At 39.8% G+C, this 72,089-nt stretch overlaps 2 protein-coding genes and 4 long non-coding RNA genes across 8 annotated transcripts; 3 read left to right on the forward strand and 3 right to left on the reverse strand.

The window, feature by feature from the left end:
- Positions 1–13,676: 13,676 nt before the first annotated feature.
- Positions 13,677–14,865, reverse strand: LOC131241266 (acidic endochitinase-like). Its single transcript, XM_058240030.1, has one exon. The coding sequence runs from the start codon at positions 14,797–14,799 to the stop codon at positions 13,897–13,899; it is 903 nt and encodes a 300-aa protein (XP_058096013.1). The 5' UTR covers positions 14,800–14,865; the 3' UTR covers positions 13,677–13,896.
- Positions 14,866–27,114: 12,249 nt separating this feature from the next.
- On the forward strand, positions 27,115–27,830 carry LOC131238763 (uncharacterized). Its single transcript, XR_009168039.1, has 3 exons — positions 27,115–27,218; positions 27,311–27,371; positions 27,524–27,830. It is a non-coding gene; the product is annotated as an uncharacterized LOC131238763 (long non-coding RNA).
- A 370-nt stretch (positions 27,831–28,200) lies between these two features.
- On the forward strand, positions 28,201–29,329 carry LOC131238764 (uncharacterized). Its single transcript, XR_009168040.1, has 2 exons — positions 28,201–28,899; positions 29,001–29,329. It is a non-coding gene; the product is annotated as an uncharacterized LOC131238764 (long non-coding RNA).
- Positions 29,330–32,192: 2,863 nt separating this feature from the next.
- On the reverse strand, positions 32,193–33,347 carry LOC131238765 (uncharacterized). Its single transcript, XR_009168041.1, has 3 exons — positions 32,790–33,347; positions 32,595–32,677; positions 32,193–32,465 (listed from the first exon to the last, which is right to left on the reverse strand). It is a non-coding gene; the product is annotated as an uncharacterized LOC131238765 (long non-coding RNA).
- A 16,496-nt stretch (positions 33,348–49,843) lies between these two features.
- On the reverse strand, positions 49,844–52,640 carry LOC131241267 (G-type lectin S-receptor-like serine/threonine-protein kinase SD2-5). The gene is made up of 2 exons (XM_058240031.1): positions 50,500–52,640; positions 49,844–49,928 (listed from the first exon to the last, which is right to left on the reverse strand). Exon 1 carries the CDS (start codon positions 52,614–52,616, stop codon positions 50,544–50,546), a length of 2,073 nt encoding a protein of 690 aa, XP_058096014.1. The 5' UTR covers positions 52,617–52,640; the 3' UTR covers positions 49,844–49,928; positions 50,500–50,543.
- Positions 52,641–66,121: 13,481 nt separating this feature from the next.
- On the forward strand, positions 66,122–69,035 carry LOC131238766 (uncharacterized). Of its 3 annotated transcripts, XR_009168044.1 has the most exons (5): positions 66,122–66,574; positions 68,242–68,360; positions 68,446–68,523; positions 68,604–68,631; positions 68,921–69,016. It is a non-coding gene; the product is annotated as an uncharacterized LOC131238766 (long non-coding RNA). The 3 variants fall into 3 exon arrangements; XR_009168042.1 differs by lacking the exon at positions 68,604–68,631 and having other exon boundaries at positions 68,921–69,035; XR_009168043.1 differs by having other exon boundaries at positions 68,604–68,968.
- Positions 69,036–72,089: the final 3,054 nt, after the last annotated feature.

Genomic DNA, 72,089 nt, shown 5'->3' on the forward strand with positions numbered 1-72,089 from the left:
CACGCAATATGCTTTTTTATTAAAATCCGAAAATTAGAATGTATCCGGAAAAAGTAATTTTGAAAGAGACTTCATGGCTGCTTTATGACATTGCATCTCTTAAAACGAAACCCTTTCTTTATTTAAATTAGATAGCTACAGCATTTGATTTTATATTACAAAGCTTCCCATTTCTCTCTGGAGAAAGGATGTAGTGGGCAAGTGTATGGAATTAAGTAAACCTCAGGCTACAAGTTAGCTGCATTGGCATCCGCATCACTTATCTGGACCATTCATTAGGTCCAATCCACTCCTTTTACGGTTTGTGGGAAAAACTCAGAGCAAGGGGAACGGTCCTAAACATCTGTGACTGGACTTATCTTATACAAATGATCTTGTGCATCCATTCTCCAAGGCACCTACTAGACAGTTTGAATAATAATAATATCAGTTTGATATTTTCAAAGCAGCCTATGAATAGCAGATTGGACCCGATGGGTGGCCCAGATAGATGACGTGGAAGTCAATGGGTCTACGAGCAAGTGACTGCATGGGATGGTTTCCATACACTTCGGGCTAGCAGGCCATCTCTCTTTTTTAGCTGCCCTTGTTGTTGGGGTTTGTCCTTTTTAATTTGGTAGGCTAACAACTCTTCTGTGGGTAGGCACTCAAGAAAAGTGAGCTGTTGATTAACCAGAATCATGGGCCTATTTTATTCACCATCATAGGTTTGGAATCTGATTTGGTCATGGTCAGTTTAATATTTATTGAGAATTTTAAAGTGGAATTTGAATTATAAAAAAAAAAAAACATTTGAGCTTTCTTTCTTTCGTTTTCTTATCTATACAAGAAATTACCTTGTCCATTGAAAGCCTTTTCTACTTGAAAAAGACGTCATCGTTCTTATATCTCGTCGCACTCTTCCTGTGTTAAATATGATGTGACAGTTGGACGACTGATAATTTTACTTTTCATGAGCGCTGCTTATTGCGGTTTATCGCGATAAGTGGTGTACCCAAACGGATGACAAGGATTTTACTCTTGGATGAAGATATGATATGTGGCTGGCTAATACCATACGTAATTATGCACAAATCCACACGTGCAAACCTATTATGCCTGCAGAACATCTGAGCCATGTAGGGTCCACCAAGTAGATCATATTTGGCCAAAATCCCACTGTTTGTATGTATCAAGCAAGTCACGTGTGAAATCGTGGACACTCTAAAAAGAATTCGGCCACTCAATATTTCCGTACAATATTTGTGTCCTACCTAGGACAGCCTGCATTTTTGCCCAGATAATCTAGACGGTGAGTCCCACCTGATAAATGGCCCAGATGTCCTACACATGTGGCAGGTGGCTGCATGTATGGATTACAAAGATCATGCGATATATACGTACAGCATGCAATTTGTTACTTTTAAAAGAAAAATTGCTCTTATACGTGGAGTTCCCTCATTGTACATGCATTCAATATATACTGAACTTAGGACCGTTGATCTGGTGCACCCCAATGTGGATGGCCACGGGTTAAATTTTTTTACCGACGAGATGGGGACGGTTGAGCCTGTACAGCTACAACGTGGTGGACCCCTCTCTCATAGTATTTGGCAATGGGTGATGCATCTATCAATCAGGACCGGCACCTATTGTGGGCCCTCATAACGGATGTTCCATGTTCTAAAATCATTGTATAAGCCAGTCCTACCCTTTGAGTATTCTTCACTTTCTTGCGGTGGATTTCTACAGTTGAGCATTTCATTTTCTCCAGCAGCTTTGAAGGCCACTGATCGGATGGCTATGATAATCTAATCTTTATCTACTTTGAAAAGGAGAATTATATTAGAGCTGTACACATGCAGCAAAAGCTCGGTAATTCGCTCGACTCGACTCGAAAAAACGCAACTCGACTTGGATTGAAGCTGAGTTCGAACTGAGTCGAGTTGTTTTTTGGTGCTCGAAATGAATTCGAGCTGAGCTTGAGCTTGTCCTTGCTCGACTTGGCTTGACTCGAATAATACTCAAACTCGGCTTGACTCGGTTTGACTCGACTCGACTCGATAGGGTATATATACCCTTTAAGAATCAATGCCCTAACTCCTAATCTCCCATTGGCCATCCTAGTGCTCGTTCGATCCCCTTCAAAAAAAAAAAAAAAAAAGACCCTCTCTTCGTTCCCCTATCTCTTATCGGCCATTACCCTTCTTTTTTCTCTCTCTTAAGACTCAGCCGCTTGATCGCCTCACTGTTCTTCTTCCCTCACCTGTCTGGCGACCTTTCTGGTGGCCACAGTGACCGTCCGGCGGTCCCTGTCCTACTCGGTCGTGATTTCCCTTGCCCTTCTCTCTCTCTCTCTCTCTCTCTCTCTCTCTCATACACACACACACACACATTGCCCTGTCCGGTGGCCACCTTGCCCTGTTTGGCGTCCCTACCCTGGCCGGTGCCCCTGTCTCTGCCACTCGTCCCTGCCCTGCCTGGTGCTCCTATCCCTTCCGCCGGACATCCCTGTCACTCGTCCTTGCCTTGCCCGGTGTCCCTGTCCCTACTGCAGCTCGCCCGAACGCGAAAACTCTACTCAAACTCGGCTCGAAATCTGCTCGAACTCGAGCGAGCCGAGCACGAGCTTCTGTTCCGAGCTCGAAGGCTAAGCCGAGCCGAGCACGAGCTGGGACTCGAAAGCTCAGCTCGGCTCGACGCGTGCACACTTCTAAATTATATAAACAGTCCCAAATGAAAAATCAACTCGTCACCTATCCAATGGACAGACGACACAACTTACCTATAACCCTAGGGACTGCCGGACCTATCATGATATTTGTGGGAAGCTTCCTGGACTTTGCAAGGTTTGATTGGGTCATATGGTTAAATAGATTTGATTGATCAGACATGTGCTTTTGTCTGATATTCAAAGTATGCTTGAAAGTTACTTAATCTAGTATGTACTCTACAAGGTTATCTCTAACAGCAATAAATGGCTTAATTAAATCCTACCAAGTTAGGTAATTGCGGATTTCAGGGTGATTCATTTACCAAGCAATCCACTTGTATGTTTGTTTATAGCTATTCGGTCCAATCTATGGTGAGTAAACAGCTTGTGGACCATTTTCATCTGTCATTGGCTAGGTTCAGGTTGGATTTAAGGCCCACGAGTCAGTGCCAGGGCCAAAGTTATTTCAAATGGGGTGGCCTGGACCGGGTTCTATTTGATACACTCCTTTGCCATGTGTACGGTAGAGAGGGGGCTGTCCATATTCTACACCGACAGACTCCTCCATACAACTTCCTTTTATTATTTTTCTTCATATTATTATTATTTTAATCGGTGACCTTTGCCATCACCGATGCATGGGATGGCTACCAAACGATTCCATTATCTCAAGAAAATAGCTTATATCCACGTGTGCCACCTAATACACAAAGCTGTACTGCAGACCTCAGCACACACGTTACCGTATTCTTCCTAACACGCATTGACCAACCACAAGGTACCTACTTCTATCATTATCATCCGTCCATATTTTCCTAACTGCATTTACTAATCTCAAACAATATTATCAATTCATCTAGGGGCACATGCCCTTATTAAAATAGTTTTAAGCGTGTGAGATTGCAATTCTTAGGCAAGCCCAAGTAACTATGGTTGGCCCAAAGTTAGGCCGTTTCATGCCTCATGTGTGCCATAGTGTGAACCACTCCTGACTCAAATGATAAGCCACCCAGTGGCCAGACAATGTATTTGGTGGGCCCACCTGATGAATGAACAGGATCCTATAAACGTTATGCCCTTTACTCTTTTTGTATCCAAAGAGTTCTCTAAATCGGAGTAGGTTGTCAATGAAAGATTTCATACCATACTTAAGTTAATTTTCTTAATATAAGAGGTTTTTTAATTATAAAATAAGCTTGATGTAATTGGATGGAGCACTGAAATTAATACTAATCCAAAAATCTCAGCAATTTGATTTAACTTGTTCAATTGGATAGCTAAGCATTTTATAATTTACAGTGGAATTTCACCACAGTCGGTACTCGAACCTAAGACCCCATGTTGAAACTCTTGTGAGTAACCACCGAGGCATGAGTAACGACCCAAAAAAATAAAATTGACAACATTATACTATTTGTTTGGTATGAACGGTACACTGAGTCGAGACATTGTAGCTGGTAATTCTCCTTCTTTCCACGGATTCATTAACGGCCTGTCTGCCACACCCGATTACATGGTACGAGGGGACGCGGATTCGACAGACTCGCTTTTGAAGCGGTGTCATCAAGTTCAGTGGACCCATTATGATGTATGTGTTGTATCCACAACGTCCAATCATTTGGATATATTATTTTATGCAGATCCAAAGCATTAGTGGACCCCACCGAAGAAAACAGCGGGAAGATTGATGGCCACCGTTGAAACCTTCATAAGGCCCACTTTGATGTTTTTCAAAATCCAACCTGTTCAAAAGTTAACAAAGACATTAAAGAAGGGAAAACACAAATATCAGCTTGATATAAAACTTTTTTGGACTGTAGAAGTTTTTAACGGTGGTGTCACTCTCCCCACTGTTTTCTCTGGTGGGGTCCACTGGAGCTTTGGATGTGACTCATTCTTTGGATTTTACCATAAAATGATCTCTCCAGATGGATGGACGGCGTGGATGCAAAACATACATCATGGTGGGTCCCACAGAACTTGGTGACGTCACTTCAGTAGCAGTCTCGCCACTCAACTTGTCAGTAGCCAATCCGCGGTCGGTATTAGGCCGAATTGTAATCCATTAAAGTAATCATTACATAAATTCATTGAGAGTGGTATTTGGATGGGTTATCCAAGGTCAAATAAGTGTATTGGGATGGGAGATTTAGAACAGTGATTATATAATGTAATCATTGCAATATTAGAGTGAGATCAGTGTATATACACAGTAATCATTACACCCCAAGAATACCTATCAAAACATTGTAATGAAAATTCAATGACCCCTAAGATTAACGGTCAATTCCTTGCCTCCGTGATCATTTATGACAGAAATGCAATTCCATCCATCTTAATACCACTATCCAAACAAGCCCTAAAGTATTTATTTTTTGAAAATTCAGCATTGAACAGAGGCTACTTCCAGAATTCAGTATTACATATGTCAGCCAGAAGACAATGGCAAACACTATAAAACCATAACTTTCAGAAGATATTTTGTGCATTGATGAAGAAAATAAAGCAAATGGACCATTTCTGCATATTTTATTTATTTATTTACAGTGCAATGAACAAAAGAGGCATTAGATGATGGCAAGACTGATCTTCGACGCAAGGGAGCACATGAAGTTGAGCACCGTCTTCCTCAAGAGGATAACTATTTCGAATCCACGAAATTTCTCTGGACTCCTCACAGAAACTTCTTGAATCCACGAGGAAAGAAAGCAAGAAAATAAAAATAAATTCTAATAAACTCGAAATTGATTGATGAATGAAAAACAAAAATGAGTTCACAATTCTTTAAATTGGGATACCAAACAATGAGAAAGAAATCAGAATCAAACTACAACTAAAACTCATAGAATTTGCGACTTACTATAAATAGTAAACTTATTATTTATAAACGGTCGTGATGCCTACTAGTGCGCAAGGTTTTCGGCCAAAAATAGTATCCTATTTGGCTAAATCAAGCTGTTCTCCTAATTTTTCTAAGCTCTTTTCGTGTTGGGCGCAACTACTAGAGCTCGATGGATGAAGAGTTATAATCAAACTAAAACTTACTATTTATAGTAAAAACGAAATTAAAACAGGGAAACGATTGTCGATCCAGAGGTTTTTTGCAATTTCGGGCTACATAACCCGGCATAGTGGGGTTGGTTGGCTAAAGTAGCTCGTTCTACCCCAAAATTATATATTTACGTCTAATAACTCATTTCGGATTGTGAGATACACCTGATTTAAGGTCCAATGGTTCGAATCACTTTTGTCATCGATCAGGCCTTTTTTGATCTATCTTGGCCATGTAAGTATTCGCGACCCTCTCTACATCAGTCTCCTCCACTTCAAAAGAACTCATCCTCGAGTTCTCATCCTGCGCTGGTTCATGACACTCGGTCAGGTCCACGACATTGAAAGTCCGTGAGATCGCCATATCATCTGGAAGATCAACAACATAAGCATTGTCATTGATCTTTTGGATGATTGCTACTGGTCCAATCTTTTTATTCTTCAACTTTTTGTACGTTCCGATCGAAAATCGTTCTTTGCGTAGATGGACCATTACTTGGTCGCCCACCTTGAACACTTTTTGTGGCCGATGCTTGTCTGCTTGCTCATTGTACTTTTTGTTCGAGACATGTAGCTTGGTTTATACCTCTGCATGAATGCCCATGATCTTGTTAGCCATACGTTCTGTTGTAATGCTTATGCCTGGGAGCTTGGGCAAAGGGACCAAGTCTAGTGTGTGGCGAGGTACTCGTCTATAAATAACTTGGAATGGGAATTTCCATGTCAAGCGTTTCACCATGTTGTTGAATGCAAACTCCGCTTGAGACAAAGTCAAATCCCACTACTTCGGTTTTTCTTCAGAAATACATCGAAGGAGGTTTCCCAACGTGCGATTCACAACCTCAATTTGACTGTAAGTTTGTGGGTGGTAGGCGCTGCTGAACTAAAGTCATGTATCGAATCGAGTCCACAAAGTTCGCCAAAAGTAGCTTATGAACTTTGTGTCATGGTCAGAAGTAATAGTCTTGGGAATCCCGTGTAACCGCACAATTTCTCTGAAGAATAGATTCGCCATGTGTGTTGCATTGAGAATCTTCTTGCATGGAATAAAGTGTACTATCTTAGAGAAACGATCTACTACAACGAACACCAAATCCATGCCGTGTTGTGTTCATGGGAGACCAAGCATGAAGTCCATAGATAAATCCTCCCAACGTCCGTCGGGCACGGGTAACGGGGTGTAAAGGCCCGTATTATGAGATTGCCCCTTGGAGGTCTGACAAATATAATAACATTGGACTGCCTTTCACACATCACGTACTAATTGCGTCCAGTAATATCATTCTTCCACAAGAGCTCGCGTCTTATCTTGCCCAAGTGTCTACTGAGGCCACCTCCATGTAGCTCTTGGATTATCTGTTCCCTCAGCGAACTGTTCAGGATGCACAGTCGTTTTCCCTTGAAAAGGAACCCGTCTTACATAAGTAAGTCATCGGGGTCACCTTCCTGGCATCTAACTCATGCGTCCTTAAAGTTGTCGTCATCGGCATATGTCTTTGAGGCGCTCGAACCCGACAACCTCATTGCTCATAGTGACTAACAAAGTTGCACGACGACTCAGTGCATCAGCTACTTTATTCTGTTGCCTTGACTTGTGTTTTAGTACGAACGTGAATTCCTGCAAAAATGAGATCCATCTAGCATGCACACGGTTAATGTTAGCTTGACTATTAATGAATTAGAGAGCTTGATGGTCCATGTAAAGTATTAATTCCCTTTGAATCAAATAATGTCGCTAGTGTCGAAGTGCCTGGACCACAATGTATCACTCGATCTCATATGTAGACCACTTCTTGCGTGCATCGCCAAGTTTCTCACTGTAAAAGGCTACCGGCCTACCTTCTTGAGACAAAACTCCCCCAATTCCGACATATGAGGCATCACATTCGACTTCAAACATTTTGTCGAAGTTAGGAAGTACAAGAACCGGGGTCGTGGATAATCTGCGCTTGATTTCGGCAAAGCTCCTGTTGGCTTTGTCAGTCCACTTAAACTGCCCTTTCTTCATGCAATCTGTGATTGGTGACACAATGGTACTGAAATTTTTTACAAACTGATGATAGAATGTTACAAGTCCATGAAAACTTCGCACTTCGTGAATATTTGTGGGAACCGATCATTCTCTGATTGCCTTCACATTTTTCTCATCCACACGAATGCCCGTGGATGTTACAATAAAACTCAGAAACAATAGGCTATCAGTCATGAAGCTGCACTTTTTTAAATTAAGATACAGTTTATTTTTAATGAGCACTTGAAGGACCTTCTTGAAGTGTTCCATATATGGGTTGTTTCGTCTTGACTGTATATCAAAATATCATCGAAATAAAGCACAACAAACTGCCCAATGAAATGTTTTAGAACTTGGTTCATCAATCTCATAAATGTGCTAGGCGCATTCGAAAGACCTAAGGGCATGACCATCTATTCGTATAATCCTTCCTTGGTTTTAAAGGCCGTTTTTCACTCATCACCCGGCCGTATTCGAATCTGATGGTAGCCGCTCCTTAGGTCCAATTTAGAGAATATTTTTGCACCCTCTAGCATGTCCAGCATATCGTCCAACCGTGGTATAGGAAACCTGTATTTTATGGTGATTTTGTTGATGGCTCGGCTGTCAACACACATGCGCCAACTCCCATCTTTCTTTGGAGTTAATAGAGCTGGTACAGCACATGGACTCATGCTCTCCCGAATAAGACCCTTACGGATCAACTCCTCTACTTGTCCCTGCAGAATCTCGCACTCATTCGGACTCATTCGATAATGGGGACGATTCGGTAAACTGGACCCAGGGACAAAGTCGATATGGTGTTGGATATCCCGCATTGGGGGTAACCCATCGGGAAGGTCATCGGGCCAGATTTCTTTGAATTCATGTAGCAGGGGCCTTAGTATTTCAGGGATGTTGGTAGGCTCGAGTTCTTCCCCTTTTACAATTAATGCATAAGTCTGTCCTGTTTCCTTTGATTCTTCCACGAAGTCCCGTATGGTTAAGAGAAAACGGCCCTCCACTTTAGAAGTTTCAGGTGGTCCCTCTGGATCCATAGGGGCCAATATGGTCTTTCGGCCGTCCTTGACGAAGATATATATATTATCTCGCCCTTTATGAGTGGCATCACGGTCAGATTGCCAGGGCCGACCGAGTAGTATGTGACATGCTTCCATGTCGACCACATCGCATACTACTTCATCCTTATAATGTTTGCCAATTGAAAAGGATATGGTGCACCGTTCAGTTACCTTTGTTTCGCTGACCTTCTTGATCCAACCGATTGTATATGGAGAGGGATGACGCTCCGTTTTCAATTGTAATTTTTCCACCATGACCTTGGAAACGATGTTCTCACTACTCCCACTATCAATGATCACGTCACAAACCTTTCGATTCACCGTACACCTAGTGCGGAAGATGTTATGCCGCTGTGGATGCACTTCTTTTCTTGGCGCATATAATAGTCGCCTCACGACGAGCGACTCGCCGTGATCTTGCTGAACCCAACCTGAATCATCTGCCTCGTCCTCGGTGGTATGCTCCTATTCTTCAATATCTGGATCTTCATAAGCATTATCAGCATTACTATCATTGATGGCAAGGTTTGCCACTTTTTGCTGGGGATAAGTATTTGATAGGTGGCCCGGTTGGCCACAACGATAGCAGTTGTCGGGCCTTGGCCGAGCATAGGGGTTCGGGATTCTACTTGGACCAACAGCAGTCGATACGCCCCTTTGAGGTCTAGCTTGCCCGCTTCCCTGATCTCGGTTCTCAAACGTAGGAGGTTGAGTGCGTGCTCCTACGGGCTCCTTCCCCTTAGGCTGTGCAGTTCCCTGGGGCAGCCCTGCCACAGGAATCCTTGCAGTAGGATAGGTCCGTGTGTTAGGACGTTCAAGTTGCACTTCTGCACGAGTAGCCAACTTGATCGCATCATTCATCGTCCAGACGGACTGCATCTGGACCCGATCCTGGATAGCCATACGCAATCCACCGTTGAATCGGGCGACTTGCTGCGATTCAGTCTCGACCAAATCGTTACGCGCCGCCAGGCGGTAAAATTCTTCTGCGTATTCTCTCACCGACCGACTACCCTGTCGACAATTTTGGTATTGTTGGAATAATACCTGATCGTAATCGCTAGGGAGGAATCGGGCACGTAGTAGCTGCTTCATCCGCTGCCAGGTGCGGATTGGTGCTTTCGTCTGCCTCGTATGTGCGAGTTGCAGTTACTTCTACTAAGCTGAAGCTCCTCCCTTGAACTTGTAGGCCACAAGCTTGACCTTCTTTACTTTAGGGATGTCCATATAGTCGAAAAATCTCTTAACTTCAGAAAGCCAATCAAGAAAATCCTCAATGTGAAGTTGGCCATTGAAGCTAGGAATATCGATTCTCATCTTGAACTCTCGATCTGTCCAATCTGCTTGATCGCCGCCATGTCCTGGGGTGTTGGAAGAGTATGTCGCCGATTTTCTCCTCATTGGAGCCCCCTTCCTCAGGAATGACCCTTGGATGCACTGTCGGTACTATCCTGCGATCAGGGCGATTAATTGGAGGTGGAGGATTGCCACCAGGAACACGGAGTTGCCCGAGGTTTTCCTTCAAGAGATCTGCTATGCGGTCGATGGAAGCCTGCAGCCCTTGCATGACTTGCTGATTCTCTCGTTGCGCTACTTCGAAAGTTGCCGCCGTTAAAGATAAATTCTCTGGAGCACCGCCCATGGGATTGTTGCCCGACCCGTCGTTAGAAGCCATCAATCCGAGGAGAAACCTCGCTTTAATACCAAACTGACGCAAGGGAGGACGTGAGGTCGAGCACCGTCTTCCTCAAGAGGATAACTATTCCGAATCCACGGAACTTCTCTGGACTCCTCACAGAGACTTCTCGAATCCACGAGGAAAGAAAGCAGAAAATAGAAATAAATTCTAATAAATTCGAAATTGATTGATGAATAATTGATCGAGTTCACAACCCTTTAAATAAGGGTATCAAGCAATGGGAAAGAAATCATAATCAAACTACAACTCAAACTCCTAGAATCCGCGACTTACTATAAATAGTAAACTTACTATTTATAGACGGTCGTGATGTCTACTAGTGCGCAAGGTTTTCGGCCAAAAATAGTAAGTGTCCTATTTGGCTTCACCAAACCGTTCCCCTAATTATTCTAAGCTCTTTTCACGTTGGGCGCAACTCCTAAAGCCCAACGGATGAAGAGTTATAATCAAACTAAAACTTACTATTTATAGTAAAAACGAAATTAAAATAGGAAAACGATCGTCAATCAAGGGGTTTTTAGCAATTCCGGGCTGCGCAACCCGGCATAGCGGGTTGGTTGGCTAAAGTAGCTCGTTCTACCCCAAAATCATATATTTTACGTCAGCTAACTCATTCCGGATTGCGAGATACGCCCGATCTAAGGTCCGATGGTCCGGATCACATCGGTCGTCGACCGGGCCTTTTCTGATCCAGCGTGGCCATGAAGGCATTAGATGATGGCAAGACTGATCTTCCTATACAATATTTGCACGAATAATGTTGCTGTGCATGACATTTGTATAGCCAGTTTAAGCAATCCATCACCCATCAAAAAAAAAAGAAAAAGAAAAAGAAAAAGAAAACCAACTGCAGGGTGCATGTCCCAACCTATGAATCAATATTTTCAAATTAGTCCACCTGTAGACATTGAATATGGATCATTATTATTGGTTTTTTTTTTTTTTTTTTTTTCCAATTTTCTGTTTTTTCTAATTAATTTAGCTTACCCAATGCTTGAATTTGACCTAAGAAAATTCAAGAAAGAAAATTGTTTGCATTTTTTTTTTCTTGTATTTCATTTAGTGTAATATTATGTATGTATAGTGATACTAATCTAATGGGTAAGAAAATAAAAAATGCTTTAAAAATTGATAGAAAAGAAAAGAGAGATTATTACTTTGACTAAGAATAGATGCGACAATACATTATAAATGATATGCAGATTCACTTACTCAATTACTCTAAAAACCGATTAAATAATTTCACAAAACAGAAGAAGAGAAAATTACATTATTATCTTTTTCCCATTTACAAAACTATATTTATAAAAAGAATGAGTGAGATTGAATGGGGTAGGTGAGAAGAAACAATCATTAAATGAAAAAGGGCCCAAGCTAATCATTAGTATCTTTAAGGTCATTATTGAATATGATATGATGCTTCCTGATATACCAAGGGTTGCATCGTATAAAGAGAGATTGCAATCAATTAAGAATTAATCCAATGAAATCATATCTTAATTAAAAAAAAACACATAAATAGAATCTTCCCATTTTAATAAAGAGTATGCTGACCTTGCCTTTCCAATGAATGTAAAATCTATTGGACCTAATAACATAAATTTATAAATGTTTGGTTTCCATAATAGAATTATTAGTTTATCAAAATTTATTTATGAAATGAGATATTAAACTATTATTGCTGATTCACATATACAATGGGTCATATGATTTTATTTTTTTTCTTGGTATACTGCATGCATGCATGCATACGGCTTTATAAATGTTTGTCGACTCTGACTGTCAACATTGCTGGGTCATTGTGGATTGAGATTATCCTGTAAGTCACACTGATTGGATGATCCTAACCATCTGATGGGTGGCGATTAAAAGAATGATTAGCGTTCTAAACTCAGTGGCCATTATCAGATGGTAAAAATCTCCTATCAGTGTCGTTTTCTAGCCTATGGGCCTATGCTCCGTCCCCCACTATATAACCGGTTTGGATCGATGAACATACATGCCACGTGTACGGCGGATGGTTGATATTGTTTAGCCACGGATACCAAACTCTCACCTCATCTCTCTTTTTCGTCCACATGCATCAAATTCGGACACTTGGCCACGTGCGTCTTGGGTGTGTGTGGTCCAGAGTTACCTACCCAAAAATACCAATAAATTGTACGGTCCTGATGCATCAGGACGTTAATGGAGTATGATCCAGGCTGCAAATCTGACGGACTATGTACGGGTCTTATCAGATAAACGGTCTGGCTGATCTGTTAGCCCCATTGGCATGCGCTGGCACGTCGGGATACCATTTAACGTCCGGGTTTTCATTTTATCAGGGTCTGTCTCGACACTAGAGGGATAAGGCCCGGCCCAACAAACATGTTGGGCCTGGGTCCAACCCGAGCCAGCCAAAATTGAACAAATCCTGCGTGAATATTTCTAATCCACCCGTTGTTCAAGTAGGCTGAAATAGACATTCAGATCAAGTGTGCCGTACAAATACAAATAAATTGAAATTTTACAAAATCAAATTAACGGTCTAGATTCAAGATGCAAGTGTTGCCTAACCAAGGATTGGAATGAATGTTTGTAGGGGAGAACAAATCTGCTTATAAAGTCGGGTCAGTCATACTGCGCTAAATCAAGTTGAGCCCCAGCCCTTCCCAAAAAATTGATTGGCCCAGACATCCCAGACCCAAACATGTCCTGGGCTTACTCCAATGCGGGGCCTTCTTTCTGTCGATTTACCAATGGAATCTAATCAGGGCCAAGAATCTGACTCCAGTCTACTACTACAAGGCATAGAGACATATCTTCGAATGACATGATAGGAGCCCACTCTGTTTTTTTTAAATTAAATTACGCATATTCCTTTGATTTCCATCCGTTCAATGCCCTAGCAATCATTGATGGTGGGACCCACAAACTCCTATCTACTAAAGTCATAGAGACCTATCTCCGAATCAGAAGACATGATACGGGTCCACTCTGTTTTTTATTATTATTATTATTGTTATTATTATTTTTTATTATTAGTATTAAATTACGCATATACCTTTGATTTCCATCCGTTCAATGCCCAGAAATTCCACTGGGGCCCTTCCATTTTGCCAGAGAGCAGTGGACTTTCACTAACATCCATCTTTCCATTCTCAAACCAAACAAAATGCATCCACAAACAACTCAACACTCTCAAATTGTATTGCACAAAAATGGCTTTTATCAAAAACCATTTTTTGAGAAATCACATAACTTCAATCTGCAATAGCTACTAATATCTGCAACTTTAACCATTTTCATTTATTTACTGTATCATATACCAACGGTGCGGATGAGTCAGCAGAGTCCTTAATTGTATGATTTTTGAAACCGGGAAACAGACATTCAAAGCTCAAACAGCACTTCTAATGGAGGAGCTGTATCCAGTGAGATTATCGTAGTATCTAGACCACAACATGACACCGCCATACTTGGGTGAGGCCTTGATTGCTGGGAGCACTTGAGCGGTAACTATCGCTGCAGCGATGAACCCGCCGCTGGGAGCTGCCTCAGGCGCTGCAGGCAGACCCAAGAAGATCTGGCCTGCCTTCACTGACGAAGTCCACTGGTTCCAAGAATTCACAAGATTATCGATCCCACCTGCGTATTGGCATGGTGGATTATTATAGAATTGTACCCAAACGTAGTCGAAGAGGCCTGTGTCGAGTGCAGGCCCGAGGTGCGAGTCGGGGTATGGACACTGTGGGGCTGCTGATAAGTAGACCTTTCTCCCTTGCTGGCTCTTCTCTGAGAGGTAGCGAGCCAGCTCGTCCCAGTGCTGGGCCCCACCGGTTTCGATGTCGAAATCAATTCCATCCAGGACAGCGTTGCCGAGTGGACGGGACGGTGACTGACCACCGAGGAAGTTGTTCCAGAGATACTCGCCTACTTCCCGGGCATCGTTGGAGGTGGCTAGTGTGTAGGTCCCAGCTCCGCCTCCGAGGGAGAGAAGGATTTTAACGCCTCGGCTCTGGCAGGACCTGATGTCGTTGGTCAGGCCAGCGCAGGTGTTCGATGATGGGTCGCAGTGGCCTGCTAGATTGAGTAATGGTCTCTGGCCGTTGCCGAATGTGTGGAGGAAAGCTATGTTTATAACGGCGTAGTAACCGGTCTGGCAGGCTGCTGATAAGGTGCCTTCGTTCCCGTTTTGGCCCCAGTATGTGGCGATGCCCGCTGCGTGGGACCCGCCGATCAGTGCAAGGATTAGGAAGGAGATGAGATGGGGCGTATTCAACGGTTGTGATTGAATTGCCATGAGGTATGGGTTAGTTGGGGAGGTGTATCTTTTTATGCGGAGGAAATGGGTAAGGTGAGGGTGGGGCTGTGGAAGCGTCCTTTTATAAAAGGAGATTGGACGGCCCACTACCATTTCATGCGAGACAGTATCATGTGAAAATTCCTACAACGTATACCGACAGGACAGTTCTCTGCAACACCTTTTGTACATAGGGCGTACAACGCCCGAGCTCGGTGGACCTACCGTGTTGTCTATGTGAGATCCGTCCTGTGCATCAGGTGTGCCGGTGGATGTTCGGCATTGGGGCCGAAATTCAGCCAAATCCACATATCAGGTAATCCACACCCGTGGGAAAATTGGGAAGAGAGACCCTAACCGTAGGTTTTTTCGTGGAGCCCCCTGTGGTGTGTATATCCCATCTAACCTGTCCAAGAGATGGGATTCGCTCGGATGAACAGATACTCAAGAAATGAGGTAGATCCAAAAATTTCAGGTCATACGGCATAAACTTAGAGTTTGCAGTCGTGATTTTACATTGTTCACTGAGGTGTGGCTTTTCTATTTTGGATTTTTCATGATTCTTGGGATGGACGGTGAACATCGAAAACTACATGTGATAGACGGAGTGGAATTCATATGCACAACATAGCGGGCCAACACAGCTATGTGTTTTACCCGCGGTGTACAACAGGTGTTGTAGATAATCCTAGTCCAAACTATCCACGTGGGGGACCCCACTATAGTTGAATTGCAGGATGTTCGATCTGCGCTTTTGCACAGTGCATATGGGTTTTCAGTTCTGACTAGTGGGGCCCACCCTCGGATAATCCAGACCACTGCTCTGTTATCTCCTACGAAGGATGGACTATGCCACAAAATTTTTTCTCAGATTGGAAGATCCCAGCCTCAAATCTTTGTACTTGGTCAGTTGAACGTGAACCACTACAATATTTCTTGACGGACCATCATTTGTACGCTGCAAATGGAAGGGTTGTAATTGTCCCATCAAGGAGATATTTTGGGCATGGTCCATCCACGGAAGGACGAAACATAGCAGTAGTCTCGACTACCAAAGCTTGGGTTGGGCCCCGCATTCCGAGGCCTCGATTCGTAGTGGGGCGGTCTATACTCTACGGTTCAATGATCCAGACCGTTGGTCCCTTGTCCCGGGTAGATCTTAGGCACGGGTATTTTCCGCATACTAGTATTCCACATAGGGTATACGTGGTACAAGGTCCATCCGCGTGGGCCCAACAGACCAGCGGTCTGAATCACGGGACCATGTTCCCGTGACTGAAAATCTATGTATGCTGTACACTGCATGTATGCGGATTAAGTACAAGCTTTGTCATGATGAGAGAAGATTTGATGAAATGTCAGGCCGTTGTTATGTAGAGGCCACGCAAAGCAGCTATGTTTGAAAGTTATCGATGCTCAATCACACTGACTACTCTGTTGTCCGATCAAATTACGATGAAATTATAAAACATAACATATGATGCCCATCCATTACACAACTGAAAGTCAAGTCTCATTCATCACACTCTGTCCATGTATCAAATTTTTACTAGTTTTGAGGTGGAAGGGCACGTGGGGTTCCGTCCAATACATTGACCCTATGTCGTGGTGCCTTGTCCATTTGCATCATCAGTCTAGAGAAGTTAAGTGCAATAGCTGAAAAGTAAATGTTGATGCAGTTTTCTCTGGTCAATCCTTTTAAGACCTTTGAGTACATACACAAAGAACAAAATAAGGAAGGCACTTGCTATAGCATGGGATCCTTTGATACTAAAGTTATAAATTTGGGTATGGTAGAAGTGGTTTAGGGGGTGGAGACAACATATGTGCGTACCTTTCTCCATTGGGAATCTCCCTATTCATAGTTGAGAAGAGATAGTGATGTAGAGGAATCCTTCCGATTTAGTAGATATGTGTTATAGATGAATTAGGACTCATAATGCTTGAGATTCTTCCAAAATTATCAACGGATATTTCGAGATGCCAAGTGACTGTGAATTACATTTCATAATCTTTGGAGAGAATCTCGGATCGTTTCCCTTAATAAGATCGCACTGCGGACACGGATAAGGTTGGGCGCTAGTCGAGCTAGAGTCGACGCGAATAGGTCGGCCTTTGGATAAGATCAGCTGAGCTCCTCCCCGGCTGCCAACCTATCCTTTCAATTAGAAAGAACATTTTTATAGGATGTTTTTGTGATGTATAATTTATGTCATCTTTAACTTCTTCATGAGTCCTGATAGTCTCTTTAGTTTGTTCTCCGAAGAATTCATTCTATGTCGTACCTTCCTCTAAGCTGACCTATGTTGTGCTGACCTTAGAGCTTTTTGGTTGTCAATAGCCCATTGAGTCGATGTTAGGTATCGGTCTAACCTACTCCTATGAATTGGCCCACTTTTTTCCATAACAATAAATACAATGGTTAAAAGCATACAATTATTGATCATGGCTCATTTGTGAGATGGCCCATCAATTGGTCGGTCTTGATTGATAGGCACACAGGCCAGCATTGAAAATTGAAACGGTTGTTGCCATTTAGGCTATCATTGGATAAAGCTGATAATTCAATTAGAAACCTTTACGTTGAAAGTTTGTTTGATAAAATAAAAATATTTAAGAGCAGTCGAGCACTTAAAGATTACTTATCAGTGATTCTAGTAGAAACCAAGGTCAGCTACTTGAAGTAATACCACTCATGTATTGCTGATGCAGTGCACTCAATGGTCTATATGTAATAGCCTATACTATGTGATGACTTGGGATCCATGACATTAAGGGCCTGGTTGGATCCCACCAAATAAGTTATTTTATAGTTGTAAATGAGTAACTTAGTTTGGATAAGTAAGTTTGGTTTATGATTGTTTATACATATTTTTTTACTTAGAAGTACCTAATCACTTCAGTTAATTTTTTGAAAACTTTTCTATTTTTTCATAAGTTGTACCAAAGAGAGGAGAAGCATAAGTAATCCTAAGCAATGTACAATCCAAACAAGGCCCTAAGAGAGGGTTTTGATCTTAAATTACTTAAGATAAGTTACTTATGCCTCAAATAACTTATCTTGATGTCTACTTATTAAGCCGGAGTGATTAAATAACTTCTAAGTAAAAAAGTTACTTATAATTGATCTTAAACCAAACTCACTTATCTCAAATAAGTTACTTATCTACTGCTGTCAAGTAGAAAAGTAACTTATTTGGTGGTATCCAAATGGCCCTTAAGAAGAAAAGAAAAAAGAAAAAAGAGACAGTACCATGCACATCCTAACCATCGATTGATATATCAAACGGCAGGATCGTCTGATGTGGGGAATTTTCATGGAAAGGCCCATTCATGATGGGCCCGTGAGATGAATGGACTGGATCCCAGCCCCACAACGATCCAGCGGAGCAGAAGACTGTTTTTCTCTGCCAAATATCTTATATTACCTTTTTGTAAGGGCTCGTACATTAGTAATTAATCACCCTCCCTTATCTTACTGCACGTGGCACGCATGTATGAGATGTGGACTGTACATCTGTTGAGCCCTACAGTTTTCCGGGCCAAACAGGGGATCCAACTGCGGAATGGAGGACTATCAGCCGGCTGAAAGGTTGGCCCACAGCCAGTAGTTCAAGGAGTTATAAGTTCTCGTCATTGGAAGATTCCTAATCATTTAATAGGGTTCTACAAATTGACGGTTAAGAAAGAAAATACAGCAACGGTTCACATTCAACCCGGAAAAGAGAGAAAACTGTACAGATAAGATCTTCCCATCTTAGACATCTTTCGCATATACGCCATCCTCGGAGTGGTTATTCACGTCAACGGTTTGGATCATTGAACAGTGGGCCCACGTGAACAAACTCAAAATCCGAATGGCCTTGTACACGCCAAAGAGGAGTAATATGATGTACGTGCCCCGCATCTCCTATTCTGGAAAGTGGGGCCCATTTTTCGTAATCCAAACCATTGGTCTGTTGTGCCCCACCATGGATCAACCAATAAGGAATCTCGTTCATAGTAAGTTCCAGTTTGTTGCCCATAAAATGTTGGTTAAATAGAAAAATACAACAAGAGTCCATATTCAAAGGAAAAAAGATCCTAATTTTGGGCGGTGGTTAGGCACACATCCCATAGTGGATGTAAGTCAACAGAAAAAGACGATCTTGATTATAAAAAAAATGGGTCCCACTTGTCATCGGACCATCTTTTCCACGCGCAACGCCGTGCAGTACATAGTCGGTAGTCAACACCACCATTGAGGAAGTTTACGATCCTCGTGCATCGCAACGTGAATGGTATCCTGATGCACCAGTTTATACACGAAGGCCTATGGTCAAGGGATCCTGACCGTTGAACTGAAGGAGCATAGAATGGATCGCTGGTTCGTGAAACATCTTACACATTGGATGATTGAAACTACTGTATCAGTCCCCAAGAGATAAGGAGCTAAAAACAACGGTCCAAACAACAGCCACAGATGGGAGGAATATAATCATCCGATCTAAAACTCTTTTATAGCATACTGCAGTGATATGGGGTCCATCAGAACAACGGTCTGATGACTGAAATGTGGCCCCACTTGAATAAAATAGATGAATCAGGACACAATCCACGTCCTCGTCATCCGCCAACCGATTAGTATTCAATACCCGGAAAGAGAGGTTCTCCAAACCGCCTATCCCTAGTTTTCTTTTTAGGACCGTATTGATGTGATTTGAAAAGTGGTTGCCATGTAGCTAGAATTTGGCCTTTCTTGTCTACCGTGGCCCACCAGATTTAAGGCTCCCATTAAGGGCTGACTTGCTGAAATGTGTTCTCATTGCTTTAGATTTTAAAATCCTGAGTGCGGATCCGGTGTTTCCTGGAGTCAGGGACTCCCTGGCTCCAGCGTTTCCATTGGTCCATGTCACTGTAAGTGTCATATTACCAGTTTTTTTTTTTTTTTTTTTAAATTAAAAATATTTACATTTTTAACAAGTGTAACGGAGACTTACATGGGAACGCGGATTTCCTGCCAGAGCCTTTTGCATTAAGTTACTGCGCTGGGAGTCTGAATGGCCCTACTGTGACATTTGTGATAAATCTAACCCGTTCATCCGTTTTTAGATATCATTTTAGGACACTATACCAAAACAAAGATGTATACAAAACTCAAATGGGCCACACGAGAGGAAACAGTGGGGATTTAGTGACCACCATTGAAATATTTATATGGCCACAATAGTTTTGTATTGGTCTAATTTTTTGGTATTTTTACTTCATCCCAGTAAAAATGACCTTAGAAACGGTTTGGATGGCTTATAAACATCCAGACGCCTAGGAAAGTTTCAAAGGTAGGAATTTCTTTCTCCACCGTTTCATATCTTCCTAATTTCTGGTTGCATGAACTAAAATGAGCTCTAAAAATGAATGAATGGATTGTATTTCTTATAAACATTACGATGGACCCCACCTTACATCCCATAACTGGAACTTCCTACGAAAGGTTTTTCCTGTTAGACAGTTTCCATTGGAAACGGATTGGCTACTCCCCTGCCACTCGGTGCTATGTGGGCCCACCATAATGTATGTGTTTCATCCATGCCATCCATCTATTTTTCTAGATCATTTTATGGTATGAAACCAATAATGAGGTATAACCCAATCTCAAGTGGACCACATTACATGAAATGATGTTGAATGAACGTCGGCCATTAAAAACTTTTTGGGGCCATAAAAGTTTTAGATCAAGCTGATCTTTGTTTTTTCCCTTCATCTTGGTCTTTATGACCAACTTAATAGATTGGATGTCAAATAAACAATACACTGGGCCTTAGGAGGACTTTAATGATGGATATCCAATCACCATTGTTTTCCTGTGGTGTGGTCCATATGAGATTTAATTATATCCCTCTCATTTTTGGGATCAAGCCTAAAATTATATGTAAAAATAGATTAACAGAATGGATGAAACACATTCATCATGATGGGCCCCATAGAGCACCGACCAGCACCGCCGGGCTGGTGGTAGGGGGAGTAGCCAATCCGCTTCCGTTTCCAACTGGGATTCAGCACACGTTGAGTCGTGAGACTCGCTACTGAAGTGATGTCACATATTTATGTGGGTCCCACTATGATGTATGTTTTGTATCCACATCATCCATCCATTTGGAGAGATCATTTTAGGGCATGAGGCAAAGAATGAATCAGATCCAAAACTCTAGTGGACCCCACCACAAAAAACAGTGGAGAGAGTCATGCCCACCATTAAAAACTTCTAAGGGCCACAAAAGTTTTCGATCAAGCTGATATTTGTGTTTTCCCTTCTTTAATGTCTGTGTTAACTTACGAAGAGGTGAGATCTCAAATAAAAATCACGGTGGACCTTAGGAAGGCTTCAACGGTGGACGCCACTCTCCTCACTGTTTTCTGTGGTAGGGTCCACTCCAGCGTTGGATCTACCTCATTCTTTTGATCATGCCCTAAAATGATCTCTCCAAATGGATGGACAGTGTGGATACAAGACATACATCATGGTGGGCCCCACAAAACTTGGTGGCGTCACTTCAATAGTGAATCTAACTATTTGACCCATTGGTAGCTAATCGGCCTCCAATTTCTTTCTTTTGAAATTTAATTAGGCCACGTCATCTCACAACAATTTTATAAGATAAAAAAAAATATTTACAAAATCTGCTTGATTAGCAAGGAATATTAGCTGTGACCCAGGATGAGTAATGTCCGTAGGATCCTCATCGTGGGCCCACCTTGAACTATGCATTGTATATCTACTCCATCCATCCGTTTTCTCACATTATTTTAAGATTCAACCCGAATCGGTACTTGTGATCGGGTCAAACTCAGTCCGGATTAGTCCAAGCCAGACCTGGACTCGGTACCGAGTCAGGTCGAGTTCAGGTCAGGCCTATTTCAAAACCGATTCGAGTCCTGTCAGACCTAACTCGATCTGAATCGACTCGATGCCCACCTCTAACTATGATGGTTGTTTTTTTTTCTTCTTTTTTTTAATCCACACTTTTAATCCATTTTGTCCACTTACATCAGAGTATGAGTTTAAAAATAGATAGATCGATATCTCAAGTAGACCACACCATAGGAAAAGTGGTGATTGAACACATACCATTATAAACTTCGTAGAGCCTAATGTAATATTTATTTTCCATCCAACCAACTGATAATGCTAGAAAGACATGGATGAAGAGAAAATACAAATATCAGTTTGATTCAAAACTTTTGTAGCCCCCTATAAGTTTTTAATCTTCTAATCATCCATGTTTCTTGTGGTGTGGTCCACCTGAGATTTGGATCTTCCTCAATTTTGTGCTCATGAACTACAAGGATCTGTAAAAATGGATGGATGGCGTGGATAAAATACATGCATCATGGTGGAGCCAATAGAGCTTTTCCAATAACACACAGTACTGCAGTTGGTAGTATATATTACCAGTGTCCCCTTTGTCATAGCCACTTGTATGAGCAAATAGTTAATGGCTCAGGTGGACCATACTGTGATGTTTTCTGAAAAATCAACCTGGACCACAAGGTGCGTCACCCCATTTTAAGCCACAGGCCAGAAAAATCAGTTCTAGCTCTAATTCAGATTAACCACATGATTGTAAACAGTGTATAGACAATCCTCACCTTCCAAATTGTTTCCATTAGTCTGGCCCAAGTGATTCATGTATCGGTATGATTTTTGGCAAAATGCTTTTTTTTTTTTTTTTTAAAATAATCTAGTTGTTGAAGTGGATTTTGATGTAAGTATAATATTTGACCCTTTAAAATAAAGGATAGACATTTCTCTCCTAGCTATTTCTTTTAGTGCGTATCTCTAGGCTTAATATGGGACTTAATAACCAATGGTTATAATAGATATTACATAAACACCACAGTGGGCCCCAGAAAAATCAAGAGTCATGCCCCATACAATATATATATATATATATATATATATGGGGAAAAGGTACTATACGCTCGTCCTTACCGTAGGCTTCCGTAAGGTCGAGCGTTGTCATAATATTGGCCGTCGGATGCTAAAGTTTGAAATCAACGGCCAGAGTCAAAACGGAATTTTCATGCGGGAGACCGGTTGTTCCGGTTACATTAAATCCCTACCCCTGCAACCTTCTCTCTATCGCCCTCAATACTAGCCCTATCTCTCCCTCAGTCCCTGCCATGAGCGACGTCCGCGTGCAGCCCTCTCTCTCTGACGATCCCCACCACCAGCAACGTTCGCCTTCACCTCTCTCTCTCTCTCTCTCTCTCTCTCTCTCTCTCTCTCTCTCTCCTTCTCTCCCTCAATCGGTACCACCAGCCTCGGCCGCCTCCACCTCTCTCTCCCTCCTCTCCCTCAATCGGTACTGCTAGCCGCGATTGCCTCCACCTCTCTCTCCCTCATTCCCTACTACCACGCCGTACAGCCTCAGATCACAGGTAAGACCCCTACCACCACGCTGTGCAGCCTTGGATTAAGCCTTATAGGTAAGGCCTCTGTTTTTTGGTTTTTTTTTTTTTTCTAGATTGAGATGCTCTGGATCATGTGTTTGATATATTTCTAGTGTTTGGACAATGACAATACACATGTTTTGGTGATTCCGCAATAATTTGCAATCATGAAGAATGTATATATATAAATTTTTTCCTGAAATTTCACAAAAACATTATAAATCAGTAGATCAAGCCTCATCCATGTTTCAATTCATGTTTGGAGAGTAAGATTGCAAGTAATTTGGTAGAAATTTTGGAAATTTTGAAAATTTCCAAAATTTTCCTAAACCAAGCCACTTGCCCTCAAATCTCGCAATTGAAGGCTCAAAATCTTATTCTGGTTATTTGATGATCACATAATTATTGGATGTTTAAACTAACAAGTGGCCACAAATCAGAGGTCAGGTTATTCAGCCAACCTAAATTCGGGACTGACTACGGGACAGTGGGTTCAATAATTTAGTTGGTTTAATTTGAGTTAATGTATGTCACATGTACAATTTGAGCATCTGCATATTAACTGCCATATTCTGCCATAGGATCAAATGACTCCACTACCTTCTCTCTCTCTCTCTCTCTCTCTCTCTCTCTTTGTTTTTTTATTTATTTTTTATTTTTTTTTAATGCTTGAATGAGAGGCATGTGGAATCTATTTGGGTGACCACAGTTCCTAAGGGTGATGAGATGTGCTACAAAACAGTTCTCATCTAACTTGTGATTCTGGGTGGAAGAATTAAAAAAATGAAAAGAAAAAAGAAAAAAAAAAGAAGAACAGCAAATGCCCATTTAATGCAGGTTCTGTTTTCCATGCTGCCCAAACACCAGGTGTATTATGCTCCCAATGATAATTTGGCTCAAACAGCCAAATTGTTAAGATAGAGGTTTGCTAGCCCCACATGTGTCAACTTGGCATTTGGGTTGGCTGCTTGAGGTATGAATGAAGTTTAGCCCAACATGTGACAACCTAGCATTTGGGTTGGCCGCTTGAGCTTTTTTTTTTTTTTTTTTTTAAAAAAAAAAAATTTTATTTAAGATCATAAAAAGAGACCAAGAGCCACATGCCTAAGGAAGTTTTATATGTTCTAAGGAAGTTTTATATGTCAGTGGCATATCTCTCTCTCATGTTTCCACTAGTCTTATGTTTTGAAAACAGAATAGTTATTGCTTTCTCTTGATTAGTGATTAATTGGGCTGATTCAAGGGTTACTTCATCATTATGTTTCTACAATTAAATAATTTTTTTTGCATGCTCATTGATTTCAATTCTTAAAATTATGTAAAAGAGAGTAATTTGATACTTTTGTAGAATATGCCAATATGATTCACTAGATTAAGCTAAGGGTTGTTATTGTTATATATATATATATATATATATATATATATATATATATATATATATATATATATTCTTCATTTATAAATAGTAATTTTTGTGCCCTCATATTTATTTCATAGCTTTTGATTAACCGAATTTATGTTTACTTTGAACTTGTAGTTGGGGAAATGGAGTCACAACCTAATGCAGGTGTAGAGAGTCATAATGGACACTAGACAAATCATAATGAACACCAGACAAATCATAATGAAGAAACAATCTCACATCCATATAATTTCATTCTAGAAGCACCCAAGGAAGTGAAACCAAGAGTTGGTATGGTGTTCATTTCTGAAAATGTTCCTATGATTTCTACAATGAATATGTTAGATGGTGTGGATTTAGTAGTATACGAAAAGGTTCAACCAGGAATAGTATGAAAATAGGTGAAACAATTATGCGAAGTTTTATATGTTCTAAGGAAGGGCATCGACATCGCAAGCATATAAAAGCAACAGATCATAAAAAGAGACCAAGAGCCATGACAAGATGTGATTGCAAGACAAAGATTGTAGTTCACAAGAATGGATTAGATAGATGGGAAGTTAAGACATTTGTGGAAGCACATAGTCACAATTTAATGAGTCCAATCAAGGTTCATTGTTTACGATCACATCGACATTTTACAGATTCTCATAAGGTTGTCATGAATAACATGAGAAAAGTAGGTATTGGCGCAGCTAAAGTGTTAAATTTTTTTTTACAAATAAAGTTGGAGGACCTGAGAAAATGTGTTTTATTGATGAAGATGCAAGAAATGCTCTAAAAATTCAAAGGCATGACAAACATGGCAAAAGTGCTCAAGAGTTGCTTCTTTACTTTCAAAATAAACAGAGGAATGATGATAATTTTACTTATGCAATCCAAATTGACAATGAATATAGATTGATATCTTATTTTTGGGTAGATAATATTTCAAAAATAGACTATGAAGCTTTTGGTGACGTTGTATGTTCTGACACAACATACAAGACAAATGAATTTGATATGCCTTTCGGTCCATTTGTTGGAGTCAACCACCATAAGCAATCTATCTTGTTTGGTGTCGGGCTTCTGTTTGGTGAAACCATTGAAGATTTCGAATGGTTATTTCAATCATGGTTACAAGTTATGGGTGAGAAGCTTCCAAAGGCCATAATCACAGATCAGGATCCAGCAATTGTTGCTGCAATTGCAAGTGTATATCCGAATACCGAGCATAGGTTGTGCATGTGGCACATTGTTCAGAAGCTTTCAGAGAAGTTAGGTAAAGTAATTAATGAGAACCCATCATTCAACACTGATTGGAGAAATTGTGTATATATGTGCGATGAGGAAGCCGAATTTGATGCATTATGGTCGAAAATGATTGTAGATTATAACCTTGAAGAAAATAAATGATTACAAGATTTGTACACGATACGTAAAATGTGGATTTCAGCTTATGTCAAGAAAATGTTTTATGTAGGGATGTCAACGACACAACGGAGTGAAGGCATGAATGCCTTCATTGATTATTTTGTAAGTCATAAGGCAACATTATTAGAATTTGCAGAAGGATATGATCGCGCTTTACAAAAACGTCATCATAATGAGTTGAAATTGGATTGTGACACTTTATATAGTATACCTGTAGCAATAATCTCGATTGATATTGAAACAGAGATGGCAAAAATTTATCCAAGAGAAGTATTTTATGACTTTCAAGTTGAGGTGAAGGCAAGTGCTTTACTTGTTAATAAGTTAGTAGTAAGGGAAGGACCATGAAGTAAATATAATATATTCGTCTATAGAAGGAATGATAAAATGTATACAATTATTTGGAACCATGATGAACGGTTCAGTTCTTGTACTTCTCAGAGCTTCGAATTTTGTGGGATTGTTTGCAAGCATTTATTAGTTGTGTTCAAGGAAGAATCCATCATAAAAATGCCTTTTCATTATATACTTAAAATATGGACACGAAATGCGAAAGAAAAAAATAAAAGTGACTCAACTCCTCTGTCTTCAAACATTGATGAGTCAACTATCTTGGGGTGCAATAAAATGTCTCGTATGATGAACTATTTAATAAATGAAAGAACGAGGACTCCAGAAATAATGGAACCTGTGTTATCAGCTTTAGAAGATTTGCTTGCAAATGTTCGTCAAAAATGTAGAGTCGAAGAAGAAACTAGTATTGACAAGAATGTTGAGGGTAGTGAAAGCAATCTATTATTTAATGCACATTCTAAGAACTCTTACGTAGTACTTGATCCGATGGTTGTTAGTACTAAAGGCCGAATGAGTAAAAGATTTAAATCTGGCAGGGAGGAGAATAGTAAGTTATGTCGTGGGTGTAACAAGTGGGTTATTGGGCATGATAAATGAAATTGTTGTATATATAACTAACTTGATAATGCATATGAAGAAGCCAGGTATATATTTTTTTCTTGTATTGTTATTTGATTTCTTACATACATTGCATTATTTTAAACTACATTCATTATCTCCACAGTTATGACAGTAACATTGAAAGAGTAAAGGGAAAAGCAGTTGGTAGGCCAAGAGGAAAAAAATATAGTACAGGGTCGTGGTAGGATGTTAAATCAAGGTAATTAAAAAAATAACTATTAAGGCATTTATTAATGAATGCTTAATATATACTTTCGATTTTCATGTACTTATATAATCTCACATGATTAGATTGATCGGTACCAAAGGCATGATGTCTTAAATGTCTACAAGCTTGCGCCATTGGCTACATGTACGATTCTAACCCTTTTATTAAAACAATAACTTAAATATATGTTCTTTTCCTTTTGATGCCTAGATTTTTTGGTTCTTTTCCTTTTCATGCATATAGTTAAGTTTAAATGGATGTATAACTAAAAATTTTTCTGGTCGTTTTGTATGCAGGAATAACTTGAAATTGTTTACTAAGAAGATACCTATTATAGATCACGGAAGATTGAAGCATCTACTACTCTTAATGTCGACGATGTGGATTGATTTCATTTTCATGGCAATAACGTGCATATTTTATTTTTTATTTTCGATTTTCATATTCTTATTATAAAATATTTGCGTGCATGTTTCAAGGACAGTGAAACATTCAACTATTGTTGATCGGTGTTTTAAGGTCGTTGAAATTTTGAATAACATTTTCTTTTTTCTAATAACATACATAGAAGTAAATAAGTGAGAAATATTAATTGACTTGGTATGATTGCAAGATTTTGTGCTTTCCCTTGTCTTTCATAGACCGGAACAATCCAATTTATGATTTTACAGTCAGTCGTACAGATCCCTCCCTTGGGCTTTGTTCCCTCCAACATCACTGCACTTGCATCGTAGAAAAAGCTATCATTCATAACCATACTCTAATGGAACTTATCCCCACGGCCCATTGAAGCCATTGAATATCTTCTGGGTTTCATCCAACCCACCATAGAAATAGCTGTCATTCACCCCTGTCTGTTCACCTCCACCATATTGTAGACCATTCTCCTTGCTGTAACTGATCTGGCTGCAGCTCCCATCAGAAGAGCTACAGTTATTCTCCCCTCCAAGCATGTAAGCTCCATCTTTCACTTGATATAAATGGTGTGGATGATGGTGGTGGTGGTAGTGATGTATGGGAAACCTCCCATGGGTTTGTAAGATGCAGCTAGTAGCAATGAAAAGGTCTGGTGGGGCAGGCATCCCTGCAAGGCTTGTGGGAGATTTTTGAAGGGGTGAGAAAGCTTCATAAGGAGATGGGAAGGGTGGTTGCTGCTGTGGTTTTCTTTGAGAGGGAAGATTCCCAATCAATCTAATTTGAAATGTTTCTGAGTTTCAGTTTGATGGTAGCATTTATAAGTTTTGATCAGGTAGCAAGTTACTGAAATTGATTTGCTCATCCATCTCTCTAATCAAATTAAGCTTAGTAAAAGAAAGTTTCTATTGGCCTAAGATGTGCAGAGACGTCTCCAAGCATGTGGAGAGGTGCACAAAATACTAGTCTGCATACACTCAGATTTCAAGGAGTGAAGAACTTCTCATTGTGCAGGTTGGCCAGTTTGCAAATTGCTTGATTGAGGCTAGAAATGAATTGCAGCATAAGTATGTGCCTATCATCTCGTTCAATGTGCTGACTTGCTCATGGGTTGCATTTTTTTTCTCTTTTCTTTTTTACCAATTTCAAGTACTTTTTGTTTTTGTGCAAATCTGAGATCATTCAACGTAAGTTTACAATAACAAAGGCACTGCTATTCAAGGCTGACAAGTCATCGTTCGACTGCCTTTGTCAACAGGTTTGGGACATGTCTATTTTGCCTGACAACATGAGGCAATTGCTACTTCTAATACACACATTTCTTGATAGCCTCTGATATTGGTGTTTTGATATCTGCAGATATACAAGCTAGAAGCAGAACAGAAGAGACTAGAGGAGGATGCAACCGTATACAATCGACTGCAGGAGCAGCTGAAGCTCTCACCGGCATATAAGAAGGTACTATATGGTCCTCAACCAAGTACATGGATGGTATCCTCCAGTTTGCAGTTTGTGTCAACGGAACTGTGCTTCAGCGATCCAGACCATTGATACCATGGGCCCCCACTTTTGAAGGGCATATCTCGAAAACCATTCAGATTAGAAGACCCTTCCCAACCCAGTTGGATGATGAGGTTGTATGATGAACATATGGGAATATGATTAAATGAAATGATCGATGTTTGGCTTATCTTGAAATGAAAGTCCTTTAACAAGGCTATTGCTTTAGATAATTTTTATTTTATTTACATAACAAAAATAAAAGCTGATTGGAAATTCACACAAATGATGATTGCTTAGGTGATGTTCTTATCATGTATTACAACAAATTGGCCTAAACTGGGAGGGAAATACATCATATGCAAATGCTCTCTACATTACAGCACACTTGTCTTTAGTTTTGGATTTCGGATTCGATAAAGAGCTATTGCTGCTCCTTGGCCCCTGCAAGAAACAAACATCTCTTGTAAAAACAACACATTTGTGGTTACATTGCAGTGAAGTTACATTCAATATGGGTGAGAGAAAGGATTCTTGCAGAATAATTCTACAACAGGCCTAAGATGGCTCTATGCAAGTAAACGAAAAGAATAACACACAGCCTGTAGCCCAAAGCAAAGCGCGCGTGCATGTTACAACTCATGGTCATGCTAACATAACAAAGAATTTGTTACATAGCAGCTTTGTATTGCAACAGTAAGCATAGCAATGTTCACTCCAGGCTTCTTTCTTTAAAAAAATAAATAAATAAATTTATAAATCCTTCACATAATAAAGGATGCATGTATGATTTCATGGTTGCAGATTATATGGCCGAAGATCTATCATTGTAGATGAAACAACCAAGTAACGGTACATCTTTTAACATGGAAGATTAAAAAAAAAATAATGAAAGGAAAAACAAAAGCATAAAAAAAAGAGGGAGAAAACTTGACAGGCATCTCTACAAACCACTCAAGGAATAAGCATATCCAACCACCACTTGCAACCTTGCCTTAAGAAACACCTTTGGGAAAACTGGTTATTTACAAAATGTTCTATCGTAGTGGCCTAATATGATTTTCATGTCCCGTTTTGGGATTTGATTCCCGATCACATGGATCTCATTTTGGCCAAAGTAAAATATCATTTTTCTAGAAATATGTATAGTTTAGAAATTTAAAGTGGTGGCCTCCAACATATCATGTACGTGGGGCCCACCATGGATGCCCAAAGGTGCTCTAAAAATATGAAATCAAAAATACAATTTATGCAACAGATCGTGAACAGAGAAAGTGGAAAAAGCTATGAATAAAAGCCGTAGCAATAGGCTAAAGTTAGTAACAGCTACGGTTTCTAGATAAAAAGCTACGGTTAATAGCTGTAGCTGTTTCCTATATTTTTTTTAAAAAGAGAAGAAATTACAGTAATGTTATTTCTTACCATTGTAGTACATGCCTTAATAGAAATTATAATAATGTCTCTCGTATACTAACAATAACCAATTTCACTAAGAGATGAATGATATAGTTTTAGAAAAAGACACTAAGTTACCTGAAACCAAGGCTTTGATGTAAGAGAAGCTGCCAGAAGTAGCTTCTGGTGGTGTTATCAATAGAGAGAAAATTCAGTCTATTGTAATTGTGAATTCTGTTTTGGTTTTGCATCATAGAGATAGCTTTTTCTTTCTCATGGTTCCTATGTAACTTGCTTCTGTTACATTTTTGACATCAACAACTAGATCCAATTTCAAGAAGTATGCTTAGCACGATTAGGATATTTGCTAGAATCTCAGGTTAGGGAACAAGTAAGTGTTAGCACTAGATACAATAATACAAGGCCCCTAGAAATCTTCTGCAATTGTCCAAGTCAACAAGGTTACTGGCTTCACCAATTAAAAATACAAAAGTAAATTTTACAAAAAAAAAGAAAAAGAAAAAGAAGATAAAAGATGGAAGTAAGAACCCCCTACATACATGTTGTCATTCAAAACATAAGACTAGTGGAAACATGAGAGAGAGAGAGAGAGAGAGAGAGAGAGAGAGAGAGAGAGAGATGCCACTAACATTAAGAAATTTCCACATATGAAAATTTGACTTCAAAACTGACAGTAATTTGGAAAGCCATAGATTTGTACAATGGTGTTGGGCTAGTGATCTGATCCCAATCAGGTGTGAACAGAGTCTTGATATGCTAGATAGTACAAGTGGAGGTCATGGTTTGGTAGATAGATAGACCATTGATCTCATGGGCCCCACCAAAGATTAAGGATGCCCAAAAATTCTTCATGACTGCAAATTGATGGTTATGAGAAAAAATGCAGCCACTCCACATTCAATAGAAAAAAAAAAGGAATTTCTAATCTGTGTGATATTTTAGAACATGATCCATCCATGGTAGCACCCATCAGGTCAACAGTCTGGATCCCTCATCCCTGAACCATGGGTCCACTTGTATAAACATTTCCTTGGCTTAAGGATAAAATGGTTCCTCCAAAATGACAGATTTTACCAAGAGAGCTGACTTAAATGAAAACTACTGCATACCATTACTTGGCACATCATGCGCCATTTTCTTGCAAGAGAGAAGTAATTTATCTTTTGATAAATCTTTAAAACTTCTATTCGTTGGCAATATTCAATTTATTGGTCTTAACAGTATCTGCATGCTTCTTTTGTTTTATGCTTTTGTTTCTCTAGTATCATAAGTTGGGGTTGAACTTGGATCCTAATGGCTGATGCTTCAACTTCATACTAGAAGCTAGAACAAAGACCCTGAAAAATCTTAAAGCCTGTTTGATAAGACAGAAAAGAAAAGAAAAGAAATGGAAAATGAAGAACTTATCCCATGGTGGGAAATTTCACTATATGTTTGATTAGCAAACAGAATAATGGATTTTAATATTTACTAAATGACAATAATGGATTCCACATAGCAACCACTATCCTTTTCCATATTCAAATTCTCATGAACAAGATATAAGATAACCATTGTCTCACAAATATAAGATTTCCGCCTACTATTTAAACAAAACCACCAAAAGAGAAGTCCATGGGAATCCATGTTTCAAATAACTCTCCCTTAAAAAATGGTTTACTAATAGGGGCTGGCCGGCTCAGATTGAGTTATCAGATCGATTTAGTCCATTACACCCACCGGATTCTTCTGGGCTAGGATTTCATGATTCCTAAAATACCACCAAAACCCAATAGTTTCCTACTTCAAAATGACTGTAGCCACCAATTCATATTTCAGGTGCTCCAGTGTAACTAGGACTCGGCCACTAAGGTGTTGAGCCTAGACGCAATCTTTACTGTTTTGTAATCCTCCCTAACTTGAATGAATCTGGAAATGAGACAGCAAATCCAACATGAAATTAATATTCTTGAAACCTAAGTACTCAAAAAGACAAAAAGAAGAAAAAGAAAAAAAAAAGGTGAAAGAGAGAATGTCATATGATCATCATTCATATACCTTAATGCATCTTTCCGGATACTCGGGTTCCCTCAACCAAAGTAGAAAGGCTCTCAAGCGCCACGATGAAGACATTGGCCATGCTAAAAACATAGAAAACTTTTATAAGCTAAGCACAAATAATATGTATTTCATTCATTATCTATGTAGTCAATGAAAATAAGGTATATAATATATGGATCCGCTACCACTTACATGCCCAACAACTCGAACTTTTCATCAATGGCAGGGGCAATGAAGCTACGCACAAACTCCCCATACTCGGTTATGTCACGCTTCAGCCGCAAGCTCCCACTGTGGAAGGTATTCTTCAGTTTTGGCAGGTTTTGTCAACTCACTGGCAAATCTCATACTTAGATACTACAAGTCTATAGAACATCAACACTATGATAGAATATCATAGTCTTTAAAATAATAACCAGAAATCCTATGTTATAGTGGATGTATATTTACAAATAATGGAAGTAACAAGAGTTCTACTTCTAGCCTTCTAGGGAACCATGGAATGCGTCTAACAATCACTTTTTGCATACAAATATCTTTTATGTGTACCAATTTTACACAATATTTTCTAAAGAAGTGCCCAATTACTTATCCTTCAGTTCAAAACATTGTGCGTACATATACAGGATGTTAAATGATGGAACTCAACAATGGAGAATAAAAAATGCTAAGATCATTTCATGGACTTTGAGTTCAGTGAACCGCAAGGGAACTTCCCAAAACTCCTTGAAATTGGATTTTTCTTCAGTTTTCTCTCTTCTAACTTGTTTGAAATCAGAATCAAGATTTTCTAACATTTGGGCCCGTTTCTCAAAAGGCGAGTTATTTTGGGTTTTGATCTCTCTTTTTTTAATCATGTAAATCAGTATAAAATCATATGAGATTTTTTACTCTTCATGTTTAGCATGGAAAAGTAAGATTTTGAGCCTTCAATTTTGAGATTTGAGGGCAAGTGGCCTGATTTAGGAAAATTTTGGAAATTTCAAAATTTCCAAAATTTCTACCAAATTACTTGCAATCTTACTCTCTAAACATGAATTGAAACATGGATGAGGCCTGATCTACTGATTTATGATGTTTTTGTGAAATTTCAGGAAAAAAATTATATATATACATTCTTCATGATTGCAAATTATTGCGGAATCACCAAAACATATGTATTGTCATTGTCCAAACACTAGAAATATATCAAACACATGATCCAAAGCATCTCAATCTGGAAAAAAAAACCAAAAAACAGAGGCCTTACCTGTAAGGCTCAATCCGAGGCTGCACAGCATGGTGGTAGGGGTCTTACCTGTAATATGAGACTGCACGGCGTGGTGGTAGGGAATGAGGGAGAGAGCGGTGGAGGCGGTCGTAGTTGGCGGTACCGATTGAGGGAGAGGAGGGAGAGAGAAGTGGAGGCGGCCGAGGCTGGTGGTACCGATTGAGGGAGAGAGAGAGAGAGAGAGAGAGGCGAACGTTGCTGGTGGTGGGGATCATCGGAGAGAGAGGGCTGCACGCGGACGTCGCTCGTGGCAGGGATTGGGGGAGAGAGAGGGCTGGTATTGAGGGCGATAGAGAGAAGGTTGCAGGGGTAGGGATTCAATGTAACCGGAACGACTGGTCTCTCACGTGAAAATCCTGTTTTGACTCTGGCTGTTGATTTCAAACTTTAGCAACCGACGACTAATATTATGACAATGCTCGACCTTACGGAAGCCTACAGTAAGGTCGAGCGTATAGTACATTTTCCCATATATATATATATATATATATATATATATATATATATATATATATATATATATATATATAAACTCTCTTTACAATTGGAGAATTGGAGAAATATTGGGGATTGAATTTTTGGCGAGGGCCCACCATAATGTGTATGCAAAATCCATTCTGACAATTAAATGCGTAATCATTTAGGCCCGAATCCAAAAAAATTAGGTTAATTAACACGAGATTCATGTGAACCACACCAAAGAAAATATTTGGAAGAGAGACATCCACCCTTAAAATTTATAAGACACACCATGTTGATTATATAAAATGGACACATTTGTTTATCTAATGAAACCCCATCATTTCGTCTAAAGGAACCCTATCACTTTGTCAAATGAACTCATCACTTTGTCTATTAAAACCCTGTCACTTTATTTGACAAGCCCCTACTTTATCTAGTGAAATCATGTCACTTTGCACAATAACATTGTCACTTCATCTAGTGGAACAAAGTCACTTTATTCGAAAACTCGTCATTTTATTGAGCAAAACCCTATCAATTTGTCTGGCAACCCCATCACTTTATCTAGTGGAACATCGTTACTTTGTCTAATGGAACCCCGTTACTTTATCCAATAATCATGTCACTTTGTCTATTAGAACCTTGTCACTTTGTCTAGCACTCCTTTCACTTTATCTGGTGAAATCCTGTCACTTTGTCGAGCAACCTCGTCGCTCTCTGTCTAGTAGAACCCTGTCACTTGATACATTAGAAGTTTGTCACTTTGTCCTACTATATAGTCTCTTTATCTAGTAGAACCTCATCACTTTGCCCAACAACCTCATCACTTTGTCTAGTGGAACCCAATCACTTTGTCTTCCAGCCTTGTAAAACTTCGTTTAGTGGAACTAGGTCACTTTGTCCGGCAACCCATCACTTTTTTCGACAATCTGTAACTTTGTCTAATGGAACCCAATTTGCTTTATCTCGTTTAACCTTAGTACTTAATTTGTTTAGTGGAATCATGTTATTTTGTTGGGCAACCTAGTCACTTTGTTTGGTATAACTCTGTCACTTCGTCTAATAACTCCGTCACTTTGTCCAATAAACCCCATCACTTTGTCTAATGACTAACAAAAAATCATTGACAATGGATGGTTTATATTGTCAGCGGCCCCACATGATTTAAGGCCCACATTGAATTGTCTTATTACCATGAAAATTATTCATTATATATTGTTCCTGAAAACTATGCCTAATTATCTTGATGTTTGGTAAATCTTGGAGGTTGTACCTCACTGGGATAGCAATTGATGCTATCAAACCATATTCAGTGTGCAGGAGACGCAGATGATGGACAAGTTGGTGTTCACTCAGGTTTTTGGAATACGAGTAGTGTACTTGGGTTTCGGGAACTAGGGTGTTACATACGTGATTATTGGTCAAAGTAACGGGGTTCCATTAGACAAAGTGACAATGTTCCACTAGATAAAGTGATGAGGTTGCTAGACAGATTGATAGGGTTTTCGAATAAATTAAATGACTTGGTTTCACTAAACAAAGTGACAATGTTATTCCGCAAAGTAAAAGGATTTCACTAGATAAAGTGGCGGCTTGTCAAATAAAATGACGGAGTTTCAATAGATAAAGTGACGAGTTCATTTGACAAAGTGATATAGTTCCATTAAACAAAATGATGGGGTTCCATTAGATATGTGTCCATTTTATATAATCATCATGATGGGTCCTATGAGTTTCAAAGGCGGATGTCTTAATTTCTTTCAAATATTTTCTTTGGTGTGGCTCACATGAATCTCATATTAACCTAATTTTTTTGGATTCAGACCTAAATGATTACACATCTAATTGTTAGAGTGGATTTTGCATACATATCATGGTGGGAGCCTTCCAAAAATTCAATCCCCCATATTCTCCAATTGTAAAGAGAGTTTATATTTGTGTTTTTCCTTCGTCCAGGCCATGTGAACTTATCAACAATAAATTGGTTGACAAATAAACATTACAGTGGAAAATGAAGTTTTCAATGGTTGGCATTCAATGACCATTGTTTCCTATAGTGTGGTCCACTTGAGATTTGTATTTGCTTCATTTTTTGTACAATTCTCTAAAATAATATGAGAAATCGGATGGATGGGGTAGATAGACAACACATAGATCAAGGTGGGCCCACGGTGAAGATCATGCGGACATCATTCATCCTGGGTCGCAGCTAATATTCCTTGCTAATCAGGTAGATTTTGTAAATATTTTTTTTAATCTTATAAAATTGTTGTAAGATGACATGGCCAAATTAAATTTCAGAAGAAAGAAATTAGAAGCCGATTAGCTACCAACAAGTCGAATATCTAGACTCGCTATTGAAGTGACACCACCAAGTTTTGTGGGGCTCACCATGATGCATGTGTTGTATCCACATTGTCCATCCATTTGGAGAGATCATTTTAGGGCATGATTAAAAGAATGAGGCAGATCCAATGCCTGAGATGTTTCCTGTGCTCCGTCTTATCCTAGCTATATATCAGTATGTCATCGAAATATACTACCACAAATCGGCCAGTGAACGGTTTTAGAACTTGATTCATCAAACGCATAAAAGTACTTGGTGCGTTCGATAGACCGAAGAGCATGACCAACTACTCATACAACCCCTTCTTGGTCTTGAATGCCATTTTTCACTCATTACCGGGTCGGATACGAATCTAATGGTATCCACTCCTTAGGTCTAGTTTAGAGGAGACTTTGGCTCCTTCTAGCATATCGAGCATGTTGTCCAACCGTGGTATTGGGAACCGATATTCGATGGTAATTTTGTTGATTGCCCGGATGTCAACACATGTGCTAGCTTCTATATTTTTTTGGCGTTAATAATGCTGGTACAGCACATGGGCTCATGCTCTCTTTCAAAAGACCCTTACGGATCAATTCCTCTACTTGCCCCTGAAGTATCTCACACTCCTTCGAACTCATCCGATAATGACGGAGGTTTGGCAGACTAGCCCCAGAGATGAGGTTTATGTGATTTTAGATGTCCCTCGTGGGGGCAATCCATCAGGTAAATCTTCAGGCCAGACTTCTTTGAATTCGTTTAGCAATAGTCTTAAACTTAGAGGAATGTTTAAGGATTCTGATTCCTCACCCTTCACCACTAGGCGTGTACCTCGCCGATTTCCTTGGATTCCTCCATGAAATCTCGAATGGTTAAGATGGAACTCTCCTCCACTTTAGAGGCTTCAGGGTGGTTCTCTGGTGTCATAGGGGCGATGATTATTTTTTGAATATTCTTAATGAATATATAGACATTGTCTCGTTCTCGATGGGTCGCATTATGGTCCGACTTCCAAGGTCGACCAAGTAACATATGACATGCTTTCATGTCGACCACGTAACAAAGTATTTGATCCTTATAATTTTTACAATTGAAAATGAGATAGTGCATTATTCAGTTACCTTGGTCTCGTTCACTTTTTTTATCTAGCTAATTGAGTATAGGGAAGGAAGTTTTATCGTTGGTAGCTGCAACTTGTCCACCATCACTTTTGAGACAATGTTCTTGCTACTATCACTGTCTATAATCACATCACAGATCTTTCTGTTGACAGTGCACCGCGTATGGAATATATTGTGTTGCTATGGATGTAATTCTTTCCGTGGGGTATACAGTAATCGCCTCACAACTAGAGATTCGCCATGATCCTTGTCTGTAAATTCATCGTCATCTGTTATTTCCTCAGTGGCTTGTTCATGTTCATTAAAGCTAGGGTAATTTTCTGCAGCCTCACATTCAGTGCCCTCTTCGTTTATGGTCAAGTATGTTGTGGGAAGTTGATAACAAGTGTTTGATAAGTGGTCCGTTTGGCCATAGTGGTAACAATTTTTCGACCTTGATTGAACATAAGGATTTGGAATTCTACTCGGGTTCGCCGTTGTGAGTACTACACATTGAGGCCTAGATGAGCTACTCTCCTTATCACGGTTTGTGGTTGCAGGAGGTTGAGGACGTTCTCCTACTGGTTCTTTTTCTTGTGCCAGCATTGAATCTTGAGCGGTGCCCGTTATAGGGGGTCGAGTTGAAGGATAAGGCTAATTCGAAACTCTTTCAAGTTGCATTTCTGCCCTTCCTGCCAACTGAACCACTTCATCCATGGTCTCGACCGGGTGCATCTGAACTTGATCCTGAATTGTCGATCATAACCCTCGTATAAATCGCGCTACCTTCTGTGACTCAGATTCTAATAGATCGTCTCGTGCTGCCAACCGCTGGAATTCTTTAGTGTAATCCGTGATGGTTTGATTTCCTTGTCAGCAATTCTGATATTGCTGGAATAATATCTGCTCATAATTGCTGGGGAGAAATCGTGATCGAAGAAGACATCTCATCCGTGGCCATGATGAGATGGGCGCCTTGTTCTGGTGGGCTCGTGAGAGTTGTAATTGATCTCACCATGCGGAAGCACCAGATTTTAATTTAAACGCTAGCAATTTTACCTTTTTATGATCTGGCATGTCCATATAATTAAAATATTTCTCTACTTTGGCTAGCCAATGAAGAAAATCTTCTATGCATAATAGACCATTAAAACTAGAAAGGTCAGCCTTACCTTGATAGTCTCTTTCATCACGATCTACATAATCGCCTCCATGGATTGGTCGTCAGGCAAAACCTTCATTAAGGTCCTCGTCGCTAGAACTTGAATCATCTGATATAATCCTACGGTTTGCTACTGGTAGTGCTCTACAAAAATCAGGATTGTAATGTACAATAACCATGGGCGGTGGAGCACCGCCTAGGGCTCCGAATGGAAATAGCGCATCCGCAAGACGGTCGAGGGTTGCCTGCATCACTTGTGTGGTCATGTCATGCCCCAAACTCGGAAACCGGGCTCGCAAAATTCCTGATCGCCGAATCCGGTGCTGACAACCTCCGCAGTACCCCATTCTCGGCTCCTAGTGCCCATACGTCAGATTCCGATCCTGGGATGCTACAATGAGGATTTTTTTTTTATACATTTAACTCGTAATAAGCATAACCACAAGCATACCCAAATCACAAAGGCAACATCATCATCACATATCCACTAATATAAACATTTGAATACAATGCTGAAAGGGAAATACATAAATCGAAAATCAAGCTCCAGAAAACTGCCGCACGCTCCAAGCTCAACACTGCTGCAACCTATCATCATCTGCATGCATCTATCATGCATAAGCTTATAGAAAGCTTAGAGGGTAGTGTAAGTGTATGCACAAGGTAAGTGCCAAGTATTCAATACAATGCCATGGTCATATAATATCGAAAATACTGGTAATCCATAAATCGTACAATGTCGGAATAAGCAGAATAATAACAAGATCATGAATTAACAGAGTAAGCAGAAATACTGACAAGATCAGGAGTCATTCAACATTAGAATACGCAATACAAATCAATTATGTAAATGAGGAGTCCAAGAGAGCTAGATATCAAATGCAGAGGATGCAATGGAATATACATCCCTGATGAGCAATACAAATAGCGTCAGCTGTACCTAGACCATATAAATGCAGAGACACAATAACCCAAGATGCCATATGCCATGAATTTCATGCAATATGCAGTGCGAATGGAATGACCATACTAGAGTGTGAAGTCGGGATGATAATACATAGTATCGTAGGCTATGGGGTCCATCACAAGGGACTCCTATCCAAACCAGTCTCATACTTAAATTTGGATAGTTAGACTCAATGTAGTAAACTCCTGATCTCAGGTTTGTCGTGCGCCCCAACCGAAATCCTGGCCATTGCGAAGGTACACGTAACAAATAGTTACGCACCACCAGCCCGAGTCGATAGTGAATGAAATGAATGCATGAATGAGTATGCAACTCCTGCTCACTAAACCCACATATCAGTATAGTTCATCTCTGGGATCATCACCGGGGTTTAGTACACTCCAAATGGCACTGTCGCTCTCCTAGCCGCATAGTCCAAATGAGCGTAAGAAACCTCATTATTGGCCTGACCAATAGTCTGTCAATACCTATCCGGCACGTCGATAGCGGACCCATTCACGAGCTGGTTAAACTCAGCCTAATATTGCCCCCTACCCTCGATCGGGTAAGGCCACACCCCCTCCCAACCCACCACGACACAGTGGGAGACGCGACCTCCTAGTATTCGGCACTCGGGCGCTCATGTATCCACTCGGTCTCGATATTGGGGCGTCTTCTAGCCACAGAGGTTTAGAAATTTTCACCCAGGGACATCTATGGCGCCCGTATACTAGAACCAAACATTTCTGGTGTCCCATTTGGCCATCCCCAATATGCCTGTGGAGGCTACGGCCCTGATGTCGTTAAGGCATACAGTAATCATAATGCGAGATGCATGAGTCATACAATCCAGTCATACATCAATCCTGCGCATACCGCGTGCTCATGTGAGATAACCTCCGCCTATCAGGGAATCTCATAACAACATGCTCAATGACATATGCAATGATCAACCACATCTCATAACAAACATGCAAATAATGTGTATGGGCATGTATCATGATGCTATGCTGTCACATACTCATAACCGGTATTAACAACCGGTATCGACAATCGACCTCGATAATGTGGACATTTAACCAATATTGCCCCCAAGGAATGGCCCACATAAAGCCAAACATATAATGGGCCACGGCTTCACACAAAGGCCTGATATGCAACACAGTGGGCCTTACTCAAGGGAACATATACACAACAGGCAGGCCCTGCTCATGGGCCTCAAATACATGACATGTGGGCCCTACACATGGGTCTCGAATACATCGAATGGGCCATGCATCATGGGCCTTGAATACATCACAATGGGCCTTTCTCATGGGCCTAACATATATCATAATGGGCTCCATAGCCTGGTCCTTAAATGCATCCTAATGGGCCTCATCGCATAGGCCTCATATATATCATATTAGGCTTTAAACACGGCCTGAATGTACATCACAACGGTCCTCAAATACGGGCCGCATATACATCGCATTGAGCTTCAACAATCGGCCTCGATATTCGACCTCAATACTCGAAATCCACACTCAGGATCGGCCTTGATAATCGGTACCGATAATCAACATGTATAAATAAGGCGGGGTCCATAGATGGACAACTAATCAACAATAATGTAAATATCGGCTCTCGACCATGGTTATATCAATCCGATAGCACGGAGCCATCTGTCTATGGCGAATGGGGCCCACTTATTTGGGTTAACCCACGAAGAGAATGGGCCTAATAAGGCCTAAGGGAGGGTTACAATGAGGACATCTAACCGCATTGCCCATCAATGTGGATATTCAACCAAGATTGCTCCCAAGTAGTGGCCCATGTAGAGTCAAACATAAGGTGGGCCCAAATATCCAACAGGTGGCCTTAAATAGTCATCACAGGTGGGCCTTACACATACAACAGGTGGGCCTACACATCACGGTGGGTCGATACATTGGGCCGCACCATTAACCTCGTATGCACATCACGATGGGTCACATCATTAGGCCGCATCAATGGGCATCAATCCAACAAGTGAGCCGCATCAATGGGCCACATTAATGGGCCTTATACACATCAAGTCGGGCCTCGATAACTGGGCTGAAAACATGTCATAATGAGACACGACATACGGGTTGAAAATACGTCGTAATGGGCCTCGACCCATGGGCCGAAAATACATCTCTATGGGCCTTACCAAATGGGCCATAAACACATCCTAATGGGCCTCAACCATGGGCCTTTAACATATCATAACGGGTCTTGCATCAATGGGCCGCACTAATGGGGCTCATGCACATCAAGTGGGTTGCATCAATGGGCTGCACAAAGGCACAATAGGTAGGCCCTGCACATGCAGCAGATGGGCCCCACTAGATGGTTAGTGTGGATATAGAATGTATACATCTAGTGAGTCATACATCCCATAGACAGTGTGAATAAAACATACATCGAGACTGGCCCTATATGACCTGGATGGTTAGGGTGGAACATATGAGGTGGGCTCTGCTCACGGGTTCCAAATACATTACAATGGGCATTACCAAATGGGCTTTGAATACATCTCAATGGCCCTCAACCCATGGGCCCTGATATATATCATAATGGGGTGCCTGCCCTGGATGGCGTGGATAAAAAAATACATTATGGTGTATCCCATCCAAATAGTTGGACAGTATGGATATAAAAACATATATATCATGTGGGATCCATGTGTACAACAGATGGACTGCATGGAATGAAATACATATATCACACGGGTTCCACATCCCACGGCCAGAGATTGGGCGGTGAGGATAAATAAATACATCATGCTGGCCCACACTACATATGGACGGTATGCTTATTCAACATATATAATATCATATAGTAAGGAGTGAGGAGTGCATGCATCAAGATGGGCAACTCGAATGGACCACAAAAAATATATATCAAAGTGGGCCAGACAAATGGGCCACAAAATACATCAAAGTGGGCCTCATAACATGGGCCTCATATGCATTAAGGTGGGCCCCATTGGAGGGCCACAATACATCAAGATGGGCCTCCTCACATGGTCATACGTACATCAAATGGGCCACAGCAATGGGCCCCATGTATATCAAACAGGCCACATCCAAATAAAAGTGGTGATAATGATTTCCACCATTTAAGTTCCTAATGTCCACTATAACATATGTTTTCCATCCAACATGTTTATAAATTAACGTAATAATAGATGAAGTGGAACAAATATCGGCTTAATAGGAAACTCCCATGGCCCTTAGAAATTTTGAACAGTGGACATCATTGTCCACTACCTTGAATGGTGGGGTCGACTTGAACTTTAGATCTAACTTGTTTTTAGTCTCAAGCCTGATAAGACAAGCTTGCCAAATGGTTGGACGGTTTGGATGCAACACATGCATCAAGGGCGGGGTCCACATGCGCTATGGATTTGACTCATTCTTTAGCTCACGCCATGAAATGAGCTTTCAAAATGGATGGACAGCTTGGATGCAACACATGCATTAAGGTGGGTCCCATGAAGGCCCACCATCATGTACATATTATATAATATAATATAATATCTATATATAATATATACAATATAATATATATATATATATATATATATATATATATATATATATATATATATATATAAACACACACACACGCACACACATCCGCCCCACACGTGGGGTGGTCCCACCGTCCAGGTGTGGACGGTGCAAGTAAAACACATACATCACTGGTGGGTTCCACGTGGGGCCCACCATAATGATTAAATGCCGTCCAACCTGTTGGTAAGGTCACGCTGACCTGGATGGAAGGAAAAACTCAGAAAAGGGTTTTAATGCTTGACGTTCAATCTCACTATTTCCTGTGATGTGGGCCACCTGAGTCCTAGATCAGACTGATTTTTGGAGGGGGTCCACTTGGGGGAGTGGCCCACCCGATGAACGGTGTGGATATCAAATATACATCATGGTGGGGCCCACGGCAGGGGCCATGGGTCCCTGCCTTCCGCCCACCCGTAATGACGTAGGTGCAGGCAGCAGTGCCTGCTGCTTATATTTATTATTTTTTTTTTGGAAAACTCAATTTCTGAGGTTTTTCACGTATGGGGCCAACATCGGAAGAATCCGCCCCACCCAATGGTTCCTATACTCCATAAGAAATCTATCAAGCCCAATATTGGGCATCTTTCAGAGTGTACAAAAATTTAATTGCGTTTAAACGGTGAAAATCACTGTTTTCTAAGGTGTGGCCTGCCTGAAAGTTGGATCAGCTTCATTTTTCGGCTCAACGCCTAAAATGAGCTAGGGAAAGGAATGGACGACTTGGATTGAAATCATACACCAAGGTGGGGCCTGTAAGAGTAGCCCATCCCAAACCTTAATATATATATATATATATATGTATGTATGTATGTATGTGTGTATATTTTAAAAAAGACGGCTAGTACACCCACTACCTTCTTAGTAAAACAACGTCCAGCATCCCTGAACGCTGGACGGACGGCGTGGGTATATATAACATCAATGTGGGTCCCACGTGTGGGGACCATGGCTGGTGTAACAACCCTAAATTTTGGTATATTATTAAAAAACTAAATTAAATATTTAAATATTTTATTTTTAAATAAAAAATAAAAACAAGTCAATAGTTGAGTCGGTAGCGAAATTCTTAGATGAGAGAGAGGTTTAGGGATCGATTCTTGAAGTGGTAATAATAATTTTTTTATTAAATATCATAAAAAAATTCAAATTTAGGATAAGGGAGGATGTCTCATCTTATCTTATGAGAATTTTCTTTAAAAGGGATACGGAAGGTTTCTGCATTAAAAAAAAAAAGGAGATAGGAAGCCTAAAGTAAAAGGAAGAGGAAATTCTAAGAAGGCTCGATCAGGTAAGTACTAATCGTTAGATCTTTTTAACTTTTTATTATGTTGTTAATTTCTTCTTGATCTATACAATGGATGGCGTGGATCATCCATACCATCATTGTATAGGTGTGTAGAGTCAATTTTAATAAAGTGATGTTTTTATGATTTTGGTCTAATTAGTAATATTTTAGGAATAAATTAAATGGATGGAATCTGATTGTGATAAGATAGATCTGTACGGATCATATGATCCTTAAGGCCAAAATATATAAGGGTCATAATTTTTAGATCAATCTAACAATCAGATAGGCTACATTAGTCAGATCTAAAAGTGTTTAATAAAGGAATCTTAGATTTTTGCGCAAGTGTTGGTATCACTTGGCGTAGAAGGTCGAGATGGGCCATCGGTGTATGTGTGGTTAGATCCACACCATTCATCTAATGTGTAGAGGCAAAACATGATAATACCTCAAGAATCTGAATGATCTGACCATCCGATGGACCACCCCGATCAAGTAATTATCATTCAATTTTATAATCTTACAAAGGAGAAAAAAATAGAATAGAAATTTTAATTATTTGATTATTTTGGATCTGGCCACCGAGGATGTTAATCAGAGGTGGGCCCCACCATGTAATAAAAACATATGAATAATAATGTTGTTGATATAACTGATAGGATTTCTGAATTCAAACCAACATAATTACCGTGTGGATTCTACACTACCAGACTCAGGTGAGTAACCTAACTTGTCTCATAATTCATTAAAATTAAAATAAATCATTGTGATTGTTTGATTGATTTACTGGTTTGAATATTTTGATATGATAATTGTACGATAAATTTATATGTGAATATTTTAATCGAGACAACTATGCCAAATATGAAAAATATGCATTTACATATCATCCCTCATTCATTACATTGCATAATGTATGGTCGATCCTAGGGGCCCTCCCTAGAAGAAATGTCGATCCTGATAGAGAGTTACCAGATGCGGGCTATGCCCAAGCCTACTAAAAGGTGGAAGCCTACCCAACGGGTGGATGCGGGTTGACGACTTCCAACCTAAGTAGATGGACGATCACCCCATCTAATGCATTCATACCCCATTTTACATCATTGTACATGTATTTTTGTATTATTTTAATTGATATGATTATGAACCAATGTGGGTTATATCACTAAGCCTGGTCAGTTTATATTTTTTATTGATAGAAAAATTGTACAGATGTGAATGAGGGTGGGCCGGTGGCTCAAAAATAAGAATATGTGGTCAAGCCAGAAAGGACTTAAGGGACACGTGACCCTACTTGACAAAAGAAGAAGTTTCAGCCTTAGACTAGTCATGATATTTTTACTTTAATTATATTTAATTTTCTTAGATTGTAAATTAATTCTTTCAAGTTGTTGGACATGTTTATTTCATTTCATAAGATCCCAATTGAGAGGGTCCTTAGTTATGTTTATGATTAATTATTGGAATAAATGATTGTTTCTTATTTTTGAGATGTTGTTGAGTATGAATGGAATGTAAATCTACGGTAGAGCTAGTAGGTAAATGAATAATTGTATAATTGAATGAAATTAGTACACTCAGTATACGTGTCACGGGCCGAAACTCGGGTCTGAGGGTACACACTCTATACTCGAATTTCGGGGCGTGACAGCTGGTGGGTCCCATGTGGACGTGGTCCACTTGATTTGAATCAATCTGATACATATGTTTCCACATCATCCAGAGGGTAGGGCCCACATGGCTTGGATGGTTTGGATAAGACATTTGTCAAGATGAGGTTCATTTGGGTGGGCCACACAGCCACATCATCGGACCAAAATATTAAAAAAGAGGAGGGGGGGGGGAGAGAGAGAGAGAGAGAGAGAGAGAGAGAGAGAGAGAGAAGCACCCACTTCTCATTCTTCTTCCTCCCTAGCCTTCCAATGCTCCAAAAGTGCTCTTTCAACGGTGGAGATGATGATCTAAGGGTGGAGATGGGAGATAGGGTGGTGGGAGTGGGCCACACATGGCTCTTCTCATGGAGAGCTTGGACGTTTCCTCTCCTTGGGATTTGCTTGGGAGAGTGAGAAATATGAGAGAGAGAGAGGGGAGTGGTGATGAAGTGGAAAGGGATGGGTTCTTTTGACTTTTGTAAGAAAAGAATGGGCTAAGCATGAGTTGGATTGACTTTGGGTAAGGAGAGGTAAGGGTGAGTGATGGCTTTTCATGGGATGTATTTGACTTATGATTGATGTGATTGATGGGATATATGATAGAGATTCTATCAGAATTTGCAAAGTGCGGCGTTTTCCTCAAATTGAACGTGGGCCCACATCTCCTGGCCTGGGCATCGCCTCACTGCGCGAGATGCGGCATTGAAACTGCGGCGACGGTGCGGTCGCACTGGTACAAGTCTCGGGTCAAGCTAACTCTGATATACAGGACAAGACTCAGGATCACGTACAAATGCCGATAACAGATCGCGAGGTCGCCGGAATTTGACCGGGAGGACCGCAGAGACATACGGAACGGTACGGGCTAAGATACGGGTCTTACAGGTCAACTGACTCTTCCGGTAGAAAGTTTTCATTCTTTCCATAAGATCAGGAATCCCTAAATCACCATCCACAGGATTTTGGCTCATACCTTCGTTGTTTGTCATCAGCCCGAGGGGAATCCTCGCTTTGATACCAATTGACGCAGGGATGAACGTGGTGAGGTCGAGCACCATCTTCCTCAAGAGGATAACTGTTCCAAATCCACGAAACTTCTTTGAACTCCTCACAGAGGCTTCTTGAATTCACGAGAAAGAAAGCAAGCAAAATAGAAAATAAATTTTATAAAATTCAAAATTGATTAATGAATGAAATAAATGAGTTTACAACCCTTTAAATAGGGATACCAAGCAATGGAAGAGAAATCAGAAGCAAACTACAACTAAAACTCCTAGAATTCGCAACTTACTATAAATAGTAAATTTACTTTTTATAGTAAGTTTCGTACGTGGCTTAACCATGTTATTCTCCTAATTATTCTAAGCACTTTTCATGTTGGACACAATTCCTAAAGCCTAACAGATGAAGAGTTATAATCAAACTAAAACTTATTATTTATAGTAAAAACGGAATTAAATATGGAATTTGACCATCGATATGATGGAATTTTGCAAATCTTACATGTGGGCAACCCGACTTACGCTTTGTTGGTTAGCTAAAGTAGCTCGTCCTACCCTAAAATCATTATTTTATGCCTGATAACTCATTTCAAATTGTGAGATATGCCAGATCTAAGGTCCGATGATGCGGATCATTTCTATCATCGACCGAGCCTTATCTGATCCATCTTGGTCATGAAACTGTCTGCGACCCGCTCTACATCACAAATCCATCCGGATCGCATGTAACTCACTCTGATTGGCTTTTGCATGAATTGGCGACAATAGGGATGAACATTGTCCCCTATGTCGCTTCACCTTTGGGAAAGGTGAAAATGACGTGTGACCCATCATTAATACAACAGTTCTTCCTTACACATGGCAATGTCATGGTAATTGTCTCTGACTGATACATCCCTATATGCTCTAACCCCCATTTTTCAAAATAAGCTGGTTAAACCCTTTGCGATGTGTGTATCTGCATCATATAAAGAAAAATTTTAATGATGTCTTAATAAATGCTATTTCCCCTTAGCCAATATAAGTACTGTTTCAACATTCTTTTCTATCGAGACTCTAGCATTTAATGCCAGATAGACATATGCTTTAATGGGATTTTATCATTTAATGTTGAGAGTTTTACTTTAATTGAGCTCCTGCTCTCCCGAGAATACTCTTTATAGAACTTAATCATTGAATGCTCTCCCATGCACATGTTTTTATTTTTTCTTTTTTGAAGTTTATCAACATCACATGTGGCATGGCGTCTTTTAGACCATTTGATTGAGCGCATCAGATCAGGTGTAAACAATGTTCTCAATATGCAAGTAAGATTTTGTCCACATTTAGTGCGTAGCACCAACATGTGATGGCATCTCATTGGTACAATTTTGTTAATTAAATTTATTATATGACAAGCGTATCGTTTCTAAGTGCCCGCACGTTAAGCCTCATATGTAAAATTAATAACGCCCTGTGATAGAAAGTCTTTTGAAGTATGGTGACCGGATGATTTCCACTTTGCGCCCCTGTGAGGCGTAGCACTATAGAACTTTTGTCACTGTCGTTCAAGATGCAAATATTCTAGTCACCCTACAACTTCTTTTCATTTATGTGGGTGCTGCCCATGGCTTACTCACCCAGACAGGTGGAACCCACTGTCCATGATTCAAGCTCATAACATTTTATAGTTAGGAATATCATGGCCACATTATTTCACCTTCTTTATATGAAATGTGGACCGATGAGTCTGTTTGCGGATAATGAATGGAAAAGTTGGGACTGTCCTGTAAAAAAGATATTGTGCATGGACCCAACAGACCAATGATCGGGATCACCAAGCCATGGACCCAGTTGTACCTTAAATCTTGAAGATAATGCATGGTTAAGAAAACCTGTCAATTATGCTTCACTCAATGTGTAGTCTGGTTGGGTCTTCTCAAATACTTGCAGTCTTTACCACATTTGACTCGATATTTAAGATCAACAGATTAAATCGAAGAGAAATGCTCATGCTATTGTACTCTTAGTTGCACTGTGGCATTTAGGGCTGTCCAATTCATTGATCTAGACTTTTACTTAGGTCTAACCCACATTTCATGAGCAACCATATGTAAGCATTACACCAATTTGACAAATATTAACCATTCCATAACTGTTCTTTATAAATATGGACAGTCAAGATCATTTACCCAAGAATATTAGGTCCAATTAACAATATGATATATCCATCCATTTGTTAGAGATCATCATGGATTGCTTATGATTTTAAAGAATCACTTTTATCATGCAATGGTAGCTACCGCATTCATGGCTTGGGAAAAGGATAGTCTGATCAGTTTAATTTTGCATAGAAAATGTTTTGAACTTACCAAACAGTTCAGATTGATTGATTGGACTGTCTAACTGAACTTAGACACTACAACTAACAGTGCTCTGAGCACTTCTCGAAATTGAAATTGACATGGTGGTTTAAAATGAAGGGCCCAACCCAGACCATTGCCTGACCTACACATAGGTGTGAGATCCAATCCATCCATCAGGTTGGTCTGACCTTTTATGTTTTCCTAAAAAAATAAATCTAGTCCACTCAGCTTGGGGATCTAATATTGAAATTGGAAACATAAAAATGCATTATAAAATAATTGACCATTTCCTTTTAACCACCAAATTGATGGCTACAAAATCGTAGGTGGGAGTAATTTTCAGAACATGCTACATCAAAAAAGGGTCCACAAGTTGGACGGTCTAGATGGATGTACATTTACACTACACTACTTATACTGTGGATGACCCGCCAGTGTTTAGGAATTGACGAAGAATGCACAGTAGATTTAGCTACAAAAGATGTAGTTTACTATGGATTCATGGTAGAAAACTGATTCATCCGATTTAGAAGAAATGCCAACAGTAAGCAATCAAATAAAAATCTGGACAGAATTTCCATTCTTCCATTCAAATTTGCATCCAAACACAGCAACAACCAAATTGACAAGTCTGGTTTACAAATAAAATCCAAAAGCAGCTTGAAAGTAATTGCAAGACATAATTCCAAACATACAGTAGTAGTTAGAAAGACCAAATACTTGTGACTTTTGATTTATAACAAACACCAACAGAAGGGAATCAAACATGTACTTGGACTTGCCAATCTTCGCACCTTATGCAACCATAAGCTTCCATCATCTAGGCGCTGAGAGCACTGATGCCTGCGGTGGATCCGACAAGATGTGAAAATCAGCGCTTGTGGTAGAATTATGTGCCATGGCATTGGAAAATCTGTAACTAATCTCTGGTTCTACTTCCATTGCTCCCTCTAATACCTTCACCACCGTAGACATCAGAGGCCTTCTTGTATGATCATCCTGCAAGCACCATGCTGCCAGCTTAATCATCTTCATGGATTCTTCTCTATGCAATTGCATATCAGCACTCGACACATCAATGATGTCAATCAGACGGTTCTCCTCAGCCTTCTCCTGCAACAACCTTAGCAGATGCTTGCTAGATTCTGAACGAGAGCGATCCAAGTTCTTCCTTCCACAAAAAATTTCAAGAACGACAATCCCAAAACTATAGATGTCTACTTTCAACGTAATTCTAAGTTGCTGCCATTCCGGAGCAAGATACCCTGGAGTTCCTCTCATTGTCGTCTGTACTTGGCTCTGGTCTCTATCCATCAGCTTCGACAACCCAAAATCTGATACTTTGGCACTGAAACTGTCGTCCAAGAGAATGTTCTGAGGCTTGATGTCCAAATGAACGATTCGTTGCCGACATTCTTCATGAAGATAAGCCAACCCTTTTGCTATATCGTGTATAATCTTCTTTCGAGTCTGCCAATTTAGAACTTGATTCTTATTTTCACTGAATATCCAGTGATCCAAGGACCCATTGCTCATGTATTCGTAAACTAGAAGTCGGTGAGATCTCTCAGCACAAAAGCCAATCAACTGCACCAGATTGAAATGGTGAATGTTGCCTAGTGTTTCAACCTCCGCCAAGAACTCCTTCATTCCTTGCCCTATTTTTTCCATTTGTTTCACCGCAATTTTGGTGTCATCTTCCAGAATCCCTTTAAACACAGATCCAAATCCTCCTTCTCCAAGCTTTACCCTGAAATCGTCCGTTGCAATGCGCAGGTCTTCATAAGAAAATTTCCGGGGCATTCCCAGTACTTGTTTGAAATATTCCTCATCATCCTCCCCCTCTTTCTTCTTTTTTTTCTTCCTTGAAATCACAATACAGATAGCAGATAGAATAAAAACAACTAGCAATGCTACCGACCCTGATATTATAAAAGGCACCTTGCTTCTGGACTTACCAATTAGAGAAATCTCTGGTACAGGACTGTTTACCGGCTGAGGAGTCGGTGCTAAGTAAGGGTTCCTAATGAAGGAGCTGTATCCAGAGAGAGTATCGTAGTATCTCGACCACAGCATGACACCACCATACTTTGACGAGCTCTTGATCGCCGGCAGCACTTGACCGGTGAGTGTAGCTGCAGGGATGAACCCACCATAAGGGGCTGCCTCGGACGTCGCTGGCAGACCTAAGAAGATCTGGCCCGCCTGCACTGATGAAGTCCACTGGTTCCAAGAATTCACAAGATTGTGAATGCTGCCTGTGTAATGGCATGGTGGATTGTTAAAAAACTGGATCCAAACGTAGTCGAAGAGACTTGTGTTGAGTGCAGTTGCGAGGTAAGCGTCGGGATATGGACACTGCGGCGCCGCCGATAAGTAGACCTTCCTCCCTTGCCGGCTCTTGTCCGAGAGATACCGGGCCAACTCGTCCCAGTGCTGGGTCGAGCCACCTTCGATGTCAAAATCGATGCCGTCCAGGATGGCATCACCGAGCGGACGGGACTGTGATTGACCACTGAGGAAATTGTTCCATAGATACTTCCCCACTTGGCGAGCATCATCTGAGGAGGATAGGGAATACCCACTGGAATCTCCTCCGAGAGAAAGCAAAACTTTAATGCCGCTGTTCTGACAGGCTCTGATGTCGTTAGTCAGACCAGTGCAACCATTGGATGCTGCATCGCAGTGGCCCGCTAAACTGAGTATCGGCGTCTGGCCGTCTCCGAACGAGTATAAGTAAGCTATGTTCACAAAGGCATAGTTGCCGGTGGCACAAGCATCTGCTAAGGTGCCTTCATTCCCGTTTTGGCCCCAGTATACGGAGATGCCAGCTGCGAGTGACCCACTTATCAGCGATAAGATGAGTAACGGTAACGATCGAATTTCCATGCTCGATCTACGTTTTAAGAAATGGCGGATTTGCACGCTGAAAAATAATAGGGGAGAAACCTTACTATAGTAGGAGATTGGTGGGTCCATCACGGTATCGTGAGTCTAGGAGATTGGTGGGTACAACACGGTATCGTGAGTCAAGGTCGTGACGTTGGTTGAGAGAGATTTGCCATAAGCCATCGAGGACGAGTCATTTGTGTGTTCTGAATTTTCTAGTGTGGGCCATGCTTTAATTATCCACATCAGACAATGTCTCCCGTCTCGGACGGACCGTATCCCGAGACCAGAATGGTAAGATTGTCCTATTAAGAGATGTTTTAGGCAGGATGGTCCGAGTGGTCTGCATATGCCATGTAATGGAAATACTAGGACCGTTTGATGTGGGAGGTTTTCATGGTATGGTCCATTCATGATGGGTCTACCAATGAACGGTTTGGATCCAGGCCCCACCTTGATCTGGCGGAGCACACAACTTTGTTTTTCCTACTAAACATCAAGTGCTACCTTTCTAAGCGCTCATATCCCCCGTGTTTCAGCACATTGCACGCATAAACAAGATGTGGACAGTCGATCTGTTGGGCCACAGTGTGATCCTAGCTGTGGATTGGAGGATTATCAACCAATTCAAAGGTTCATGTGTCAAGAATCTAAATGTTGGAAGAATCCTGGCCATTGATTAGTTGTTAATAAAGACGGTTAAGAGAAAATACATCTATATACGGTCCAAATTTGACCAATAAAAAAAAAAGGTGAAAAACTATACTGATTGGATCTTCCACTCAGGAAGATCTTTCGATAATTAGTCATCTATTAAGAGACCTATTTGGATTATTTAACCATGGGCTAGATTGTACAACCCGCAAATCACGCAGCACGGAGCATGGCATACTTCTATAGTTTCTTTCTTTCTTTCTCTATCATGTCAAAAAAAAGTGAAGACCCAGTCAATACGCTATCTAAGCCATCTAACGGGGCAGATAGACGAACCATACTGGCCTCGAAGTTTGGATCAATTACCTAGAAAGCTAGGTCATTCCATATATTCTAAGTTTGGATCAATTACCTAGAAAGCTACGTCGTTCGATATATTTTACGAAGGGCCTTCTGAAAATTACTTGATCAAAATGCCATTGTCCTTGTTTCAGAAGTTGTACAGTTTTCTAGGGAATAAGAAGTTACGTCGTATTTAATGCTAAAAAATTGAAGTGTACTGAACTCTTTTTTGCGCGTGAGCAAGGACCAAACTCGTGGGGCCCACATTGATGTTTGTGTATAATTCATGCCGCCCATCCTTTTTGTTGTGTCATTTAGGGCTAGGGCCCAAATATCACCCTTAGCCAGAGCTCGTGTGGGCCACATAATAAAAAATAATGGTGACAATGGAACCCACTATTGAAACTTTCCAGACTCACTGTGATGCTTGTTAGAAGTAGACACTGCCCAAGTCAGGACTTTTTGGGCTCACGATAAGTTGGCCGACAAGGTGGATGGATTGGATCATTCCCATTGTAGGCCTTAAGCTATGATACCAATGACTTGGTAGAAAAAGGAAGTGAAGACGTTCAAAACCGTGATCCATACAACATGACAACCACGACCCATATAACATGGCAATTATGACTCATGTAAACTACGACCCAAATGGGCCCACGCTAATGTATGTGTATAATCTATTCTGCCCATCCTTTTTCTCATGTCATTTTAGGGCTAGGGCTCAAATATCAGCCCGATCCAGTGCTTTTATGGCCCATAAAATAAAAAATAATGGTGACTGTTGAAAGTTTATAGGCTCACTATGATGTTTATTAGAAGTGGACATTGCTCAAGTTAAGACTTTTTGGGCCCACGCCGAGCTGGCCGACAAAGTAGATGGATCGGATCACCCTATTGTAGGTCTTAAGCTATAGTACCAATGGTTTGGTTGAAAAGGAATTGAACACGTTGAACACCACGATTCATACAACATGACAACCATGACCCATATAATATGACAACTACGACCCATGCAAAGCACGACGACCAATGGAAACCACGACCCAAATGGACCGTAGTTGTATGGATCGTAGTTGTCATGTTATATGGGTCTTAGTTGTCTTGTTATATGGGTCTCTGCTGTATGGATCATAGTTGTCCTGTTATATGGGTCGCGGTTGTAGTTGTCCTGTTATATGGGTCTTAGTTATCATGTTATATGAGTCTCAGTTGTATGGATCGCAGTTGTCCTATTATATGGGTCGCAGTTATCCTGTTATATGGGTCGCGGTCACAGTTGTCCTGTTATATGGGTCTTAGTTGTCCTGTTATATGGGTCTCAGTTGTATGGATCGCAGTTGTCCTGTTATATGTGTTCATTCCCCGAGTATAGGGTTGTGATGTAGTAATAAACTCAGTGAGACCGAGGTCGAATCCTAAGGGACTGAAACCTGTACGTAATTTGAAACTAAGTAGAACTAGAACTAGATTAAGAAGAAATCTAAATTGAATGAATTTGAGTAATAATGGTGAAATATTAATCTAAAATTTAGAGAATTCAAAGGAAAGAAACTAGAGATTCAGAGGATCCACTTGTAAAGATCAGGGAGATCTTATGTCTGTTTCAATAACTCAACTACACTTAAAGTCACATCTTCATCCAGTTGAATGGTGTAACTATGAAAATTAAGACTGAATTTCTTTTGATCTAGTTTTCAAGAGATGAAGGGTATAAGAATTAGAATGAATTCCATCAGCAAACCATGCCCAGGAGACAAAGTAAACAACAGAATTAAACTAATTAACAACCAATCAACAGATATATGAAGGTTAGGAAGGATTCCGTTATCCTACCATGCCCAGGATACGATGGTGAATAACAAGGCTTTGTCATAATCATAAAAAGGAAAGGAACATGCTCAAAGCTATCGCAGACCCAATGTAATTTTAGTCACAACAGACCATTAAAAACTGAAAACATTCCCTTAATAAAACCAAAATCAACATCAGTTCAGTTTAAACAAAAGGCACAAGCAAAAAGTCTCCCATCTGGCTACAAGCTTCACCTCTTAGCCCTAGCTAAGAGGCTTAGCCAACCATAGACATGATTAACTAATCTCTAAAAAAACATAAAGCAAAAGCAAGGGAAAGAAAAACTCTGTTAGGCCAACTGCTCCACATCCAGGTCTCCACCTCAACTATTGAATGCCCTTCCTCTCTCACTCTCTCTCCTTTTTATAGCTGTGAAGGTCGGCTGGGAGTGCGTAAGGGCTGGAGTCGGTTCATGCAGTCGGTGCATGGAGAATGCGGACGGAAGCTGGAGTTTACACACTCCTATCGCATCAAAAACGCAACCAATTTGCGTTAGAGTGAAATTTTCGGCTACAGGAGCTCCCAGAGTGCGATCTGAGCCGTTCAGACTTCATAGCTCTGGTCGGCCCCACCTAGGGATGATTTTTAATGGCCAGGATCATTAGACCGATCCTGGCCATGATCGCTAAATGGCCTGGATCAACTGGGTCTCGGTTGCACCGTAAACAGGGCTTGCGCAAGTTGGTTGACATGTTCGGTGGGGCCCACTTCGCTTTTGTTTTGAAAACCCACACCGTCCATTAGATTCAGCTAGAAAAACCAGTTGGAATTGACTGGTTTTGGGTTAGATTCGGTATGGCCCACGTGGTTTTTTACTCTGTCGTCCGTCTTACATTTCGACAGTTGAAATCCAATACATGTTGCTTCTTATAAAATTCCCACCTAGGTCATGGTTAGTAGACCTGTAGAACTCTAATGGATTGTCCGGATCGGACCTTTGAATCGCGATGGTGGTGCATAAGAATGGACCGCAGCCTCTGTTTCACAACAAGATTACGAAATCCTTGTTAATTTAAATTTGAGCGGGTCAGCGGTGGCTGACCGGTTTGACCAGATTTGGTGCACCGTGAGTGTACGTGTGCTGTGCACACGCACTCACATAAAGTGCATCCTACCTTGATTCTGTTGATAAATCCACATCGTCCATCTTGTTCCCCATCTCAGTTTAACTGTGGGGACCGAAGTTAAAACGTATATGGACAGCAGGTGGGCCCCAAATCAGGGTTTTAGTGTTTGATATATCTGTTGGGCCACTTTCACAAGGATCTAATAGTTCAAATTTTATGTGTACGGTTAATTTATGTTTCTCAGGCCACGTATGGAGTTTCGAGCTGAACGGATGGTGAAAACCTTGTGATCTTGTGCTTTGAGCGTCTTTCAGGCCACTTGAGCTTCAGTTCCTCAATTTTCTTGGATCTCTGGTGTGTACGTCCATCGATCTTGGTCCCTTGGGGTTTATCCCTAGCTTTGGCATCATCAGAGCATTAATTCCATGCTTTTAGCACCCTATTTTGATCCAAGCTCCTAAACACACCTTGCATCACAAACACGATTATTTCAAGCGGTTAAACAGTACCATGTTAGTAAATCCAGACAATAATTGGGGTCGGGTATGCAATATTTGACCCTCAACACAACCCCCAACCAGCATCTTGCTAGTCCTGAGCAAAGAATGTGAAAAATAAGTTGAGCGTTACAGGATGATTTCTCTAAAAACTCGAGCGATTTTTGAAAACAATCAAGATATTAGAAGTCTAAGATTCATGAATGTTGGGCATTACATTCTCTATACTCAAGCACTCGGTAGATTTTATAATCAAGATCAAAGTATTAGTCCATTAGTTAGAAAAAATTCTAAACATTAGGATCCATGAGTGTATAGTGTAATCTCGGCTTACCATCATTAGGAGATCCAATTGTCAATTTCCATGATACATTGACGATCGAATGAGCATTTAGGACAACCAAAATCTAAACCAGAACTTGATTTACAGTTCTTCTTTTTTTTTTTCATTCTTCCAGCTCTCGATTTTTCCATTAAAAGTAATGCCAAAAAGGGGAATCAAATCCTCACCTATAGGGAGCAAACCTATGATGAAGATCGTACACCTAACCCTTTTCACATATCATCTATGGGGAATCAAATCCTCACCTATAGGGAGTAAACCTATGGTGAAGAATATTCGCCCAACCATTTCCAAAGGTATCTTTTATTTATTTTTTTATTTTTTATTTTATTTTTTTAGCTAGGTATTTTCTTTTTCTTCAATTGATGATGACGGGCAAAAAAAATTTCTAGGCTGGTTCTTTACATGCTTAGTGATTACCAAGTTAACCCTTCAAATCAAACTGAAACCTTAATGTGAAAACAAGATGTAACATGTGAAATCATGAATCAATCAATGTTTACAACTTCTAATTCTGGATTAACAATTCAAACTTAACTGTGAAATCTAATAGATAACCGAATCTAAGAGTCATAAATCCAACATGACGTATCTTATAATTTTAAATCAAAGATGGCTATCAAAATCACTTCGAATTCACAAGAAATTCCAGAAAATTTTAAAAAAATTCATGATTTTTGCTCAAGACCAAGAAAACACTGATTAGGTAACCTAATCTCCCACCCCTAACCTAAAATCCACATTGTCCTCAATGTAAGAGATATGAGCATGCAATGTACATGAGACAACGAAAGTAAAGGAAAAGTGAGGGGAAGATAGTGCCTGGATAATGAATCGAGAGACTTTTCCATAGAGATCTCAGCTTGAGAGCGGTTCAGTACGAGAGCGAAACACAAAAGTCAACTATCCTAAAACAACATATCAAGCAAACTAACCTAACGTCATAAAACCTTCTATTCTAGAACAGCATAAAACAAACTACCTTAGTCCTAAAAAAGCGATAAACCTACCTATACCTCGATCAGACTAGGAGATCAAGCCTGGTAAACAGGATCAGTCAGAGGCATGGACATGTCCTCTGAATCAAATTTCTCGACAAATGGTTTTAATCGATGTCCATTTACTTTAAACTCCTTGTCATTGTCAGGATCTCTTATCTCGACGGCCCCATGAGAATAAGCATTAACAACAATGTAAGGGCCAGTCTAACGAAATCGAAGCTTACCCAGAAAGAGATGTAGTGGAGAGTCATACAAAATGACTTTCTGACCTAGTGTGAATGATCTTGGCAGAATATGTTAATTATGAAACGCCTTCATCCTATCCTTGTAAATTCTTGAGTTCTCGTATGCACCATTCCAGATTTCTTCAAGTTCATTCAACTGAAGTTTGCCTAGCGAGCCAACGTTGTCCAGATTGAAATTCAGATTTTTGATCGCCCAGTACGCTTTATGCTCCAACTCCACAGACAAGTGTCAAGCCTTCCTATAAACAAGTCGAAAGGGAGACGTTCCAATAGGGGTTTTTAAAGCAGTACGGTATGCCCATAAAGCATCGGTCAATCGAGTTGACCAATCCTTATGTTCAGGGTTAATCGTTTTCTCCAGGATATGTTTGATCTCCCTATTGAAAATCTCAGCTTGTCCACTTGTCTGTGGATGGTATGGAGTGCTCACCTTATGAGAGATACTATATTTCTTCATTAAGCTCTCGAATGGTCTATTACAAAAGTGTGAGCCCCCATCACTAATGTTGGCTCGAGGCATTCCAAACTGAGAAAGGATGTTCTCTTTTATGAATTTAATGACTGTGCAATGGTCATTGTTTCGGCACGGAATCACTTCGACTCATTTAGTAACATAGTTTACAGCGAGCAAAATATACAAATTTCCAAAGGATTGGGGGAATGGTCCCATGAAATCAATGCCCTAGCAATCAAATGCTTATATAGTAAGGATGAGATTTAAATGCATCATATTTCGACGGGACAATGCTCCCAATTTCTGCCAACGCTCACAAGCCTTCCAATACTCATGAGTGTCCCTAAACATAGTGGGCCAATAAAAGCCACACTGTAGAATCCTGGCCGTGGTCTTTTTAGCAGAAAAGTGACCACCACAGGCCTGTGAGTGACATAAGGAGATAACATCCTGATGCTCATTGTCTGATACACATCTCATTAGGATTTGGTCTGGGTAATATTTAAACAAATATGGATTATCACAGAAAAAGTTGTGCACCTTAGTAAAGAATTTCTTCTTATCTTGTGCAGTCCAATGTGTCGGTATGGAACCTGTAATAAGATAATTAGTAATATCAATGAACCAATGTGAATGGGAGACTCTGAACAGTTGTTCATCAAGAAACATGCATATCATTGATATGGGTTGCCTCAAGGGAATCAGACGTATTAAGGCGAGAAATGTGATCGGCCACTATGTTCTCTACTCCCTTTTTATCTTTAATTTTCAAATCAAATTCTTGGAGTAGAATGATCCATCTTATCAGGCAGGGCCTAGAATCATTCTTACAAAGAAGATACTTGAGTGCCGCATGATCTGTGTAGATAATGATCTTGGATTCGATCAAGTAGGACCTAAATTTGTCCAAGGCGAACACTACAGCTAAGAGTTCCCTTTCCGTAGTCGAGTAGTTCACTTGGGTAGGATTTAGAGTCCTACTCGGGTAATGAATGACATAAGGCCTCTTATCTTTTCTTTGACCTAGATCTGCTCCAAGAGCATAATCAGAAGCGTCGCACATAAGCTCAAAAGGAAGGCTCCAGTCGGGTGGCTGCATGATAGGTGCAGTGGTCAACATGCCCTTAAGCTTGGTGAAAGCTTCTTGGCATTGCTCAATCCACTCGTATAGTGTATCCTTTTGAAGAAGATCACATAAAGGACGAGAGAAGAGACTAAAGTCCTTTATGAATCGTCTGTAAAACCCGGCGTGTCCTAAGAAGGATCGCACGTCTTTAATGTTCTTGGGTGGAGGTAGGTTAGAGATAAGATCGATTTTTTACTTTATCAACCTCGATTCCCTTGGACGAGATGATATGCCTAAGGACAATTCCCTTTTGAACTATGAAATGATACTTCTCCCAATTAAGTACTGGATTCTTTTCTTCACATCTTTTCAATACACATTTAAGACTCTCTAAGCACTCGCTGAAAGATAAACCGAAAACAGAGAAATCGTCCATTAAGACCTCTAGATATTTTCCTACCATGTCAGAAAAGATATTCATCATACATCGCTGAAAGGTGGCATGGGCATTACATAACTCGAATGGCATCTTTCTGTAGGCAAAGGTGTCATAGGGACATGTAAATGTGGTCTTTTCCTAGTCCTCAGGGTGATTTCAATCTGATTGTATCCCGAATACCCGTCAAGGAAACAATAATAGGAATGAGCAGCTAGTCTTTCCAAGATTTGATCGATGAAGAGCAAAGGAAAGTGGTCCTTCCTCGTGATGGTATTTAGCTTCCTGTAGTCAATGCACATTCTCCAACCAGTAGTAACTCTGGTTGGTACGAGTTCATTATTGGCATTGGCTATGATGGTGATTCCGGACTTCTTAGGAACCACCTGAGTTGGACTCACCCATTGACTATCAGATATAGGGTATATGATACCCACATCTAATAGTTTCAGAACCTCAGCCTTAACCACTTCTTTCATGTTAGGATTAAGTCTACGTTGTGATTGTCATGAGGTCTTTGCATTATCCTCAAGATATATGCGGTGAGTACAAATCGAGGGGTCGATTCCCTTGAGGTCCGCTATCGTCCATCCCAGGGCTCCCCTATGCTCAATGAGAATATCTATGAGCATACTCTCCTATTTTTTCTCCAGGTGGGTAGAAATCACCACCGGGTATGTCTCTTCTTGACCTAAATAGACATATTTCAAATCAGATGGCAAAGGTTTTAAGTTAAGCTTCGGTGGCTTGAGGTTAGACGGTAGAGGCACTACATCGGTTTGGGGCAATTCTTCAAATTGTGGCCTCTACCGGTTAACTTCAAGTACCGGCGCAGTATCAAGCAAGACACATGTCTCTCTAATTATATCATCATCCAAGTCATGGGATTAGGCCAGGCATGCCTCTTGAGGGTTAGAGGATAAAGTCAGAGGCGTTCTATCTTCCACGAAAGAATCAATCATGTTAATGTTATGGAAATTGACATCATCCTCGAAATTTCTGCCGTTATTGAAAAAGATATTTGACTCCAATATCATATTCCCAAAAGACATGCTCATAACTCCATTCCTGCAATTGATAATTGCGTTTAAATGGCCAGGAATGGGCGACCAAGAATGACGAGAATCTGAGTGCTTCCATTATTGACGGGTTCAGTATCCAGGATGATGAAATCTATAGGGTAGTAGAATCTGTCGACCTGAACTAACACATCCTCAATTATCCCTTTTGGTATACGAATAAAACGATCAACAAGTTGTAATGTGGTTAAGGTGGTTTTCAATTCATCTAACCCTAGCTATTTGTATACTGAGTAGGGAATCAGAACGACGCTCACTCCTAAGTCAAGAAGTCTGTGCTCAATGCGGTAGTTACCAATCATACATGATATGGTTGGGCTACCAGGATCCTTGTATTTCTGCGGCGTGTCTTGCTTTAGGATAACACTCACTTTCTCCGTCAAGAAGATCTTTTTTTGAATACTCTGCTATCTTTTGGTCGTGCATAGGTCTTTTAGAAATTTGGCATATGAAGGTATCTATTTTCCGACATCAAGTAGAGGAATGTTGACTTTGACTTGTTTCAACACCTCTATAATATCCTGAGAGTTAAAGAGAGGTTTTGGTGAAACCAACCGTTGGAGAAATAGAGCAACTGGCTTCTTTAAAAGTTCTGGTTCTAATTTTTGTGGGGCATCACTAGATCCATCATTATTGTCCTCTTCTGGTTCTTGAGGCTTTTCGGGCTTAACCGGAAAGCTTTTATCAATAATTTTTCCACTCCTAAGAGTGGTGATGGATTTAACATGCTCCATCTGATTTAAAGAGCTGGGATCATTTATCTCGCGTTGCGATTTAGGATTGGGGAGCGGTTGTGGAGGAAGCATCCCCTTTTTTATAACCGTCATACATGAATCCATCTTTTGCATAAAATTTGTAAATTCTCGCACTACCTAAGTCAGCTCTTGTATGGAATTTTGAACCGGTTCTTTTTGAGGTTTTCCCTGATTTGAATTTTGATTGAAGAAACCTCGAGGGGTAACAGTTTGTTCACTCCTCCAACTAAAGTTTGGATGATTTTTCCAACTAGGATTGTACGTATTAGAGGTAGCACTACGCTAAAATTGTGAATTTGTGACGTATTTTTGCGATTGCAAAAATCGCTTGGTTTAACGATGAATTTAATCTGTCGCTAACGGAAAAAGTCCGTTGCCAAGCCCGTCTTTCTCGAAAATCTGTAGTCCAAACGTCGCGGAATTTCGCGACGGACCGAAATCCGTCACTAAAATCTGATTTACAACCTATCTATGACGGATGTTGGTCCGTCGTAAATGGGCGACGGACTAAATCCGTCGCAAATTTTGATTTTGCGACGGATTATGTTCAATTCCAAATTCCCGCCCAAAATGCCAAATGGCGACGCTTTTCAGTTGCTTTTGCAACAGATCATGGTCCGTCGTAAAAGGACTTTTGCCTCGAAACATTATTTTTTTCATTTTTTTAAAAAATATGGTGGAAAATTAAGTTTTTTTTGTCTAATAATTGTTTTTTAATAGAATTTCGGTGGTTTAATTGTACAAATTTGTATCTAAGATTATTTTTTAACAATTGTTTAAATGCAAAAATAAAAATAAAATTTACTTTTATATTAAATGAGTGGATTTTTTTTCTTTTTTTAATTTAAAAGTAATATATAAATGATTTATAATATCACATGAAAAAGAATATTGAGAAGTTTAAAAATTTTAACAATGTTTGAGAAAAAATTTAGATTTTGAAAAAAAAAAAAATCGTGATTTAATAAAAATCTATTTTGTGGGGAAAAAAAGAATATTGAATAAAGTTGATAATTTGAAAAAAAAAAAGAATTTGATTTCGAGAAAAAAAATAATATCCTGATAAAGAAAATTAAAAAGATTTTAAAATATGTGAAAATTTTCACTATGTTGAAAAATGAAAATATTTTGAAAAAGAAAATGAGAGTTTATATTTTGAAAAATAAAATAAAATTGAGAAGTTCGATGAAAATTGACCAGTTCGAAAAAAAATGCTTAAAAAAAATTGGAGAAGTTAGAAAGAATTGAAAATTTTAAAATAAAGCGATATTAAAAAATTGATACTTTAACAAAAAACAAACATTTTGTAACAAAAATTAAAGAAGTTGAAAAAATTTATGATTTTGAAAAATAATTGAAAATGTTCAAAATTTGAAATTAAATGAAAAAGTTATTTATAAAAACACTGAGATTTTGAAAAAAAAATAAATATCATTTTAAAAAACAAAATGATGCTTTTGAAGAAAACAAATCGAAATTTTGGAATTTTTGGGAAAAAAAAAATTAAAATTTGAGAAAATTTTTGAGATTTTGAAAATAAAATTCAGAATTTGTATTTTAAATTTTTTTGAAATATTTTATAATAAAAATGATATTTTGTTAAAAGTTTTCAAAGAAAAATTAAGAGAAAAAACATACATTTTAAAAAAAAATGTTATTTTTAAATGGAAATTGAAATTTATTTGTGAAAAAAATTATATATTTTTTAATAAATTATTAGGCACATCCACTAATTGAACCGTTAATCGTTTTCGGACAATCTAATTAGTTCAGATTGAAGAGTAAATAACTTCAGATGTTTAAATCAAATTTCACTCAAATTGTTGATCAATCTTGTATGCCCAATATCTTTCTCACATGTAGCTTGATCGAGGCGAGTAACTAGTCAAATTGAGGATATTGATCAATAAAATAGAGTGAATGGACCAGACATATAAAATGGGCCAACCTATTGACCTCGCGAGAACCTAAGAATTGATGTTAGTAAGTTTTGTGGGCCCCGTCATGATGTGTGTCGAATATCAACACCGTGCATTTGATGTGTCCCCTTTAGGTTATAAAATATCTCAAAAATCATCCGTATACGAAACTCAGGTGGGCCATACCATCTAAACCCATGTGAAGACATCCTAAAAAATATAAAAGCACTTGGTGGGGCCCACATGAGTTTTAGATGCGGCTGAAACTTGGTCTCACCCCTCATCCAAGTGGGACACACATAATGAGTGGGTTGGATATGTGAATCACATTTAGGCAGACTCAATATATGATTATAGATATTTTAAGGAAACCCCTCTCCACTAAATTTAGGTGAGTTACTCATTACCCTTAGTATACTGAGTAAACTTTGTGGGTCCACCGTTATTTATTTATTTTATCTACTTCGTTCATCCATGTTAATAGATAATTTGAGGTCTAAAGAATAAAATGGAAGCATATCTAAAGCTCAAGTGGACCACACCACAGGAAATAGTGTAATTGAACCTCTACCATTGAAAAATTCTTGAAGGCCATAGAAGTTTTGAATCAAGCTGATGTTTGTGTTTTATCTTCATTCGTGTCTTTTTGATATTATGAACAGGTTGAATGGCAAATAAATATTACTGTGGGCCCAAGGAAGCCCACAAGGAAGGTATCAACTTTGGAAATCATTATTCCACATTGTATCGTGTGGCATGGTCCACTTAAGCTTTGGATTTACCGAAATTTGGGTTCAGCCCACACTGTTCATCCATTTTTCGAGATCATTTTAGAAAATTATCCAAAAAATGAATCATATCCAAAGATTAAATGGACCACACATAAATACCAGAAAGGGTAGTGATTTTCACTATTAAAAAATTCATAGGGCCCACCATACCGTTTATTTTCCACCTAATCTGTCCATAAGGTCACAAAGACCTGGATGAAGAGGAAAAACAAATTTCTTATTGATCCAAAACTTCTGTGACCCTCAAAAAGGTTTCAATGGTAGATGTTCAATCCCCCATTGCTTTTGATGGTGTGGTCTACTTGATAGTTAAACCTGTCTTATTTTTCGTCGGAAGCCTTATGACGAGCTCGCCATATGGATGGACGGTTTGGATATAACACATACCTTATGATAGGACCAACAGAACTTGCTGACATCACCCAGCCTATTCCCGGACGCGGATTAGCTACTGACGTACTAAAGTGACGTCACCAAGTTCTCTGGGCCGCACCATGATGTATTTTTTGTATCCACACCGTTCATCCATCTAGAGAGATCATTTTAGGATAAGATCCGAAGAATGAGTCACATCCAAATCTCCAGTGGACCCCACCGCAGAAAACAGTGGGGAGAGTGACGCCACCGTTAAAAACTTCTAAAGGCCATAAAAGTTTTCAATCAGGTTGATATTCGTGTTTTCCCTTCTTTAATGTCTTTTTTAACTTTTGAACAGGTTGGATTTCAAAAAAATCATCATGGTGGGCGTTAGGAAGGTTTCAACGGTGGGCATCAATTTTGCCGCTGTTTTCTGTGGTGTGGTCCACTAAAGCTTTGGATCTGCCTCATTCTTTGGCTCATGCATTAAAATAATATCTACAAATGGATGGGCGTTGTGGATATAACACGTACATCATAATGGGGTCCACAGAACTTGGTGACGTCACTTCAGTAGCGTGTCCGGCTACTCAACCGTTCCCCCATTCCATTCGCGATATCTGGTTAGGGCGCCGGCCCTAACCAGTTCTCTCCCTCTCTCTCCGTCTCTCTCTATCTCTGCAAAGATGATAACATCTCTTCCTATTCCTTCATCTTCTTCATCACTTCTTCTAGAGGCTTCCCAAATCTCTTGATCGAGAGCTGCTTCTACGATCTGCAATGCCTAGAGAAGTAACGCCTATATTCCAAATCTCGAGCCTTTCAGCAGGAGCAAGAGCATCAAGGAGTCAAAAGAAACTTCCTCCAGAAATCAGAGAATGAGCTTGCTATTATGATTTCCTTTTCCAGATTTCTTTTGTAATTTTTTAAACTTGAATCGCCGAAGATCTACCATTCACATAGGTTCGATCTCTTGAAATCAAAGGAATCCGAGGCTCCTCTCCAAAAGTTCGATCTCTTCCTCTCTCTATCTCTCTATGCCGCTCTTTTTCTCCGAGGGCCTCGTTTTCTCTGTTCTTCGCTGAGATTTGGGTTTTCTCTGTAAGCTCTCTCTCCCTCTCTCTCTCAGATTTTGTTTTGCCATTTAGATTTTTGGTGCATGGACCATAATATCATCATTTTAGGTCACCGAATAATGGCCCCACTCGTAAAAACTAAAAAACCCCATTGTGTAATACCTCTTATATTTCATCCATGCTAACTGTTTGATGAAATGGCTCAACAAGGAATGATTTGTGTTGTGGTAGCTGAACAGAGGGTTGTTCTGCTTTGATTTTGTGGATTAGAGCTTGGGCTGTAGTTGGGTCTTCACTTGATAGAAATTAAATACTTACATAATGATGCTTATTAGTTAGAATATCTGATAACTGTATACATGCACCAATCCTTGGTTACCTGGATTTTTTAATAATTTACATTATTTAAAATATTCCAATTCAAGTGTAGTGCATCTAATAATCCGGAACAAGGCTACGATGGTGATGATAAGTTAAAATCTCTCTTTATTTTGAACTCTGTTCCAGAAAATCCTGATTTGGTTTCTAATATCCCTTGCATCGTATGCTTGGAGCAAATGTTTCTAATGTCCATAATGTAATTTGCGTTGATGCATTCATCCATCCTTTCCATGTTCTGTTACTTTTCGTGCGCTCTGTTGTCTCTTGAATATAATTAGATCTGGAAGATGGGCATACACTGCATTTAGTTGCAAGACAGCCAATCCAGTCAGAAACACCGCCAGGGGCTGGCTCTGGAGAGACGGGGGGAAATCATGACAGTTTAACTATAAATAGAATGTCCTTGTTTCTGTCAGAAACCAAATACATAATTCTTTTTGGCATTAGATCTAAGCCTCCCCTATTTAAGGTCCAATTTCTACTTTGAGCATTTTAAGTTGCAGAGATCTAGAGAGGGTAGCATGGAGTTTAACACAAGCTCTACTCTATTCATTGTTACAATGAACTGTCATATCTAGAGATTCAGTTCCTTTTCAGCTGTGAACAGTTAGTTGGGCTCTGTGGATTGTATTTTGGTTTCTCAACAGGTTAAAAAGTCTGGTCAGAGAAATTGCAAATTTTCAGGCTGGGATACACCAACCTTAATCATCTAAGGATGTCTCTACGTGGTTGTAGGCATATGGCTTGGGAATACAGCTCATTGCGATCGACATTATCATTCCAAGATTACATGCCTGAATGTGGTCTATTTCAGAATCTGAATGCCAAACATGTTTTGGGGCTGTTGCTGCTTCAATTTGTTAAGTTCATGGCAACCGGTAGTTTGTATTAGTTCGTTTTTTCTATAAATTGCATGGCTGTGCTCACTATGTGAAATTTTGCAGGTTCTAAATTTGACCGAACTAGAACTTAATCGAGTGGATATCCGTGTTGGGCTATCTGGTGTTTTGTATTTTATGGATGGATCTCCTTAAGCAGTGTGGCAGTTGCGTAATCTTGTTTCACGGGTTTAATTAAAGCTTTATTTGTATAAGTTGCCCTCTTTTTTTTTTTTTTTTCTCTCTATACATAACTCCACCTTTAGAGTTTGCTAAGCCCATGGAATGGCCCCTTAACTTTCTTTTTTACTCATCATGATAGGAAACAGCCTAGTTGTAAGAGTCTTACAGTTTTAAGCATTTGCAACCATGAATTATTCTTTTAGAACTGATATGGAGGTTTACTATATGGAGCATTTGTTTTATTTTGCAGGAAATGATTCAACTCCTGGTGCCCCCCGTAACAAGGTTGGGCAAATTTCACACAGTGTGGTTCTGGGAACTTTCAATATTGGGGACCAAGGTGAAGGCATTGTACCTGACCTTACGCTGGTATGTTCATCGGTTTTGTTATAAGTGAATCACAATCAATTTTCCAGTTTTGTAGGCTAATTTTTCTCATTGCTTTCTTTCATAGATTATTGGAGCAGTTTTGAATTCTGTTGGAGTTGGAAATGTGGCTACTAGTGGCGGGGTGAGCAATACACCTACAGCTGTGAGTAATGCTTTGTTTATGCAGTAACAGTTTACATTGAGGTTCAACTGTATTCTCATCTGGGTGTTTGTGATTATCAGGCCAATGTGGCTGGCCCACCATCCCAAGGTGTTGATTTGCATCTTGCTCTAGTGGCTTTCCTTTAAAGCTGTCATCTTGTGTACAACTAAAATTTTGGAGAGTCATTATCATAAAGTTGCATTTATAGGCCTAGTCCATTCATTCTTCTTCAGAGCCATAAGCAATGCGTTGATGTAATTTGGGCACGACAAGGCATTTTCTTTCCATGGAAATTACTTTTTGACTTTTATGATGCACAATTTTACACTCTAAATCTTTTGCCAACTAGTTTTTTGTTTCTAGTTTTGCTTAATCGTAACTTTCTGCAGTTCCATAGAATAATGCAGGGCGCATTGAAAGAGGGGGGAACTGATCCAGTGACACGGGGACAAATTCAGGCAGAAGCAATGCAAGTAGGAGTGGCCATGCAACATTTAGGAGCTCTTCTTTTAGAGCTTGGTCATACTATTTTGACATTGTGTATGGGGCACTCCCCTGTATGATTTCTTACCTTTCTCCGTTTCACTGATTCAACTTCTCTCTCTCTCTCTCTCTGTATATATATATTCATTATAATGTTTGGGAAACTGTAGGCTGAATCTGTGCTGAATGCTGGACCAGCAGTTTATTTATCTCCATCAGGGCTAAATCCTATAATGGTTCAGGTTATTATTGATTTATGGTTCCTACAATGTATGATATGTCTATAAACAATGCTTTAAATCTCCACCTTCTCAGTCTAGGTTGCAATGCTGTAATGGATAAGAAACAATCTCCCCGTTTATCAGTTGTTTGGGTGACCTTATCTTCTGAAAGCGAGAATAATTCATGCGCAGTATCTCAGTTTGTTCATCTGTCTCAATGCATCTTTATGTGCAGAGGATTGCTGATCATGAAGCTAGTTTTTGTTTCTCATTACTGTAGATAATCGACATTGGACTATCTTTCAGGGAAAAAAAAAAGATAATTGACATTGGACCAGTGAGTGCTTTTTGGTGCCTTCTTTAGTCTATGCTGCTCCAAAAGCCATCAATTGTTAAGTGGCTGTCTTACATCCACCGAACACAGCTTACACGTGTCAGCACAGACCGTCCAGATTGTGTCCCACAGGCATAAACCACGTTTAGCTAAGCAGTTGTTAGCAAATATCAAAAGCAAAACTGCTGGTAGCATGACATCAGTAGGAAAACCATAAAGAAGAACATGTTTACTTGGTGTGCATCTGTATGTCAATAGATTAAGATGGGAATTTGGGAGCATTTCAGTAATACATGGTTGTCAGCAACTAAATGTGGAAGTCCTTGCCAGCTCCAAAGTTTGCGACCTTTTGTTGTGTGATGCTTATGTTTGTGCAGAACTTCTATTTTGTTGCTGTTAGTTCATTATTATTTTGGGACAGGATTGGGTGGGGACTATCTTTTATTTTTCCAGCGCATGTGACTGAAACATGACCACGGTGGCCAAGGGTTTGTAAATGATCAGTAGCTAGTAACGGAACTGCTTCTGGTGAAGTCATTCTTTAATGAATTTTTGGCTGGTTGGATGACTCGATCAAAGCATTAGAGAAGTTCAGATGTGTCATTTAGGGCCGTTCAGATTCTTTGGGATCAAAGTCTTTGCATATTGTATCTACACTGTATCATATGAATGGTAGTCCTTCAATTATAAAAAAGAAAAGGCAATAGAAAGTTATCCTACATTCTTAAAGATGACTCGATCAAAGGCTTTTCCAGTTTTCAGTTTCTTTCTTCCTCTGTCTTTGTTTCTCTATAAGAAACGACGTTTCTAACAAATCACATGCAAATCCCCATACTGCAACTGTGTGCCTAATCATGATTGACAACACATGATTCATGATGCCAAGTTGCCAACTCCAAATAGTTGGGATAGGGCCATGACTACGATGAGTCTTTTGAGAAAGGTATGCTTAGAATCTCAAAGGTACTGCTTCTTATGCTTCCAATTTCAAAGAAGCGGTTTCTTTTGGGTCTTCTATTCAGAAATGAAAATTTTGAGTTGCATAGAATTCTCTGCCTTAAAGAGTAGGTATGAGATTTGTTTCTTTTATTTGGATTTGAAGTCTCCTTTGATTGGGTCTGTTGTACGGAACATTAGAGAGATGAAGCAATTAGAACAGTTATTTCATTTTATTTGTTTGCTAGTCTACTGGTTTTTTTCGTTGAGAAGGTATTCCAAAATTTCGGCAGTTAGCACTTTCGGATAAATAAAATTCTGGTTTACTTCTTAATGTGTAGCATCTTATGAGCCTTCTTTTGTGAGGGAATGCTATAAGCATCAAGCCCATGGATGTTCTAGATGAGTTGTATTAGCCTCCATTTCTTTTGTATATTGCGCTAGACTTGAGGAGCAAAGAGACTGATTCTTGCATGTGGCGTATCTAATGGAAAGCTGGGGTCTCATACACATGTTCCATATTGGCATGTGCAGCTGCATGTTGATGGTCATGAATCCATATATATGTGGGCGTAACCTCTGTTTTATGTTAACTTGATATGGTTTTTGACTTATTTGGTCCCATAATATTGTAGGCATTGCAGCATGTATAATCTTCAATTGCATAGTGTAGTTTTGTTGTATATAGAGAACTCAGTGAGGAGCCAATGTTTTTGGATTTGTTTGCATCCAATTTATGCTCTCAAGCCCATATTGATGAATATAGTTATTTCATATATTGATCAAATCATAAAACCATGTCTTATCTGTTGCCTTGATGGATCTTTTTCCCTTTTCCCTTTTCCCTTTTCCCTTTTGGAGTTATAAAAGAAATAATATGAGATATGGTTTATCATTTGGTACATATTCTCTTTTCTGTATGCAACTCCAAGAAATTCATTGTTCATTTTTCTCAAAGGCTTTCTTACTGACTACAGGCCTATCTGTTATTCGCAGATGAGGAGTATTTGTTCATATTCCAGGTAGCTTACAAGGCTGCAATGCATTATCTATACCATGATCCTTGGTAATTTGTTATTATTTCTGGTCCACAAATCTTACTATTCATGTTTATGTTTCTCATTTGGATTTTCAAGTTGCAATTTTGACACAACTATAGGTACGTGGAGGTAAACATGAATTTTGCTTCCATGGTGTGGGCATTGTTTAACAGTCTCCAGGCACTTTTTCTTTTTTCCTCCCTTTTCCAAGGATTTCTAGTCTTCATCCCAACGATATGTTGTGTCCTTGGATCTTGAGTTTGCATGAGTGGGGCCCATGGACCTGGTATCCATGTAGTTGATCTGAACTCGTCCTATCTTTGGCATTTTTTCCATTTAATATGAACTGTTACTATTTTTTATTTCAACTGCATTTTCAGGCACCAATGTAAAGGTTATGAATGCCCCGTTGCAAGTCAATGTTTCACGTCCAACTTGAAACTATGGTAATTGTTGTTTGGGTTAGCCCCACAGGCTATTTCTTCTATTGAATTGAGTTGTTACCAATTTTATGAATAGAATTCTTATTAAACAATCGTGTGAATTATTTTT

Source organism: Magnolia sinica, chromosome 3 (genome assembly GCF_029962835.1).
Source record: "Magnolia sinica isolate HGM2019 chromosome 3, MsV1, whole genome shotgun sequence".
NCBI classification, from domain to species: Eukaryota; Viridiplantae; Streptophyta; class Magnoliopsida; order Magnoliales; family Magnoliaceae; genus Magnolia; species Magnolia sinica.

Coding starts and splice junctions, on each gene's coding strand:
- LOC131241267 (XM_058240031.1), bottom strand. CDS start 52,616: ATGGAAATTCGATCGTTACCGTTACTCATCTTATCGCTGATAAGTGGG.
- LOC131241266 (XM_058240030.1), bottom strand. CDS start 14,799: ATGGCAATTCAATCACAACCGTTGAATACGCCCCATCTCATCTCCTTC.